The 65,244-nt window shown below is 37.1% G+C and overlaps 2 protein-coding genes across 2 annotated transcripts; one reads left to right on the top strand and one right to left on the bottom strand.

Annotated features, from left to right (window-relative positions):
• Window positions 1–6,970: 6,970 nt before the first annotated feature.
• LOC100672188 (olfactory receptor 51I1-like) lies at window positions 6,971–8,875 on the bottom strand. The gene has a single exon (XM_003421477.3). It carries the CDS (start codon window positions 8,472–8,474, stop codon window positions 7,500–7,502), a length of 975 nt encoding a protein of 324 aa, XP_003421525.2. The 5' UTR covers window positions 8,475–8,875; the 3' UTR covers window positions 6,971–7,499.
• Window positions 8,876–27,928: 19,053 nt separating this feature from the next.
• Window positions 27,929–28,924, top strand: LOC100672476 (olfactory receptor 52A5-like). The gene has a single exon (XM_003421478.3). The coding sequence runs from the start codon at window positions 27,974–27,976 to the stop codon at window positions 28,922–28,924; it is 951 nt and encodes a 316-aa protein (XP_003421526.2). The 5' UTR covers window positions 27,929–27,973.
• Window positions 28,925–65,244: the final 36,320 nt, after the last annotated feature.

The following is a 65,244-nucleotide window of genomic DNA, read 5'->3' as shown; positions in this document are numbered from 1 at the left end:
TTCACATTCAAATGTAACTATAACATGATGAGGGGCACTGTTATGATTTCAAAAATATATGTCAATTTGGCTAGTCCATTATTTCCAGTATTGTGTGATTTTTCACAATTTTGTCAACTAATGTGATTTTCCTATGTGCTGTGAATCCTACATCTATGATGCTAATGATTAGGATTAGAAGCAGTTAATGAGACAGAACTCAATCTATAAGATCAGGTTGTGTCTTAAGACAATCTCTTTTGAGATATAAAAGAGAAAAGTGAGAAGAAAGACAAAGGGACCTCATATCACAAAGAAACAAGAGCCAGGAGAACAGAATGTCCTTTAGACCCGGGATCCCTGTGCTGAAAAGTTCCTCGGCCAGTGGAAGACTGATAACAAAGACCTTCCTCCAGAGCTGACAGAGGCAGAAAACCTTCCCTTGGAGGTGACGCCCTGAATTTGGATTTCTAACCTACTAGACTGTGAGAGAATAAACTGTTTGTTGAAGCCATTCATTTGTGGTATTTCTGTTATAACAGCACTAGAAAACTAGGACAGGTGTCTTTAAAACATTTTATTCATAAAAGGAGAAAGGTATTTTGAATCAAGTGTCTACCTCAGGCTCTAAACATTACATTACCACGTATTTCTCCCATAAACCAAATGAGTTAAGTTTTATTAGTTTCATTTTATAAATAAGGAGAACAAGAGTAAATGATACTTAGTAATTGCCAGTAACTTCTCAAAGATCTTTGTACCTTGGATTCAAAACTACCACATATTATATCTAAGAATACACTAATTCCAATAAGTCAGGCTTTTTGTCCCATGTAAGATTTAATGATATGAAAAGACACAGGCATCAATGAGTCCCATTATATTTATTTATAATCATTATAACATCATTTTGCTTTTCTTCATGTCATTTAGACTTACTATGAATTCCCTGAATCCAGCAAAGAAATATTTGTCTTGTTCAAAGACATAATATTTTTATTATAAATCTATATATGTATGAAATATACAGTGCTCAAGAAAGAGCTAGAGGTAGAAATAGTATTTAAACTTACGTCCGTACTGCTTCAAAGCCTCTTAACTCCACAACATATTAAGTGGCTACAAAAGCAAGGTCTAAAAACAAAATGCCAAAATACGTAGTAGCACCACATAGTGAAATGAGAGATAAGCAAAGGTCAGTGTGGAGTATACGTATTTTTGTTTTGTTTGTTTTTATTTAGAAATATTTAGAATATGCAAATTGAAACACTGTGGAGACAAAGTAGTTAATACTTATCTTTTGGAGAATGCAAATGAAACCAAGATTAGCCAGCACAAGGGGAAAAAATTACGTTGCCCCTGTAAAGGGAAAAAAAATTATCTTGCCCTTGTAAATTTCAAATTATTTATCCAAAATAACATTCTTGAACACAAACAATTGAAACATCTGATCATGGAGTTCTACAGGCTTCTTTTTAATTCATTAGACATTAGAAATTGCAACTTGACTGGTTCTATGAGTTTTTTTTTTTTTTTTTTTTATGAATCAAGTATTAAACCATCCATGACAACCAAGAAGGACCTGACCAAACAGGTTTAATTGTATATTAATGGGTTGTGGAACAAAGGGCCTATCCTTACAGGTACTACTCAGCTTAAATCCTGCCTTCATCATGAATACATGCATGTTCTTGGACAATTATCTTCATCACTCCGAAGATGTGATTTTGTCACATGGTATAAAATAATGTCAACGTAAATATAAGATCTCAGGTTTTTAATTGGAAAATAAAAATAAACACCTAGAGTCTAGATTCTGCACCTGTAAATGGAGCAAATAATGTTATGAGAGCTAATTAACATAAAAACATGCAAAGTACTTAGCAGATACCTAGAACTGAAATTGCTATTACATTTGTAATTAATATTATCTTCCATCTCTAGGCATCTGCATGGAATGAACTACAGAAGACTTCAGTAGGGCACTGCCATGGATTGCATTGTGTCCCACAAAAATTTCTGTCAACTTGACTAGGCCATGATTCCCAGTATTGCCTGATCGTCCACCATTTCGTCATCTAATGTAATTATTCCATGTTTTGTAAACCCTATCTCTATGATATTGATGAGGTGGGACTAGTGGCAGTTATGTTAATGAGGCAGGACTCAACATAAAAGATTAGGTTGTGTCTTGAGGCAATCTCTTTTGAGATATAAAAGAAAGAAGGGAACAGAGAGACAGGGGACCTCAGACCGCTAAAAAAAAACAGCACTGGAAGCAGAGCACGTCCTTTGGACCAGGGTTCGTCCACTGAGAAGCTTCTTGTCCAGGGGAAGATTGATGACAGGAACCTTCCTAAGGGTCTACAGAAAGAAAAACATTCCCCTGGAGCTAACACCCTAGATTTGGACTTCTAGCCTGCTTAATAGTGAGAGAATAAATCTCTGTTTGTTAAAGCCATCCACTTGTGGTATTACTGTCACAGCAGCATTAGATAACCAAGACAGCCAGATATAGGAAAAAAAAAAAATTGGATAATGTATCTATGCCTCTAAGTATACAAGGCAAACTCTGGTGGCTTAGTGGCTAAGAGCTATGGCTGTTAACTAAACGGCTGGCAGGTCAAATCTACCAGGTGCTTCTTGGAAGCCTTACAGGGCAGTTTTACCCTGTCCTATAGGATCTCTATGAGTCAGAATCGACTCAACAGCAATGGGTATGGGTACGGTAAGTATAAAAGATATAAAATGGAAAAAAAAAATCAAACAAAGGGAAAAAAAGAATGAAGGAAGGAAGAATTACCTATGGTACAAATACCAGAAGAGAAACTAGATAACTGGGAGCTCCTAAAAATAAAACACTTACGCTTGTCAAAAAACTTAACCAAAAGAATAAGACAACCTACAGGCAGGGAAAAAAAAAATTTGCTATGACATATCCAATCAGTGTCTAACCTCTAAAATCTATAAGATACTGCAAAACCTCAGCAACAAAAAGACAAATAATCCAATTAAAAAAATGGGCAAAGAATATGAATAGACAATACACCAAAGAAGACATTCAGGCAGCTAACAGATACATGAAGAAATGCTCATGATCGTCAGCTATTAGAGAAATGCAAATTAAAACTACAATGAGATACCATCTCACACTAGCAAGACTAGCACTAATCCAAACAACACAAAATAATAAATGTTGGAGAGGTTGCGGAGAGACTGGAACACTTATATACTGCTGATCGGAATGTAAAATGGTACAATCACTTCGGAAATCGATTTGGTGCTTCCTTAAAAAGCTAGAAATAGAACTACCATGTGATCCAGTAATCCCACCTTAATTTTATATAATATTTATAACACAATTTCACTTACATCTTCTTGTATATCTTCCCCAATTAATTACACATTATTTTGGGAAGGTACTGGGCTGATTGCTCTCTGAATACCTGGTAGGTACGCTAACCAGTGACACCGTATATGCTGACTTTTTTTTAATTTATAAGTGAACAAATGTTCATGTGTATAGATAACTGCCCTTGTCCATCACAACTCTTGTCACGTGTTAATATAACTGTTATTTAACATAGCTTTCCTTCGAAAGAACCAAGACCCTGCCTGTTGTCATTTTTCATTGCATCTTGGGCACCTAACAAAGTATCTGTAATGTTATACACAATAAATATATATTGACAAATAAATGGATCAATTAAGAAATGCGTTAACTGTAAATTTCAAATTATTTGTCCAAATAACATCCTTGAACACAAACAAGTGAAATATCTGATGAGGAGAAAATTTCTACAGGCTTCTTTTTAGTTCAGTAGACACTAAAAATTGCAATATGATTGGTTCTATGAATCAGGGATTAAAACATCCATGAGAACTGAGAAGGACTGGGACAAAATGAATTGTGTAAAATCTCTCAGTGGTTTGTGGAACAAAGTGCCTATTGTTACAGAGGCTACTCTGAGCTCAGATCTTGCCTCCATCATGAATAGATGCATGTTCTTGAACAATTATCTTCGACTCTCTGAAGATGCAATTTTTTTTCACATGGTGGTAAAATAATGTTAATATAAATATAAAATAAGATCTTAGGTGTTTATTTGGAAAATAAAAGGTAAGTTTTTATTTCTATTTTCTGCAACTGTAAAACTAGGGAAAAGATGCAATGAGGACTAATTAACATAAAACATCCAAAATGCTTAGGAGATACGCAGAACTGAAATTGTTACTACATTTGTAATTAATATTACCTTTCATTGCTTTACACCTGCATGGAATCAATTGCAGAATGTTTCAGTAGGGCAGAAATAGAAAAAAAAAAATGGCTTATGTATCTGTCTCTAAGTATAAAAGATATAAAATGGAAGAAGAATGAAAAAAAAAAAAGGAAGGAAGAGTTACCTACAGTAACTAAATCCACTGTTTACAACATTTACTTGTTAAAACCAATTTACTTCCAAAAATTCTATAAAAAAGCTTCCCATGGCTATTTCATCTCATACAAATTCCTCCAACCACTAAATCCTTACAGAATGTACTTCTTTTTTCCTACAGTTAGCATTTACCACATATTATTTCATATTTTTCTATAATTTATTCTGAGACACTCCTTATGCCCCTTCATATGAATCAGAGTCTAAAAAGTGATTTGGTTTGCTGTTTCTAGTTGCTAGATATATGCTTGCCTTTGTATAATTTCTGCAAATGCATATCTCTGTTCAACCACCAGTAAAAACAAATACAAAATATTTTTAATAAGGGAGATTACTAATCCTTAAAGTCCTTGTTAAAACTGCCTTTCTTTCATCTTCCACATCAATTTCCTGACCAAATATTTCTTTATTGCTGCTGCTAATGCATTTAGTCCTTGTAATCTGTTAACTAGCTTTTTTTAATTTATTTTTTTAACCAAGTAGCTCAATAGCACCCAAGAACAAACCACAAAAGTATTTATAGGAATACAAAAACATATAGTGCCCAACAAGTTATTTACAAGCATTCAATTAATAAATAAATAAATAAATAAAAACCAGACCAAACCCGTTGCCTACTTACAGCAACCCTATAGGACACAGAAGAACTGCCACATAGGGTTTTCAAGCCTGTCATCTTTATGGGAGCTTATCGCTATGTCTTTTCTCATGTGAAGAGGCTGGCAGATTCGAATCATTGACCTTTTGATTAGTGCTGAGCACTTAACCACTGCACCAACAGAGTTCTCTTCCAGGCATACAAAGGTAAATAGCAATATAGCCCATAATGAGGGGAAAAAATCAGTCAATCGAAATTGATTCAACTGGATGATTGACAGAATGTTATAAGAAAACTATGCTTAGGAGTCTTTGGGACCACAAAGAAACTGGAATCATTGAAATTTTGGAAGGTATAAAAGGTTTAATATAAGATACTGTAATCAGTTCTTAAAATATGAGCAAGAATTTTCTGATTGAAAGGATAAAAACTGCATATCAGATATAGAGAGTACTGAGGACAGATTTGAAAGAACATATACTCTTCAGAGAATTGAAGACATTTTGGTAAGTTTGGGATATGGAAAAACGTACATAACATGCAAAAGGTTAAATTTATCATATAACATATGCATTGTCTTGCCCAATTCTAAATAAAGATTCAATACGATAGTATTTGTTTTACAAAGGTTTTGTAGTGATATAAATGACATTTTGGATATGGTGTATTACTAGGAGAAGAAAAATTCAACTGTTAAAATAGATAACAGAGAGAATGCAATCTTGAATTACAGAGGGGACTACAGAGATGTAGACAAGTGAACATATTTAGTATGTATTTAGGAGATATAAGTGAATGAAATTAATGAAGATTAAATGTCAGGAAAATGTAAGAGAAGTATATAGAGATAATAGAATTTTTTTCGCTATAGTAAAAGAGAAGACAAATCAACACTGATGTACTGAAGGAAATTAGTAGAAAAAAGCATTTGGAGGAGTTAATAAACTCAGTTTTGAGTTATGTTGAACTTGAGAAGATCGTTATCAAGAAGAACGTATGTCTGTAGATACATCTTCCAGAAATACAAAGGAGTAGAAACATCTCAAAATGATTATATAAAATGCATTCTATGACTACGACAAAGTCAATGAAATAATTTAAATGTTATAACTTAGAGGAGAATGGGCTAAACATTTTTCGAAGAATATGAATTTTCATAAACTGGGAATGGTAGACATAGATTTCTTGGGTAAGTGTCTTGAGCAAGTACACAAAATAGCATACAAAATAACTAATAAAATTGTTACTATTATACAGGCAATTTTATACAGTAAGAGTTGTGTATAAGATATAGATTTTGTTCTAATGGAGATTTTAGTGCAGAAGAAAGACAAAAAAAAAATCAAATATAAAAATATGGTAGAAAGACAAAAAACAAACTAGAAAGTTGGAGAATGGTGGTGGGGATGTATTGAACTGTCTCTTTATAAAGTTGTTGAATTATAAACTATATTAGGAAATAGGAAAATGCACTAGGCCTGTCTTATGACAAAGAGATTGTTTAGACTCTATCCAAGAATCTCTCATTTATTTCAAGATTTGTTCTCAAGATATTTCAAATCATATATTAAATGAAAAAATGGAAGAAAATATCCTGAATATAAAAATGTATATTTTCATTCCTAAAAATTATCATTTACAACATTCCATCCTATTTTCATATCTATATCCATATCCCATATCTAAAATGACAACAAAGTTTAACTATTCTTAAAGAACATCAGAATCGACAGTTACATTTTTTTTCCCACCTAAATTGATACTACCCATTGTCATGGACTAAACTGTGTCCCCCCAAAATATATGTCAACATGGTTAGGCCATGACTCCCAGTATTGTGTAGTTGTCCTCCATTTTGTGAATATAATTTTAGGATAAAGAGGATTAGGGTGAGATTGTAACACCACTACTAGGGTCACATCCCTGATCCAACGTAAAGGGAGTTTCCCTGGAGTGTGGCCTGTAACGCCTTTTATCTTCCTAGAGATAAAAGGAAAGGGAAGCGAGCAGAGGGGAGGGACATCATGCCATCAACAAAGAAGCACTGAGAGAAGAACACATACTTTGGACCTGGAGTTCCTAGGGGGAAGATTGATGAGAAGGCCTACAAGGAGAAAAAACCTTCCCCTGGAGCTGACTCCCTGAATTTGGACCTTTAGCCTACTTTACTGTGAAGAAATAAATTTCTCTTTGTTAAAGCCATCCCCTTGTGGTGTTTCTGTTACAGCACCACTAGTTGACTAAGACAACCATTCTACCCATTGCTGTCAAGTTGATTCTAACTCATAGGACCCTACCTACAGTACAGAACTGAACTGCCCCATAGGATTTCTAAGGCTGCAATCTTTACAGAAGCAGACTGCCGTATCTTTCTCCCACAGAGCAGCTGACGGGTTTGATCCACCCATCTTTCAGTTAGCAGCCGAGTGCTTAATCACTATACCACCAGGTCACCATAAACAGATATTAAGTTCCCTAAATCTTCAACTTCTCTGGATCTTGAAATATTTCCTCAGGGCAGCACGGATCTGCTTAGTCTTCAGGCTGTACATTATTGGGTTGAGCAATGGAGGCATAAAGAGGTAGATGTTTCCCAGGACAGCATGGACTAGTGGACAACTTCTGTGGTTGATTCGATGCATCACAGTAATTGCCAGAAGAGGCCCATAGTAAATAAGAACAATAAAGATGTGAGACAAACATGTGTTGAGTGCCTTCATCTGGCCTTCTCTGGAGGCAATACCTAGCACTGCTTTGAAGATCAGTACATAAGAAATGGCTATTAGCAGGAAATCAAATCCAAAAGAAAACATAACTAGAACCAACCCATAGAAAATGTTGATTGTGACTTGGCCACAAGCTAGCTTCATGACATTTGGATGGATACAGTAGGAATAGGCAAGTGTTTGGCCCTTGCAGAAAGGAAGCCTCTTGAGCAGGATAGGTAATGGAATCATGAGTGTTACACCCCTCAGCAAAGCTGCCAGTCCCATTTTGGTGACTCGGGAGTTGGTGAGTATGGCGGTGTATTGTAGGGGGCGACTGATGGCCACAAAACGGTCAAAGGCCATGGCCAATAGGATTCCTGAGCCCAGGGAAGAGAATGTATGGATGAAAAAGAGTTGGCTGAGGCATCCATCAAATGTAACTTCATAGAGGCCAAGGATAAAGACCTTGAGTACAGAGAAAAGTGTGGAGACAGAGAGAATAATGTCAGCTCCAGCCAACATAGACAAGAAAAGATACTGGGGCTCTTGTAAAATATGCTCAGTTTTCACTAAGTATAACACTGTGCAGTTCTCCACCATCGCAGAGATGTACATCAAGCTCAGAAGTGGTCCCAGCCACAGACGTGCACCCACCAGCCCTCTGAGACCAGTGAGGGTGAAGACAGCAGGTTGAAATGTTGTGGTGTTGGACTCAGACACAGGAAACTGTGAAAAGCCCTTCCCAGACATAGATCCTAAGGAGGAAGAGAAAATGAAATGTCAAATTCAGGAAGTCCACAAATTTGGCTAATTGTTCCCAATAAACGTTTGAGGGAATTACCAATGGGGAAATGATATCAATAGTTCTTGTGATTCAAAATGAAAACTTTCTTTTTCTTCAGGGGTTCCTTTATTAGTAATCTGCATAAATGGCAACTTGCACACTCAAAGAAGGTGAAGGCTTTTTTTTTTTTAATCCTGTCCCCCAAACTTCTACACTTTCAGAAATAAAATAAGATGAGCCCTTCAAATGGTCCCCATCCTACAAGACGTAAGTTCTCCATTGTTTCTCAGACAGCCCTATGTGCCATCATAACCCCTTCAAAGTAAACGATAGCTCCCTTTTCTTTTTGGGGATTTATTTATTCATTATTTCACCCACTCAGTACTTACTGGACATACTATACTCTGGGCATACGGTGGAGAAGTTATCATTCACTTCCATCATAGTGTATATAGCATTATAAATCTACTCCTACAGCTTTAATCCATCAAAACGTTTTTCATGTTAATAATTTATAATAAAATCTGGAAGTCTAGAGGTATTGTCCTTTCTCAATCTTAGGTTAAAATATTTCAAAATTTCTGGAAATAAAACTAAAGTTAAATGGTTTTCATGTATCCTGAAATCATTATCATGCAGAAAAGGAGATTATTGGCTAGACAAATACGATGATAGTCTTAAAAAGTACTAAAAGGCAAAAGAGAAATTTGGTAACATCCAGTTGCTATTTGGATCATTCTAACAATTTCCAGCAGAAGCCCACACTTTTTTCATTCAAGAATTCTTGTGACACAATACCACTGAGATATAGCTTTTACCTTGCTAAACCGTCGACACATCCAGATTTAAGAAAAACCTCATGTGCAGTCACCCCCTTTGTGTCCATGGAGTCTTGGGTGTTGCTATGATGCCGAATAGGTTTTAGCGGAGCTTTCAGACTAAGACAGACTAGGAAGAAAGGCCTGAAAATCTGCTTCTGAAAATCACCCAGTGAAAACCTTATAGATCACAAAGTCTAACTCCAAACCTGTCATTGGAGTGGTGCAGGAGCAGACTGTACTGTTGTCTATGGGACCTCCATTAGTTATGGACCAACTCAAAGGCAGGTAGCAACAACATCACCAATAGTTATTTGCAGTCCTTTAATTATCGGTTTTCTCTCACAGAGCCCAGGAGAACACGCACAAGTGTTAACACATGTACGTAGGATGAAAGGAAGAAAAAGGGCTATACAGGAAAATGCACAGGAAAGAGAATTCCAGTCAGAGGAAAGGCCGCAGGAGTGACCTCAATGTATCTGTGAGAGAGAAACTGAAAGAAAAACCTAGGTTACTGGAATAGAGAACATGACTGAAATAGTAGTGAAATGAAGCTGGCTGTTTTACAAGATTGGGAAGGACCTTGGAAAACCAATGAAGATTTAAACAGGGAGTGATAGAGTCACATTTTCACTTCCGGATGTTGTGTGGAGAATGGCTTGAAAGCAAACGACTGAATCAAAAGAAACAAATCTTGAGGCTGTTTCATTTTGCCAGGGAAGAGCCTTGGGTTAGGATTGCATCTAATTATATTAGTAAAAGTGAATGGACTAAAGCTATATTCTGGAAGAAACACCAATACAACATTTTTAACCACTGGTATAACACTAATTCTTCCTGATATCACTTAACTTTATGTCCAAGTAATACATAAGTTACATCTTGGTACCATGGTCCCTCAATAAAGGCATTGTTGTCTCATGTGTGGATAGTCTAATGTTACCTAAGGATAGCCAAGCCCAAGGAAACAACTTTTAGGCCTTAACATCTGAGAGCTATTCGGTGCTCATAAAAAGAAAATAACTTCTGGCCCCTACATTCCTATTAGTTTTACTTATGTGTATGTATATATATATATATATATATATATATTTAAAATTTGATTCTCCATCCATATTTCATGTTGGTTCCCAGGTACTCAAAAATATAGGCTTACTTCAATGTCTGTGGCTGGAAAACTTGGATAAAGCTGGCACAACAGTACCAGTGTCTGAATATTGGTGGGAGTACTTATTGCTTTGGCTAATGGTCCCAGCGGGATTACATGGAAAATTTTAGTCTGTTCTTCTCTCTCCTTCTCTATCTCTCATGCTCTTATTCTAAGCAAATGTACATACATACACGTAAAGACATTTAAACCCTTGAGACACTCTAGTCTTGCCTTTCTCAGGGTCTGTGGAGTGAAGGTGGTGGGAAAAGAATTGTTTAGGGATTTTTAGCTGCTGAATGGGATCATCATATAAAAAAAAAAAAAAAAGGAAAAGTCTATTGAATATTCTGGAACCACTAAACCCAGAGATACCCAGTTGTCAGAAACATCCCAGACACAATTGAAATCTAATTTTCTGACAGCATGGAAAGGAAAGAACATCGTAAAGGTAGAGATAACCACTGCATGGAGGATGCATGGTATTGGGAGAGGTATCAAAAGACAGCATGAGTTATCACCCGAACTGACTGCTGGCTTGTCTGCTGAAGTACCTCTTTCTGATGTCTCTCATTGATCTCTGTCAAGGAGGGCTCTGAGAGTTTATAAATGTGGATATCAGTCTACCCTATAACTGTGCCCTACTAGATCACTTTTTGTGGAGAGAAGGAACCAAGGTCTACTGACTGGGAATTGTTACCCTGAGAAAGGCGCAAATGCAAACAGAGTATAGAACCCTACTACCAAAGCCTTGGCTCAGATAAGTTTTCAAATGATAAAAGAAAACAAAGCAAAACTAAACAAATGAAACAGACAAAAATCTATAGGCCCTTTCAAATAGGAAGAACAAAATATATATGTGCTTTTTTTTTAACTCCTGTTGTGGAAGCCTCTATTTTTAGAACATGCTGCAGACTCTCTTTGTAAACGTCAGTATGATCAGTGCACAAGTCAGAATTTGAGTTACGGAAGCTGAGAAAGCGTTCAGTTTTAAGTGCACTGGAAGTAGGAGTGCTTGTCAGCAATAATCTCCTTGGTGTGATCAAGCAATAAAGGCAGAAGCCAAGGAATGAAATATAAGCAGGATTACAACCAATCCACAAATTAACAAGATAATAAAGATAAATTGTTTTTTCTTATTAGGATGAGATAAAAGTGGAAAACAGTATAATTATACTTGGCAAGCATGCTTAAAGTGTGTGAAGACAGAACATGGATGAATCCAAGACTAAGGAGCATGATGTATAATTGCAAAATTGCACTTTGCTAAGAAAAATATCTGACATGAGAAAATAAGACAAGAAGGCAGAGGACAAGGTGTCCATTCTAGACCACACTTGAACGTCAGAGGTAACTGCAAGCCCTGATTCCTAAAATGAGTCATGAAAACCAGGGGGATTTTGTGTGTGTGTGTGGGAAGAGGGATAACTCAGTTTCTGAAAAGAAAAAAAGGCCCAAATTTATCCAACTTAGATTATAAGAGCCATTTAATAACTTGAGCTAAGAAATATGCTTTATTTTCTCTGTTTCACTGGCCTGATCCACATTTTGGTACATGATTAAAACAAAACAAAACAAACAAACAAAAACCTTCCAAAATTAATCTTTTAATTTTAATAAATAATTTACATACAGTAACATTCTCCCAATTTAAAATTACAATTAGATGAATTTTGACAACGGTATACAGTCATTTAACCATCACGATTACAAAGATATAAAATATTTTGATGACCTCAAAAAGTTCCCTTGTTCCCCTTTGCAGTTAACTCCTCTCCCTACCCAACGTCCTGTTCAGGACTCTACCTCTGTTGTTGCTTTTAAATCACAATAATTTTATCTATTTTTTAATGTCAAAATTGAATCATACAGAAATAGCATGATGCTTTTGAGATTCATTCACATGTTTGAATATATCGGGAACTCATTCCCTTTATTGCATTGTTGGTGTTATGTCCAGTTTATAGCTATTATGAAGACAGCTACTCTGAATATCCAGGGACATATGTGTTTATTTAGCTTGGGTAGATACTAGGAGTGGAATTGATGGGCAATACGATAAATGTAACATTTAGCACTGTAAGAAACTCCCAAACTCTTATTTATTTTCCCCCAAAGTGTCTACATATTATGCCTTCCACCAGGAATGTATCTCTGCTTGATTTTGCTATTTATTATTTTATCCCAGGCACTGCGAAATGGCGTGTTAACTTATAAATTTCTGTCCAGATGTTAGGTTTTATTGCACTACAGGTTTTTAAGCATATTTATATCAAACTCAAAACAAACTCCCAAGATTATTTTATGCATATAAATACTCAGCCCAAAAAAATTCTTGAAGCAATATTATTTTATAGGTTTTATCATTGAGTTAAACATTTTGACATGTGCTTATATTATATTTGTGCGGCAGTCATGTCCTTACCTTTCTGAATATTATATTTAGACAATTTTTTTTTGAGAAAGCAGTCTATATTCAAATGTCTCTGGGGAATCTTCACAATTTCTAGAACACAAAATACGAATTCTACACATTTCAACATACTAAAATTGAATGGTACCATTTTTCAGCGTGTGTTACATCTCAATAAGGGTGAGTCAATAAATATTTTAAAAGATAAAGTCTGCCACACATTTTTAGTGTTTTGATCATCCTAACCAAATTTGGAATAATAATTCTCCATGCATGCAATAATTATTTGGGAAAAAGCTTGATTATTTCTTTCCATTCCTACCAGACTCCATTTGCTCAGGGAAGAGCCCTGGGAGATTTCCACAGACAAGAAGAGGAAATGCTATTTTCTCACACTGATTGTATGTTCATTTTTTAAAGTTTTTCCCCTTTTTATTGAGGTAGAGCATATATGTAAATACACGTGACATGTACTCATGTAAACATGCGGTCTTCAGTGTCAACTTGATGAATTTTTACAGATAGACAATCTCAAGATCAAGACAGAGATCATTTTAGCGGCCTAAAAAATTTCCACATGTCCACACTTATTTAATGCCCACACCCTCCAAAACACAGAACAAAACAAAACAAAATATACAGATAACTACTATTTCTGATTCCTTACCACAGATCACTTGTTTTTTTTTAATTTTTTTTATTTTTTATTGAACTTTAGATGAAGGTTTACAGAACAAACTAGTTTCTCATCAAAGAGTTAGTACACATTGGTTAAACCCCACAACATCTCGACACACTCCCTTCTCAACACTGTGTTCACTATTATCAGCTTTCCTGTTCCCTCCTGCCTTCCAGTCCCTGCCCCAGGGCTGGTGTGCCCTTTAGTCATGTTTTGTTCTGTGGGCCTATTCGATCTTTGGCTGAAGGGTGAACTTCAGGAGTGATCTCATCACTGAGCTGAAAACGTGTCTGGGAGCCATACTCTCAGGGTTTCTCCAGTCTCTGTCAGGCCAGCAATTCTGGTCTTTCTTTTTGAATTAGAATTTTGTTCTACATTTTTCTCCAGCTCCGTTTGGGACCCTCTGTTGTTATCCCTGTCAGGGCGGTCAGTGGTGGTAGCTGGGTATCATCTAGTTTTACTTGGACTCAGTCTGGTAAAGGCCATGGTAGATGTGGTCCATTAGTCCTTTGGAGTAATCTTTCCCTTGTGTCTTTAGTTTTCTTCAGTCTTCCTTGCTCCCAAAGAGGTGAGACCATTGAGGGATCCTAGATGGCCGCTTACAGGCTTTTAAGAACTCAGATGCTACTCACCAAAGTAGAATGTAGAACATTTTCTTTATAAACTCTGTTATGCCAATTGATCTAGATGTTCCCTGAGACCATGGACTCTACAGCCCTCGGCCCAGCAATTCAGTCTCTCAGGGAGTTTGGATGTGTCTGCGGAGCTACCATGGCCTTGCCTTGTACAGGTTGTGCTGGCTTCCCCAGTATTGTGTACTGTCTTACCTCTCACTAAAGTTACCGCTTATCTATTGTCTACCTGGGTGTTTGGGATTGTCTACCTAAGTGTTTTTCCATCTCCACCCCTCCCCTCCCTCGTAAACATCAAATATTGTTTCTTTTGTATGTAAACCTTTTCATGAGTTTTTACAGTAGTGGTCTCATACAATATTTGTCCTTTTGTGATTGACTTATTTCATTCAGCATAATGTCCTCCACATGCATCCATGTTATGAGATACTTCACAGATTCATTGCTTCTCTTTATTGTTGCATCTCTTTTTTGTGGTGCTAACATTTTCTTTGTACCTCTTACTCTCCTGTGCTGAGTTCCTTTTGTTTGGTGGATTTCTTTTTCATTTCATTTTTGTAGATTTTGTTTCTGTTGAGACTTTATGCTTTTCTTCTTTATTTTTGATGAGTAGTTTTGTTAACTTTCTTTGTGAAATTTACCCTTATCTTCCCAGGTTTGAACCAGTCTATTATTACTTGGTGTTGCCTTGTGTTCCTATCCATTAGAAAGCTCTATACCTATACCTTTTATTGTTCTGACATTGTTGTCATTTACAGATTAACCTCTCTGGTTCACTGCTGCAATTGTATTGGTTTTGGATAGTCCTTGAGAGTTCATTTCCTAGGTTGGTATCTGGCTTGTACAATCTTGAGTCCTAGATTCAGGCTGCTGTCTGATGTTGTTTGTTCTCAGACTGAAGGCTCCCTTTAATAATTCTTGTAAGTTTGGTTTGGTTTTTACATATTCTCTTAATTTCTGTTTATCTGGAAATTTCCTAATTTCACCATCATATTTGAACAATAGTTTTGCAGGATATATTATTCTAGGTTGGCAATTTTTTTTTTCTTTCAAAGTTTTATATGTCATCCCATTGCCTTCTTGCCTGCATGATTTCTGCCAAATAATCAGAGCTTGGTCTTATTGTTTATCCTCTGTATATGACTTTTTGTTTTTCTCGAGCTGCTCACAGGATTTTTTCTTTGTCTTTGGTTTGTGTGATTATGATATGCCTTGGTGTTTTTCTTTTGGGGTCTATCCTATATCCTATATGGGGTTCGCTGAGGTTCTTGGATGGTCAGCTTTTCATCACTCATGATATTAGGGAAGTTTTCTGTCAGCAATTCTTCAATGATCCTCTCTGTGTTTTCCGTTTTTTTTTCCCTGTTCTGGAACTCCAATCACTAGCAGATTTTTGCTTTTGATTGTATCCCACATAATTCTCAGCGTTTTTTCTTTTTTCTGATTTTTCCTCAGAGTTGTGTCCAAGTGTTTGTCTTCAGTTTTGCTGATTCCGTCTTTCATAGTTTCAAACCTGTTCCTCAGTCCTTCTGTGACACTGTCCATTTCTGATATCTTGTTTATCTTTTAGATTGCTAACTGTTTTTGTATGATTTCTAGATGTGAATTTATTTTGGCATTTTTTTTTCTGTATTACTTTCCTGAATTGTTCCATTTTTTTGTCTGTATTTTCCATGAATTTGTCAATTGTTTTCTCACTTTTGTCGCTTTTTGCTTCAACTGTTGGATTGCTCTGAATGTTAGAGATTTCAGTTCCCTGTCAGGTAGTCCTAGCACCTTTTTCTACTGGAAAGTCATGTGGTATTTTATTTTGGATACCTACTGGAACCATCCTGTCCTTTTTTTTTTTTTAATGTTTTGATATTGTCCACTGTCTTTGGGACATTCAATAGTTATTTTCTTCATTTCTTGATTGTAGATTTGTTTGTTTTGTCCTGCTTTTTTATTTTATTTCATTATGGCTGAGCAGGCGGGCTGTCTGTTCTTTTTTGTTTGCTCTTCTGTAGTCACGATACCTTTTACCTCCTTGTCCAATGGGCGGGGTCAGTCATTCATCTATGGTGCAGTAGGGCAGGTCCAGCAGGCGTTCTGTCTCCTGCTGGGAACTTCATGAAGCTATTTTCCTGTACCCTCTGTCTGCCAATCTCCAACGTGAGTTGGGTGAATCCAAGTGGCACCTACCCTGCACTTCCCCGCAGGCCGAGCCACCACATCCAGCCAGGAAGCTTGGAGGTAGAGCAGTGGGGAGAAAATGGGGGCGGGGGGCAGGTAGGAAAGTCTGTATCGCTGGTTACCATGTGCTCTGCTTCCTGTTAGGAGTTCAGCGAAGCTGCTTTCCTGTGCTCCCTGTCTGCCGATCCCCGGCAGGATACCAAAATAGCTGATCCATGCTGTGTTAGCTGATGGGGCCCTCCACACTTATCTCCCTTCTCTCTGTCAGTTTCTTATTCCATTCAGTGCTTGGCTGAGTTTGTTAACTCTTCACTTGGCACTTCAGTTTCCAGGAATGAAGTTTGCCTTTGTTTCACTTATTTTTTCGGGACTTTGCTGTGGAGGGGCAGCTTGGTGCTTCTGTCTATAGTGCCATGTTGGCCAGAAGTCCAGTTATTTTTTTTTTTTTTTAATTTTGTGTAGATGGAATCACATTGTATAGTTATTATCTATCCCTCCCACCCACACACACACGTTATATCTCTCACATTCATCCTGGTTGTTTTATTTCCAGTAGATTGCTCTTTCACCATGCTTTATTGTGTCTTATTGTATGAATATATTGTGATTTATTGATTCTTCCTACTATTGAAGTATATACACAGAAATTGTTTATTCTTTATTTTTTTAGCTATTATACATAGTGTTGCAGTGACTGTGCTTTTACAAATCTTTTTGTTCCCAGAGTGGCCAAAGTAGTTTTACCAATTCATTCTTCTTTAAACCTTTTATGAAAATGTCCTAGTAAACACTTGGGCATATTATACCTTGGATTAATTTGTATGATAGAATAATTAATTGAGAATACTGGATTCAAGATAACGAGAGGGGAGTCAGTGCAAACAGTCAATTCAGACAGCATTTTCCTGGTGATTTGCTATCAAAAGAAGCAGAGAAAGGAGGCTTATGGGTGGAGTGTTCCGAGCAGACATTTTCCTGTTTGTAGGGAGTAATCCAGTAAGAGGACATATGGAAAATGCAATGTAGGAAAGAAGCAACTTTAGTTACATAAATCCTTAGGTTGGTGTATGTGAGGAAATGGAATTCAGAACATCTGTGGACTGATTACCTTAGGTATGGGCAAGGCCATTTCTTTCTAGTCACTTTTTGAGTGAAGACTTAGGGGAAGGTCTTTAGATTTCAAGGATTTCTGCTTGATGCAGCTTGGAAGTCTCGACACTAGAACTGGAGGCTCAGACCCTCACCAATGTTTCTCCTGATACAAACATGGCCTAAAGCTAACAGCTATAGACCTGGGAAAACCATCGAGAAGGGTCAGAGGAGTATTTCAGTAATAACGAATGCACACAGATAACCAGTTATTGAAAAAGGCCTCTTCAAAAGGCTGACACTTAAGTACTTGAGAACTTTACATTAATCCAGGAATAAAGGAGCACTAAAGGCCTGAGTCAGAATCGACTTGACAGCAACAGGTTTGGTTTGGTTTGGTTTAAAGGCCTGATAGAAAATTCCTCCTGAAGAGTAAGGATGACAATTTAGATTTGGCTCTGGGTTTTGTTAAAAAAAAAAAAAAAATTTTTTTTTTTTTTTGTTAGGAAAGAATGTTTATTTCCCACTCCTAATGATTCCTGCCCCACATGTCTGTCAGTTCCTCGTACTGTGGTGGCTTGCATGTTGTTGTGCTGCTAGAAGCTATGGCACCAGTATTTTAAATACCAGCAGGGCCACCAATGGTGGACAGGCTTAAGCTGAGCATAACACTAAGACAGACTAGGAAATAGGGCTTGGTGGCCTACCTCTGAAAAAAGTTAGTCAGTGAAAACCTTATAATTAGGAGTGGAACATTGTCTAATATACTGTTGGAAGATGAGCCCCTCAGTTGGAAGGCACTCAAAATACCACTGGGGATGATGAAGTAGAAGTAGACGATGATGACAAGGCAGAACACAAGCTTTTGTGACCTTTATTTGCTGATGTGACACAACTCAAAATGAGAATAAACAGCTGCAGACATTCATTAATAATAGGAATGTGGAAGGTAGGAAGCATAAATCTAGGAAAATTGAAAAATGTCAAAAATGATTTGGAACCCATAAAGATTGATATCCTAGGCACTAATGAGCTGGACAGGTACTGGCCATTTTGAATCAGACAATCACATTGACTACCATGCCAAGGATGACAAATTGAAGTAGAATCATGTCACATTCACTGTGAAAAAGAACGTTTCAAGATCTATCCTGAAGTTTAACACTGTCAATCATAGGATAATATTCATATGCCCACAAGGATGACAAGTTAGTACAATTATTATTCAAATGTATGCATCAACCAATAAGGCCAAAGATGAAGAAATTGAAGATTTGTAAAAACTTCTGCAGTTTGAAGTTGATCAAACATGCTATCAAGATGCATTGATAATTACTGGTGATTGATATGCTAAAGCTGGAAACAAAGAAAAGGGAAGAGTGGCTGGAAAATATGATCTTGGTGAGAGAAATAATTGAGGAGATCAAATGATAGAATTTTGCAAGACCGACCTCTACTTCATTGCAAATACCTTTTTTCAATAACATAAATGGTGACTATACATGTGGACTTCACCAGATGAAATAAACAAAAATCAAATTGACTACATCTTTGGAAAGACGCAATGGAAAAGCTCAATATCAACATTCAGAACAAGCACAAGGGCCTACTGCAAAACAGACCATCAATTGCTCCTTTGCAAGTGCATCTTGAAGCTAAGAAAATTATAACAAGTCGCTAAGAGCCAAAGTACAACTTTGAGTATATCCCACCTGAATTAAGAGACCATTTCAAGAGTAGATTTGACATATTGAACACTAATAACCAAAGACAAGACTAGTTGTAGAATGATATCAAGGACATCATGCATGAAGAAGTCAAGAGATCATTGAAAAGACAGGAAGGGAAGAAAAGACAAAAATGGGTATCAGAAGAGACTCTGAAGCTTGCTCCTGAAAGTAGAATAGCTAAAGCAAAAGGGAGAAATGATGAAGTAAGAGAGTTGAACAGAAGATTTCAGAGAGTGCTTTGAGAAGATAAAGTATTATAATGAAATGTGGGAAGGACTGGAGATGGAAAACCAAAAGGGAAGAATATGCTCGACATTTCTCAAGATGAAAGAACTGAAGAAAAAATTCTAGCCTCAAGTTGCAATATTGAAGAATTCTACTTGGAAAATATTAAGCTATACAGGAAACATCAAAAGAAGATGGAAGGGATACACAGAGTCCCTGTACCAAAAAGAAATGGCCGACATTCAACCATTTCAGAAGGCAGGATATGATCGAGAACAATGGGTACTGAAGGAAAAAGTCCAAGATGCACTGAGCATTAGTGAAGAACAAGGCTCCAGAAATTGACAGAATATGAATTGAGATGTTTCAGCAAATGAATGCAGCACTGGAAGGGCTCACTTGTCTATGTCAAGAAATTGGAAGACAGCTCCCTGGCCACCTGACTAGAAAATGCCCATATTTATGCCTGTCATGGATTGAATTATGTCCCCCAAAAATATTTGTATCAATTTGGTTAGGCCATGATTCCCAGTATTATGTGATTGTCTACCATTTTGTCACCTGATATGATTTTCTAATGTGTTTTAAATTCTATCTCTATGATGTTAATGACTTGGGATAAATGGCAGTTATGGTAATGAGGCAGGACTCAATCTACAAGATTGGATTGTGCCTTGAGCAAATTTCTTTTGGGTATATAAAAGCGAGAAGACAGCTGAGAGAGAGGAGAACTTCACACCACCAAAAAAGCAGAGCAGAGAGCAGAGTGTGTGACTAGGAGAAGCTCCTAGTCAAGGGAAAGATTGATGTCAAGGACTTCCTCCATAGCCAACAGAGAAAGCCTTCTCCTGGAACTGACCCTGATTCTGGACTTCCAGCCTACTAGACAGTGAAAGAATAAACTTCTGTTTGTTAATGCCATCCACTTGTGCTATTTCTATTATAGTGGCGCTACATAACTAAGACGGTGCACATTCCAAAAAAAGGTGATGCAAAAGAAAGTTGAAATTATCAAAGGATATCATTATCACATACAAGTAAAATTTTACTGAAGATCATTCAAAAGTAGTTGCAGTAGTACATCAACAGGGAGCTACCAAAAATCAAGCCAGAGTCAGAAGAGGATGTGGAATGACAGATATCTTCACTGATGTCAGATAGCTCTTGGCTGAAAGCAGAGGATGCCAGAAAGATGTTTATCTGTGTTTTATTGACCATGCAAAGGCATTCAACTGTGTGGATCATAAGAAATTATAGAAAGTATTGCAAAGAATAGGAATTCCAGAACACTTAATTGTGCTCATGAAGAACCTGTACATAGACGGACAGGCAGTCTTTTAAACACAGCAAGGGGATGGTTTAAAATCAAAAGAAACGTGTGCATCAGGGTTGTATTCTTTCACCATACTTATTCAATCTGTATGTTGAGCAAATAATTCAAGAAGCTAGACTACATGATGAAGAATGTGGCATCAGGATTGGTGGAAGACTCATTTACAACTTGCAATTTGTAGATGACACTCTCCAAATACTGTGGCTCATATAACTGGATTTAGATTCTGTGTGAAGACAGGGGAATGGAGTGGGAGAAAACAAGGAAGCCTTAGAATAAATAATGGATGCAAGGACAAACTCTAAGATTGGAATTCTTCCTTTAAGTGTATAAAAACCAATCTATTGTATCTGAAGGAGACAAGGTAGTAAAATTTAAAAAAGATGTCTTTTTTGATCAACTGGAAAGTAGTTTATATCTAGGCTCCTCCTCTCATTATATGACTTTGGATAAATGCCTTATATTTTGTTTAAATATTTTTCTCATCTATGGAATCAGTAATATTTAAAGTCGTGAAAACAATGCTATATAACCTGTGAAAAGAGCCTGGCATATAGCACTTATAAATGGTAGCTAATACGCAAGTGGAATTCAAATTTCTCCAGTATCTGGGAATTTCTCACCTTTGGGCTACATTCCTTACTACATTCTGACTTTGCATTTCTTCAGTAGTCACATTTTGGAGAGTGGTTCTCAGCTTATGTAAATTGCTACTGGTGATTGGGAAAAAATAACAACCACAATACTTGTAAACTGTGTGAATTAAATATGTCTATATATATATCTATATCTATAGAATTGGTTTCCTTCAGCCAGTCCTGCCTTCTACAATGAAGATAAAAACCTTTGCCTTAAGACTTCCATATCACTTCCCGACTGTGGTTCTTCTGCAGGTTGTTCAGGTTCTGTATGTGTGTGTGTTTGTGTGTGTGTGAGAGTGAGTGTGTGTGTGTGAGTGAGTGTGTGTGTGTGAGTGAGTGTGTGTGTGATACATCCGCAGGTGACTCACATAGTTGTAAAAAGTTAAGGCAGGACAGACCAAGGGTTTCAAGATCAAGAAGCCCAATACCATCACTTAACAGATAAGAAAAATAAGGCACAAAGAGGTCATGAATAATGGCAATCAGTGATGGGATGTATACTTACCGAAGCTTTTACTACAAATGACTCTGAATGTACAGACTAGATCAATGCCCACCACCAACCAGGAACCCAGGAAGATAAGCATAAATTGATTATTTGTTCAGCAGAAGTGTAATAAGAGAGACATGAGGATGATAGCCGCAGAGTTCCTGACTTCAGGGTGTGATGGATTTTGTAATAGAAATAATAATACATCTAAGGAAGAAATCTTTCTTCCTTCAGAAACTAGAAATAACCATTCCCAGGTCAACAACCCTTTCCCAATGCAAAATAGCAAAGGCTATTTTGGCCACCCTTTGATGTTTCAGGATATTATAAGTAAAAACATTTTAAATACGTGAGTTGAGGACAACGCAGGCATCATTAATCAGTACAACTCAGGTTTTGCTTAGAATGGAATTTTTACTGTTCTAACCACAATAAAAATAATTCTTCGAGTCAGCTTATATGGAAGACTGGGTAGTTGATTTTTTTAATATGGACAGTTGCCTAGCACAAAAACTGACCATCCCAAGACATGGTTGTTAGAAGTAAGGAAAAGTTATATGTGAAAAAAAATCATGGCGCCCACATAGGTAGAGTGGGAGTGTTTAGATCAGCTCTTGCTCAGAAAGACACTCCATTTCCACTTTTAGTTTTATGAAGTTAAATTATGTTCTGAGTATACTAGAAATTATGCCCTGGAATTGTAGCTGACCTCAGCACTCAGAATTCAATTTTTAAAATCATTCAAAGCAAGGATAATTACTCTATGATTTATGATTATTTCATCTCTTAACTTTTTTTTTAGTAACTGAAATGTTTAAGAAAGCCCAAATCTGAATCATATTCCTGAAGCTTTATGAGAACAACAAGAGTCACTGAAATTCATAAAGGGAAAGCTAATTAGCATTGGATTGCCTCCATATACACCTCCTTATGCAAAAAAAAAAAAAGGGGGGGGTGGAGTGAGTGGTCAAATTTGGTGGCCTGTAGGGAAGATGATTTTCTTACCTGTCCATTCCTTAGGTGAATTGCATCATAGTCATAGTCGTGCTCAAGTGTTGACACTGTATTTGTTCAATATTGGTCTCATGGGAACAAATTTCTTTATCTATGTGGATTTCTACATCAGCATGAGTTGTTCCGTGCACACAAGAAGGTTGGAGAATTAAGCTTGTGAATATTTTTCTCATAGGTGTTTGTAAGATCTAGAGAGAAAAATATTTGCAAAGGATTCAGAAGGAGTGTTGGTAATTGAACCTGTAATCTGGCATAAGAAGTCAGCACTGAGTAGGAATACTGAAAATGAAATTATTATTTCTTTTAGGATTTGAGCTAGGACATGAGTAGTATAAGTAAGTAGTACTGATTTCCTCTTGTTTTAGTGAGTATTTTCCTTTTTTCTCTTTTCCACAGAAAAATTCTTCAGGTCTTAAGCTAAGACGGTATGTATCTTAACTTGCATCAAGATAGGAACTAAAGCTTTAAGTAGAACAGATAAAAATTTGTTCATCAAGATACAAAGATTGCTAGCATTTTTAGTAAATTGTTTCTGTATTTTTCTAATCCCCAACATTTCATTTCTCTCTGTACTCTGGCTCTGCCACAGCTAGTAAATCCATTGCCATTGAATGTACTCTGACTCATAGAAACAGTATAGGACAGAATAGAATTGCCCCATAGGGTTTCCAAGCAGCGGCTGGTGGATTTGAACTGCCAACTTTTGGTTAGCAACTGAGCTCTTCGCCACTGCACCACCAGGGCTCACCATAGCTAGTAAAAAGGATGCACAAAAAAGAAGTAATCAGCAAGCACGAAAAATTGGAAGTGGGGTGACAAGTTTCCCTAGAAATCATGTTTTTGTTTTTTCTTCCTCACACAGGAAAGAGAAAAGAGTCTATACATATTACTGATTATTGAAAAGGACCCGTCTGGACATATTTTTCAAATAATAATTTTATGTGTGTGTATGTGTGTGTGTCCATTTGTGATAGAATGGTAATGAAGTAGTCAGGATAAGGTAGGTAGTGGTGAGTGGGAGGGGGAATAAGAGCCAAGGAACAGAATGATTATATCAGCCCTGAAAGTTAACATTTTTCCAGTCTGTGGAGATTTGGGGTACCTGAGAGCCAAACTAATGGGAAGGTTGGCTTTACATGTTTACGGAGTTAACTTAATCCTGCATTACCCAGTAAATATACACCAAAAAAAAAAAAAAAATGCTAGACCATCTGAGGAGTGGGATTTCAATTAACCAGAGCATATCTTTTTAATGTATAATTTATTTTTTTGTTGTTGTTTTTTCTTAGAATAACAGCAGGATATACCAATTCAACAATTTCTGCATGTATAATACAGTGACATTGATTACATTTTTTGAGGTGTGCAGCCATTCTCATGCTTCTTTTCCTAGTTGTTGCTCCCTCGCTAACATAAGGTCACTGACCATTAAGTTTCCTTTCTAATCTTTGAGTTGCTATTGTCAATTTGATCCCATACAGCTATATCTTAAAAGAGCACAATGTTCAATGCAGACATTCTTTACTAGCTAAGCTAATGTTTGGTTTTAAGAAGACTTCTGGGGGCATTTTTGGTTTAAGGGTTAAGGTTTAAAGGGCAATAGTCTGAGGGATTCTTAGAAATAATCTTGGGTGTCCAACTTTTGCATATACGTCCATTATAGAATTGTGTTTACACTGAAATTTGTCAAAGGAGAGGACAATTTGTGGTGAAAACAGTTGCCATCAATTCAATCAGATTCAAGGTGACCCCTGTGTCTGTCAGTGTAGAACTATACTCAGCAGACTTTTCATATATGTATTTTCATATATATATATACATACAAGTTTTTGGTGAAAGTTTACACAGGAAATTAGGTTCTCATTTAACAATTTCTATAAATATTGTTCAGTGGCATTAATTACATTCTTTGCAATATGTCAGCATTCTTGTTATTTTTATTTTGGTTGTTCTGTTTCCATTAATCTACCTTCCCTGTCCTCCCTTGCCTTGTCATCTTTGGTATAGGGTAAATGTTTATCATTTGATTTCGTCTAGAAAATTATTTTGAGAAGCACAGTACTCATAGGTGATACTATTTATTTTATGGGTCAATCTTTCATTCGGCTTAGAGTGGTTTGAGCTCCATGTTTAAAGAAAATTTCAGGGCAATAGTCTCAGAGGTTCACCTAGTCTCCACTGATCCAGTAAATCTGGACTTTTTTTTAAAGGAATTTGAGTTTTGTTCTTTATTTTTCTTCCATTCTGTCCAGGACCATCTATTGAATCTCTGGTAGAAATAATCAGTGGTGGAATCCTGGCACTATCTAGTTCTTCTAGCCTCAAGGTAGGTGATGTCATTGTTCACGTAGACTATTGCTTCTGTAGACTAGTTTTGTCTTTGAGTCTTTGGTTTCCTTCTTTCTCTTTGGTTCCAGTGGAGAAGAGACCAATAGTTGTATCCTAGATGACTGCGCACAAGCTTTTAAGACCATAGACACTACTCACCAAACTAGAATGTAAAACATTGACTATAGGGAGTATACCATGCCAATGGACTGAGTTGTCCCACGAGACTACTGTCCTAAGTCCTCAAACCCAGTAGACCAATCCCCTGTGGTGCTCGGTTTTATCTAGTAGCTATCCATAAACACCAAAGTTTTCAGTGGCTGATCTTTCAGAAGCAGATTGTCAGGCGTTTCTTCTGAAGTGCCTCTGGATGAACTCCAACTGCAAACTTATTGTTACCAGCCAAACGTGTTAACCATTTGAATGATTCAGGGTTCTCATATATGTACATGTAAATTTGTTTTGAGGTTCTCTTATATGTACATCTGGCCCTAAGTTTGTTGGCGTAGAATTAAATTTTGTTAAAGAAATGGTTATCACAAATATGAAATTTACTTGTAATAACTTTATTATAAGTATCAATTTATATATCATGAGTATGAAAAAAGTAATATTTTGTATTTATATCATAGAACAACAGCATTATTAGGTTAAAGATGAAGATTCAGATGCATGGTGTACTCAAATCTTAGGGCCAAAAGTTCTGGTGTGAAAATGAAACAGAAAAATAAAGAACTCAAAAAAGTACAGCTTCTTTTTCTGCTGCAAGTTCTGCAGTTTTAATGTTTATTTACCCAGCTCCTGGCACAGTGCCTCACATACAGAAGATGCTCAACAAAAGGAAGTTGAACCTAACTGAATTCTGTATTAATGGTGTATCAGGTTTCAATACGTGAGAGAAAAAATAGCTTTCAGATGATTATATAATACTGTTTAAAAAAAAATAGGAATTTCAAGCAGCTGTATAAATTACGACAAATATGAACACATCCAGGGCAGAATGAAGGACAGTGAACAGGAAACTGAGCCATGTATTAGTATCCAGTAGTGGCTTATATCGGAAAAGAAAGACAAAATGAGATGTACAGGGGTCCCTGGGTTATGAACATCTGACTTATGAACAACTCATACTTGCCTTTTAATGTTATGCCAATTTGCCCATACTTCGACATGACTGAACCAACCTCTACTCGCAATAAATCCATCACAATCACCTTTATTTGCTGCATGTGCAGCTTTTAAGTCACTGAAAGGTCTTCAAGCCTATTCTTGCACTAACCCGAGTGCAAACCCATTGCCATCTAGTTGATTCTGACACATAGTGACCCTATCAGGACAGAATAGAACTAACTCCCTCATGTGGTTTCCAGGGAGCGGCTCTCAACCATTGAGCCACCAGGGCTCCTTTCTTGCATTAAACTAAGGCTAAATAAGACCATACGCACCTTTTCTGACTTAATTACAAATTTGACTTAAAGACACATGTAGAAATGGATCTTGTTTGTAACCCAGGGACTGCTTGTAGCTGTGTTAGGGTTGTGCAAAAATACCACACTTTGTTAAAAAAGCAATTCAAAATAATTTGAGTTTACTCCAGTTTTATTTAACACATTTACATATCACTTCAACTAGGAAAACTTTATTCTTTATTCTCTATATATAAAAACAAAATATATCTTATCAAGATTATAACCTAATATGAATCCCACTGAATTAATATAATTATCCAATATTGGATAGTATACTTAAAGTATGTTTTTCTTTGGATATTTTCTGATTTATTTTTCTAAAATAATATTAATTAAGATCAATCTTTCCTGTATACATCTTTAAATAAAAATTTTATTAATTAGGCAGATTTTGATCATAGAAAAATTTCCTGGAGGAAATAAACTGCATAGTGACTTTTACTTTTTGGACATTGTCTTAGTCATCTAGTGCTGTTACAACAGAAATACCATACATAGATGACTTTAGCAAAGAGACATTTATTTTCTCAAAGTCTGGGAGGATAGAAGTTCAAATTCGAGGTGAGAGCTCCAAGGGAAGACTTTCTCTCTCTGTTGACCCTGGAGGAAGGTCCTTCTCAACAATCTTCCTGTGCAGTAGAAGCTTCTGTTTACAGGAATCTCTGATCCAAAGACTTGTTCTGATCCCAGCGTGCTTTCTTGGTGGTGTGAGGTCCCAATGTCTCTCTGCTGGTCTCTCTCTTTTATATCTTAAAAAAGATTGGCTTAAGACAAAACCTAATCTTCTAAATTGAGTTCTGCCTCATTAACATAACTGCCACTAATCCCATCTCATTAACATCAAAGAGGTAGGATTTACAACACATGGAAAAATCACCTCAGATGACAAAATGGTAGACAATCACACACTGTAGCGTACCATGGCCTAGCTAAGTTTACACTTATTTCTGGGGGACACAATTCAATACGTGACAGACATTGCTCTTTTAATTAAAATTTTCCCGGGTCACGATTTGCAGATCTAAATTTTCATAAGATTTGGTCCATTTATCAGGTTTTAGTAAAATCTAAATTAGCTTAGTTTACTGATTGACATCGCAAGTTACGTTTGTATTATTTTTGTCTAAATGATACAAACATAACCGTCTCATCAGTAAATGAATGTTTGACAAAATGCTTTTTGAAGTCAAGTTCAACCTCTGTTTCTGTAAATATAGGGAAGAGGGAAAAGAAGAGAGAATACTTGGAAAAATGGTCAACGTTAATCAGACAGCTCTAAGTCATCATGTTCAAACTCAATGGCACAATCTTCATGCCCCAGTTGCTGACACTGATTGGGATCCCTGGCTTGGAGTCTATTCAGTTCTGGATTGGAATTCCTTTCTGTGCCATGTACATCATTGCCATCTTTGGGAATTCCCTGCTTCTTGTCATCATCAAAACTGAACGCCGTCTCCAGGAGCCCATGTATCTCTTCTTGGCAATGCTTGGAGCAACAGACATTGCTCTCAGTACATGCATCCTACCCAAAATGCTAGGTATATTCTGGTTCCACTTACAAGAGATATATTTTGAAGCCTGTCTCTTGCAGATGTGGCTTATTCACACATTGCAGTGTATTGAGTCAGGTATTCTGCTGGCCATGGCCCTGGACCGCTATGTGGCAATCTGTGACCCCCTGAGACATGCAACCATTTTTACCCACCAACTTCTCACTCAGATCGGGGTTGCGGTGACACTTAGAGCTGCCCTCCTTGTAGCTCCATGTCTCATCCTCATCAAATGCCGCCTGAAATTCTACAGGACCACTGTGGTCTCCCACACATACTGTGAGCACATGGCCATTGTAAAATTGGCAATAGAAGATGTTCACGTCAACAAGATCTATGGTCTGTTTGTGGCTTTCAGCACACTAGGATTTGACATCATCTTTATCACACTCTCCTACATTCAAATATTTAAAACTGTCTTCAACCTGCCTCAAAAGGAAGCAAGGCTCAAAGCCTTTAATACCTGCATTGCCCACATTTGTGTCTTCCTAGAATTTTATTTCTTGGCTTTCTTCTCCTTCTTTACACACAGGTTTGGGTTCCACATCCCATCCTACATTCATATTCTTCTGTCCAACCTTTATCTTCTTGTCCCACCTTTGCTCAATCCTATAGTTTATGGGATAAAGACCAAACAGATTCGAGATCGAGTGTTCAAGATTTTGTACTCTAAGGACGCTTCTTGATTTCTCATTTATTCTATTTTAAAAAACAAAATGTCACTATGGAAACATCTTGTACTCAGTCAGAGCCTGTTATGTCAGGTTTCTTGTATGCTGAAATATAAAGTTGTAGCTTTGCATTCACATGCATAAAGGCCATCTTTCCTCATTTAACAATTTCTGTTTTTTATTGACACAGAATAATTGGAAACAGTGATATAATAACATTTAGTACATAGATGACATTAGAAGCAGGATTATGAAGATTTGTATTTATTAGTATTTGGTGAAGGAAGTTTCTTAAAAGTACAACTAAATATTAATATGTTAGCCTTTGTTTTAAAATACCTAGTGCATTGGTGTCCCTGAAAAAGAAATTCAGTTTAATGTATTGTAATTCTAATGTATATGATCAAAATTATTTTCACTATCATTTCTGATCACATTCATCGTCGTCATTGTTGTTATTAGTTGCTAACAAGTTGGCTCCAACTCATGGTGACCTCATGTAAAAGAAAATGAAACATTGCCTCTTCAAGGTTGAGCCATCTTCAAGATTGTTGGTATTCTGGAGCTGGTTTTGCACTTGCTGTGTATTTTGCGTGCCTTCCAACTTAGGGCTCACATCTTCCAGCACTATATTCTGCTGTGATTCGGAAGGTTTTTTGGAAGTAGACCTCCAGGCCTTTCTTCCTAGCCTGCCAAGGTCTGCTAAAACCTGTCCACCATGGGTTATTCTGCTAGTATTAGAACATTAATCCACCACAGTATTACAAACTGAGAGGTGGCGGATCATCATTATAATCACCATTAAAGCTCTAACCTGTTTTAGAAGTACAGCCAGCATGCTCCTTAGAAGCAAGCATGGCCAGACTTCTCATTTACTTTGGACAAGCTATCCTGGAAAAGGACATTATATTTAGCAAAATAGAGAGTGGGCAAAAAAGGGGAGACCCTCAGTGAGCTAGATTGACACAGTGGCTACAACAATAGGCTCAATCATACCTACTATTGTGAGAAAGACCCAGGCTAAGGCAACGTTATGGATAGGAGCCAACTCGATGACACCTAACAAGAACAACAAAGTCCTGAATTATTTATGATTATGGTTCAAACACTATGTAGATTGAGATTTTTAATTTATGCATTGAAATATATTTATAATCATTTTTTGCCTACAAAACATTTCACACAGCCTACTGCAGAGATACATATAATCTAGTTAGTGTCATTATCATATGATTAAACAACATAGGGAAATTTGAATTGATGACAAAGGATGAAGTAAATGTAGAATGATTGGCAGTTAACATACTTACTTTGTTTGTACTAAGATCTGATATGTAAGTAAAATAGATTTTTAAGAAAGAAAGTATTTTAATCCATAGTTTAAGGGAAAAATATTAGTCCTGCAAAAAGAAAACCCGCTGCCATTGAGTCGAAAGAGAGTAGAACTGCCCCACAGGGTTTCCAAGGACCACTTAGTAGATTCAAACTGCTGACCTTTTGGTTAGCAGCCATAGCTCTTAAGCACTATGCCACCAGGGTTTCCTAGTCCTGCGAGGGGGCTTTTTTTTTTTTTTCCCAATGCTCATTGATTTGCTGCTATCTTTCCACATCCCTTGAACTAATATCCAAAATAAATATCACAGATGGCTATAATTATAGGAAAAATGCAGTAGTATTTATTAGACCTTTGTCTTAAAATAAGTTTTACTATAAAATTTTCTACGGACTTCATGATAGATCTTGTAGCACATGTAAATAGATGGCTTAAATCTAAATGACTGTTAAAGATAATGACTAGGGCCTAATAATATTGCCAAATTAGTGGCAAATGATAGCACTCAGGACAGTTAGAGATGTGGGTTTGGAGCCATTTTCTCCTAAACACTACTTCCTGGAGTATATGTTCCACCGTGTTCTGTGATATGTGCTAGACAAGTGCACATTCTGCGTAGTTGACCAAAGGTAATGTTAGGTTCTGTAAAGGTAAAAAGTAGCACTGCCATGTCATTAATATGTTCAAGTTTTAGACTAGATTTTTCATAAGGAGTCATGTTCATATGTCCTATACAAGACTGTGTGGTTTTCATTTATAACATTGCAATGTTTTTTAATTCCAATGACCTCTATATTGTCAAAAGCCAGATTTTTTTTTTTTTTTCGGACGTTTCTGCTATATTTTTACTTTTTCTTTTTTTAAGCTTTCTTCTCATTTTGTTTTTAAGGTATTAGTCTCTCCTAGAAGTGTTTGTACTTGTCTTATTTTTTTTCCCCCACTTTCATTACTATTTTTTCTCTACGTGGAACTTCTTTTCTTGATTACTTACCTGGTAAAACTATCCTCGTATTTCAGATCTAGACTCAATTGTTTCTCAGCATCTCTTCCAGGATGCCTTGACTGAGGTTTCCTCTTGGGCTTAGAGTTATTCTTTGTAATTTATAATAGTTTGTACAGTTTTCAAACTATATTATGTCAAAATGTATGTATAATATTGGGGATTTATCCTGGACATTTTGTAATTTAATAGTTTATCACTTAGTGTCTTTTTTTTTTTTTTACATATGTATGGCACTTAATAAATACTCTGTGATTTGAACTGACTCTTACTGGTTTCAGTGACTTGGTGTGATATTCACTGAGATAAGAAACATTGAAGGATGGTTCTAGAAGGGGGGAAAGTACAAGAAACTCCACTTATGGAAATGTTTAATGAAAAGAATGAAGAGCCTACTACAGCTATTCAGTTGTCAATTACATATACCAAAAAATCTGTTGTCGTCAAGTCAATTCTGACTCATAGTGACCCTATAAGACAGAGTAGAACTGCCCTATAGGGTTTCCAAGGAGCCACTGGTGGATTCAACCTGCCAACCTTTTGGTTAAGCAATTTTTGAACCACTACACCACCATGTATCCAATTACATTAAAAAAAAAAAAAAGGACCTTGTCTAATTTATCTTCATATCTCCAATGCCTTTGTTGTGATTTATGCAAGAAAAGTCATAACTGGAAATAGGGATATATTTCAAGAACAAGTTTTGACTGACCTTATGTTAAAAAATAAATAGATAAATAATTGGCAAATGAATGCAATTTTTGTTTCAAGGTAAAACAAAATCCATAAGGGTTAAATGTGTATTTTTTCAAGGTTTTCCTATATTCACTAAAGATTTATAACAACTTAGAAATTACTGAGTTGTAGCTCATCTTTGTGTCGACTCGACGGCGCTGGGTTTTTTAGCTCATCTTTGTAGATACTCAAAATGAGAATGTTAAAGGATTCAGCCGAGAGACGAGATGTGATCAGAGAATTGAACACTTGTTTTTCACAGAAATATTAGCTACCTTGTGCTTAGTGGTGTATGTCCTGCACTTTTATATAGTATATATCACTGTGTTACAATTCCAGGTATTAGTGTTTCTACAAGTGAGAGAAATTTTGTCACAGATTTAAATAACATGTCCAATGCTATGAAAAAAAAGAGGAAGAAATCTGGACATACCCTATTTAGACTGATTAAAAATGTATAAAATTTTTAAATTTCACCACGTTATAGAAATAGATTATTTCCACACTGTTGAATGAATAACTCCAATCTTAGAGTTTTCTTCTTGCATTCTTGAATTCCAAAGCTGTCCACCCTCTCTAAACTTCAAAAGCCCTCAATCCATTCAGAGAATAATATACAGGTTTATGATCCATAATGTTCAGTGTTGGTCTCAGGTACATTGGTAACTATGGGAATTTGGAAAAAACAATAACCAAAGTCTTTATAAATGACATCAGATATACATATACAGATGGAGCTATGAATATAAATATATATTCCGTTCTGCCGCCTGATGAAGATGAAAACCCTTGTCTGAAGACTTCCATCCCACTTCCTGACTGGATGCTCTTGTTCGGGCTTTTCAAGTTCTGTGTGTGTGTGTGTGTGTGTGTGTGTGTGTGTTCAAAGCACTCACGGGCAGCTCATGCAGTTCTGGAAAGTTAAAGCAGAGCAGGTTAAAGTTTTCAAGATCAGAAGACCGACACCATCACTTTACAGATAAAGTAAAGCACGAAGAATCACGAATAGTGACTATACATAGCGGTAACCATTTTTTTTTTTTAACTGTAGTTATCCCAGATTTTACTAGAAATGGCTCTGAGTGCACAGACTAACTCAGTGCCACCCACAAATAAGGAACTCAGGGAAATAAGTATAATTGTCTTTTCAATGGAACTATTTCTAAAGAAACTGGTTATCATAGCTTTAGAGTGCCAACTACATAATGTGCTTGATTCCATAATTAACAATAATGATAATAGTAATAATGCTTTTATGGAAAAACATTCCTTCATTCAGAAACTAGGACATACCCTAACTTTTTTCTTTGTGAAATATTAATGGTTATACCAACCACTCTTTAGTGCTTCAAGATATTATAACTAAAATAATTGTAAATACATGTGTGGAAGGCAGTAGAGGGATTATGAGTTAGTGTCACACAATTTTGTGTAAAATGGGCACTTTACTGTTGTAACCACAATAAAAATGCTTCTTTGAGTAAGCTTATGTAGAAAACTAGATAAATAATTTTTAATATGGAGCGAAGTCTGTCATTAGAGGGAGATTCTAAAAGTCAGGGATTGCTGTTTTTGTTGTTGTTAGGTGCCATTAAGTTGGTTCCAACTCGTAGCAACCCTATATACAACAGAATGAAACACTGCCAGATCCTGTGCCATCCTTACAATCATTACTATGTTTGACCCCATTGTTGTAGCCATTATGTCAATCCTTATCTTTGAAGGCCTTCTTTTGTTTTTGCTAACACACTACTTCACCAAGCATGATGCCCTTCTCCAGGGACTGGTCTGTCCTGATAACATGTCCAAAGTACATAAGATGAAGTCTCGCCATCCTTGCTTCTAAGGGGCATTCTAGTTGTCCTTCTTCCAGGACAGATCTGTTCATTCTTCTTGCAGAAGTAAGGCATTGTTGTTGTTGTTGTTAGGTGCAGTCGAGTGGGTTCTAACTCATAGCGACCCTATGCACAACAGAACGAAACACTGCCCGGTTCTGCGCCATCCTCACAATCGTTGTTATGCTTGAGCTCATTGTTGCAGCCACCATGTCAATTCACCTTGTTGAGGGTCTTCCTCTTTTCTGCTGACCCTGTACTCTGCCAAGCATGATGTCCTTCCCCAGGGACTGATCCCTCCTGACAACATGTCCAAAGTATATAAGATGCAGTCTTGCCATCCTTGCCTCTAAGGAGCATTCTGGCCCCACTTCTTCCAAGACAGATTTCTTTGTTCTTTGGCAGTCCATGGTATATTCAATATTCTTCACCAACACCACAATTCAAAGGTGTCAACTCTTCTTCAGTCTTCCTTATTCATTGTCCAGCTTTCACATGCATATGATGCGATTGAAAATACCATGGCTTGGGTCAGGCCTACCTTAGTCCTCAGGGTGACATCTTTGCTCTTCAATACTTTGAAGAGCTCCTTAGCAGCAGATTTGCCCAATGCAATGCGTCTTCTGATTTCTTGACTGCTGCTTCCATGGCTGTTGATTGTGGATCCAAGTAAAATGAAATCCTTGACTTCAATCTTTTCTCTGTTTATCATGATGTTGCTCATTGGTCCAGTTGTGAGGATTTTTGTTTTCTTTATGTTGAGGTGTAATCCATTCTGAAGGCTGTAGTCTTTGATCTTCATTAGTAAGTGCTTCAAGTCCTCTTCATTTTCAGCAAGCAAGGTTGTGTCATCTGCATAACGCAGGTTATTAATGAGTCTTCCTCCAATCCTGATGCCCCTTTCTTCTTCATATAGTCCAGCTTCTCGGATTATTTGTTCAGCATAGAGATTAATAGGTATGCTGAAAGAATACAACCCTGATGCACACCTTTCCTGACTTTAAACCAATCGGTATCCCCTTGTTCTGTCTGAACAACTGCCTCTTGATCCATGTAAAGGTTCCTCGTGAGCACAATTAAGCATTCTGGAATTCACATTCTTCGCAGTGTTAGCCATAGTTTGTTATGATCCACACAGTTGAATGCCTTTGCATAGTCAATAAAACACAGGTAAACATCCTTCTGGTATTCTCTGCTTTCAGCCAGGATCCATCTGACATCAGCAATGATATCCCTGGTTCTAGGTCCTCTTCTGAAACCAGCCTGAATTTCTGGCAGTTCCCTGTTGATATACTGCTGCAGCCGTTTTTGAATGATCTTCAGCAAAATTTTGCCTGCGTGTGATATTAACGATATTGTTCTATAATTTCCACATTTGGTTGGATCACCTTTCTTGGGAATAGGCATAAATATGGGTCTCTTCCAGTCAGTTGGCCAGGAAGCTGTCTTCCATATTTCTTGGCATAGGTGAGTGAGCACCTCCAGAGCTGCATCTGTTTGTTGAAACATCTCAACTGATATTCCATCAGTTCCTGGAGCCTTGTTTATCGCCAGTGTCTTCAGAGCAGCTTGGACTTCTTCCTTCAGTACCATCGGTTCCTGATCATATGCCACCTCTTGAAATGTTTGCATATTGACTAATTCTTTTTGGTATAATGACTCTGGGTGTTCCTTCCATCTCCTTTTGATTCTTCCTGCATCATTTAATATTTTCTCCATGGAATCCTTCACTATTGCAACTTGAGGCTTGAATTTTGTCTTCAGTTCTCTCAGCTTGAGAAACGCCGAGCATGTTCTTCCCTTTTGGTTTTCCATCTCCAGCTCTTTGCACGTGTCATTATAATACTTTACTTTGTCTTCTCGAGATGCTCTTTGAAATCTTCTGTTCAGTGCTTTTACTTGACCAATTCTTCCTTTTGCTTTAGCTGCTTGACGCTCAAGAGCAAGTTTCAGAGTCTCCTCTGACATCCACCTTGGTCTTTTCTTTCTTTCCTGTCTTTTCAGTGACCTCTTGCTTTCTTCATGGATGATGTCCTTGATGTCATTCCACAACTTGTCTTGTCTTCGATCATTAGTGTTCAATGAGTCAATTCTTCAGGTGGTCTCTAAATTCAGGTGGGATATACTCAAGGTCATATTTTGGCTCTCATGGACTTACTCTGATTTTCTTCAGTTTCAGCTTGAACTTGCATGTGAGCAATTGATGGTCTGTTCCACAGTCGGCCCCTGGCCTTGTTCTGACTGATGATATTGAGCTTTTCCACCATCTCTTTCCACAGATGTAGTCAATTTATTTCTGTGTGTTCCATCTGGTGAGGTCCATGTGTATTAAAAAAAAAAAAATGTGTATAGTCGCCATTTATGTTGGTGAAAGAAGGTATTTGCAATGAAGAAGTTGCTGGTCTTGCAAAATTGTATCATTTGATCTCCAGTATTGCTTCTATCACCAAGGCCATATTTTCCAACTACTGACCCATCTTCTTTGCTTCCGACTTTCGTATTCCAATCGCCAGTAATTATCAATGCATCTTGATTGCATGTTCGATCAATTTCAGACTGTAGCAGCTGATAAAAATCTATTTCTTCTTTAGTGTTTGGTGCATAAATTTGAATAATAGTCATATTAACTGGTCTTCCTTGTAGGCGTATGGATATTATCCTACCCCTGACAGTGTTGTACTTCAGGATAGATCTTGAAACATTCTTTTTGACGATGAATGCAATACCATTACTCTTTGAGTTGTCATTCCCAGCATAGTAGACTATATGATTGTCTGATTCAAAATGGCCCATACCAGTCCATTTCAGCTCCCTAATGCCTAGGATATCAATGTTTATGCATTCCATTTCATTTTTGACGGTTTCCAATTTTCCTAGATTTGTACTCCATAGATTCCAGGTTCCAATTATTAATGGGTGTTTGCAGCTACTTCTTCTCATTTTGAGTCATGCCACATCAGCAAATGAAGGTCCCAAAAGCTTTACTCCATCCACGTCATTAAGGTCGACTCTGCTTTGAGGAGGCAGCTCTTCCCCAGTCTTTTTTTTGAGTGCCTTCCAACCTGGGGGGCTCATCTTCCAGCACTATATCAGACAATGTTCTACTGCTATTCATAAGGTTTTCACAGGCTAATGCTTTTCAGAAGTAAACTGTCGGGTCCTTCTTCCTAGTCTGTCTTAGTCTGGAAGCTCAGCTGAAACCTGTCCTCCATGGGTGACCCTGCTGATATCTGAATACCGGTGGCATAGCTTCCAGCATCACAGCAACACACAAGCCGCCACAGTACAACAAACTGACAGATACGTGGAGGAAGTAAAAAAAAAAAAAAAGAGTAGATCTATGTTAAAAAATATATATATATATACATATATATAAAAAAATTATATATGTTAAAAAATAGATCTATGTTAATATATGTACTTATATATTTAAAATATATATTTCCATATATATATACACATATATACACATATATATATGTATATATATATATATGGAAACCCTGGTGGAGTAGTAGTTAAGTGCTATGGCTGCTTACGAAAAGGCTGGCAGTTTGAATCCACCAGGTGCTCCTTGGAAAGTCTATGGGGCAGTTCTACTCTGTCCTATAGGGTCGCTATGAGTCAGAATCACCTGGACGGCAATGGGTTCCTTTTTTTGTGTTTATACATATGTATCTATATATATATAAAATATATATATATATAATAGAGAGAGAGAGAGAGAGAGCTCTGGTGGCACTGTGGTTAATAGATTGGCTGCTAACCAAAAGGTCAGCAATTCAAATCCACCAGCTACTTCCTTGGAAACCCAGTGGTGCAATTTTACTCTGTCCTATAGGATTGCTATAAATTAGAATTTACTTGATGGCAATGGGTTATATATACACACACACACACACACACACACACATATGGAGACCACATAGGTACAGCAAGAGTTTTTAGATCAGGTCTTATTGGAGAAGGTACTCCATTTCCATTTTTCTTTTTCAGCTTTATGAATTTTAATTATTAGTGTTTGAACATATTTAAAATGATGTCATGGATTTGTGCTGACTTCTTTCCACCTATTTGCATTCAATTTTAGAAGCCACTCAAAGCAAGAAAAAAAAAAAGCTCTATGGTATATGATGGCATCTCTTGGACTTTTTGGTATTTTTGTTATTGACTTAGTTATGAAAAGCAGGCCATGACTAAAATTTCCTCTGCTGAAACTCTGGAGACTAGAGACAGAAACAATAATCACTAAGATTTAGGGACTGGAGACCCTGGGGCCTTGAAAACATTTTTATTTACACCACCCTCAAACCAAACTTTAAAAGGGAGTGAGGGAAGAGGTGTATATTAAATTGTGTGAAATATAGGGAAGGTAATTCATCACTCTTTCAAGTCCTCAAGAGAATTGCATCATAGTCTTGCTCAACTGATGATACTGCATTTGTCCTCTGTTTGTCTCATTGGAAACAATTTATTTTTCTTAAATAAATGCATGCATTGCCACACTAGCATATCACTGCATACATATAAGAATGTTATAGAATTGGGCTTGTGAGTATGTGTCCTAATAGATGCCTCTGGTAGCTAAACAGAGAAATATTTAGAAAGGACCTGAAGGTAATGTGGATAATTGCACCCTGTATTGTGCCCAGGGAGTCATTCTGAGTAGTAATTAAAAAAATAATAAAAATAATGCTAATTTAATTGTCTGGATTTGACCAATGGCGCGAGAAGTATAAACTAGCTATATTAAAAATATATATATTAAAACAATTATAAAAAAAATATTAAGCTACATCATTATATAACTGCTAAAACACTGAGAGTCATGGCCTAGCTAAGTTGATACACAACCTTAACCATCACAGTTCACCCTTTGTTAACTTGGCATCTGCACATACCTCCTTAAACCACACACAATCTGTAAATAAAAACAATCACAACGTCATACTTGCACCTAACATGGTACAACATGTGTACAACTGAAAACTGACTAGCCCCATTTATACTTTATGTTTTAAAAGTGAAGTAGACACAAATATTTGATGCACATATACAAGAAAGAAATAGTCTTAACAATAGTCATAACTGATCATGTGATTGAAACCGGTATTTAGAACAACCTTCTTCCTCCACCCATTTTGTATTTACTTTGCCCTCAGCAACCACCTAGTTTTTTGTGGTTCTTTGCCTGATGGGGCGATGCAAACCTTCATTAGCAGTCATGTGGTATTGAGCTGCTGTAGTTTTCTATTGACTTTCATTGCAGTGTATGGTAGTACTGAGACATACTAAGGGATTTCCTGTATTCCAGATATACTCTTCTTTATCTCCATTATGCAATACCAATTCAATTTCTCCTTAATAATCAGGATCAATCACACCAGTCAATATAGTAACTCCCTTCTTTGGCTGTGAAGTCCAAAGTGGCCAGGTAGTGTTATTAACTTCCAGGTCAATGAAATCAATGTTGTGCCTCCTGGTGGAAGCATTCTTCCTTTTGGGACTAAGACTTCTAGCCCCACAGAGCATAGGGCTGCAGAGACAGGAAGCAAACATTTTTCAAGGGATTCATTAAGGATAATAGTGGGTGGTACCACTCCCATTTTCACACCTTGACTCCCGGACTCATGAATCCTGGTTATGGGAAAAACAGCACCATATATTGAACGTGGGTTTAGAGCATACACAGGCTCCTGGAGAATTTTGCCCCAATCTGTAAAATATTGTCACCTAGATGGCACTGTAGTTGTGTCTTTAGAAGGCCATTTCCTCATCCTATCAAGCCAGCTGCTTCAGGATAGTAGGAAGCATGGTAAGACCAGTGAATTCCATGAGCATGGGCCCATTGACACACTTCTTTTGCTGTGAAGTGAGTCCCTTGATCCTAGGTGATGAAGTGTGGGGTACCAAGATGTTGATAAGGCATCTGTAAGTCCACAGATGGTAGTTTGGGCAGAAGTGTTGCTGGTAGGGAAGGCAAATCCATATCCAGAGTACGTGTCTATTCCAGGAAGAATAAAACACTGTCCTTTCCATGATGAAAGCAGTCCATTGTAATCGACCTTCCACCAGGTTACTCGTGGATCACCTTAAGGAATGGTACCACATGGGGGACTCAGTGTTGGTCTCTATTGCTGGCTGATTGGGCACTCATCGGTGGCTGTAGACTAATCAGCCTAGGTGTGTGGAAATCCATGTTGCTGAGCCCATGCATAACTTCCATTCCTGTCACATGGCCACTTTGTTCATGAGTCATTTGGGCAATGATGGGAGGAGTGGCTCAGGAAAAAAGATGACTTGCTTCCACAGGACACATCATCCTATGCCCTTGATTGTTAAAATCTTCCTCTGCTGAGAGTACCCTTTGATGAGCATTCACACGAGGTAAATATCTTCACTTCTTTGACCCATTCAGAGAGGCCTATCCACATACCTCTTCCCTATATCTCCTTTTCTCCAATTTTCCCTCATATTCCTTCTAAGTCCCTGATTATCCAGCCAAACCATTGGCCATAGCTCATGAATCAGTACACAATCGCACATCTGGCCACTTCTCCTTGCACACAAAGTGAACAGCTAGGTGCAGTGCTAATAGTTCTGCCAGTTGGGAAGACTTCCCTTTACTGCTGTTCTTCAGGGAGTTCCCAGAAAGAGCCTGTAGGGCAGCTGCTGTCGAGTTGAGTGGTGCCTGCATATTCTGCAGCACCATCTGTAAATCGGCAGGAGTTTTATCTTCCGTAGTCAACTGATCATAAGGAACTCCCCATTAGGCCATAGGTGCAGACAGGGACAGGGCAGGTAATGTGATGGGAGTGCTGACCATGGACATTTGGGACACTTACTCAGGGAACTTACTTGTGCCTTCAGATCCTGCTCGGGACAGATCTTGTATATACCACTTCCGTTTAACAAGACCTGTGGGGCATAGAGTATCCCACCCAATTTTATGCCTCCGGAGTTCATTGGAAAGGGGGTAGGACATTTTTAATGCATTTAGCTTCAAGGTGGGAGCCTTTTGAAATGTGTGAAACTCAAAACTCCTGAGTAGGAGCCTCATTTTTGTGTAGATTGAACGTTGTCTTAGATGATCCCTCCAGAATGTGTGAATTTTCTAATCTTTTGACAGGTTTGCCTTTAGTTCTGTGAGATAAGCCCCCTCACTATGTTCCCCAGTTACTATGTTCTTGTGAGAAGGTACTTATCACAAAAATAAGCTACTTCCAGTCTTCATTCAGTCATTCATTGTTTCCAGGTGTTACTTGTTCCATTCATTTCTGTCTTCTGAACAGTAAATAATGCCTTTCCAATGAGGAATAATGCCTTGCAATAGTACTTTTCAAGAAATCAGAACTCCTGTGATTTATTCTTACCCTGCATTCAGTCTTAGGACACAATCATTGCTTCCACGTCTAGCAGGTTAAATGCAAGCAACTCTTTGAGCAGTTCTGTTGTATTCTAGGAAACCCTGGTGGCGTAGTGGTTAAGTGCTACAGCTACTAACCAAGAGGCCAGCAGTTCGAATCCGTCAGGTGCTCCTTGGAAACTCCATGGGGCAGTTCTACTCTGTCCTATAGGGTCACTATGAGTCGGAATCGACTCGACGGCAGTGGGTTTGGTTTTTTGGTTGGCTGTATTCTAGGAAAGGTGTTTCTGCTTCTTAACTGTTTACACCACTTTTATTATAACGAAGAATACATAGTAGTGATAATATTCCTGAGATTCAAATTCCTTCAGCTTTATTAATTTGGCCTGTAAGTACTACTTTTACAGTAATGAAGGATGTATAGTAGTGGTAATTTTCCTGAGATAAAAAAGCCCTTGACTTTATTCCTTTGGACTCTAAGTACTGCTTTTGCAGTAAGGAAGAATACATTGTATCATGTTTGGAAAACTTTCATGAAAAGCAACAAAAAGGCTAAGGAGAAGGAGAATAGAATAAAATGTATGTGTAGTCATTGCCAGGTGCCTTCAATTTTACCTCATATTTTGCAAATTTTCAAGAAAAAAAAAACTATTTTATCATTGACTCATATCAGCAGAATTATATCATCCATGGTCTACTGGGACAAATGGGATCCCAGGTAATGAGTATCAAAATCCGTAACTCACAATAAATTCTGAAGTGGTCCTTTAATAAACATTCCTTCATTAGTGAAACATTAGTGTTGTTGTTATTGTTAGGTGCCGTGAAGTGGGTTCCGACTCGTAGCTACCCTGTGTACAAGAAAACAAAACACTGCCCAGTTCTGCATCATCCTCATGATTGTTGTTATGCTTGAGCACACTGTTGCAGGCACTGTGTCAATAGGTCTCATTTAAGGCCTTCCTCTTTTTTGCTGTCCCTTTACCAAACATGATGTCCTTCTCCAGGGACTGATCCCTCCTGATATCATGTCCAAAGTATGTGAAACAAATCCTCAACATCCTTGCTTTTAAGCAGCATTCTGGCTGTACTTCTTCCAAAATGGATTTGTTCTTTCTTTTGGCAGTCTGTGGTATATTCAATATTCTTCTCCAACACAATAATTCAAAGGCGTCAATTCTTCATCGGTCTTCCTCATTCTTTGCCCAGCTTTTGCATGCATATGAGGCAATGGAAAACATCATGGTTTGAGTCAGGCACACCTTAATCCTTAAAATGACATCTTTCCTTTTTAACACTTTAAAGAGATCTTTTGCAGCAGATTTGCTCAAGGCAATACATCATTTGATATCTTGAGTGCTGCTTCCATGGGTGTTGATTATGGATTCAAGTAAAATGAAATCCTTGAAAACTTCAATCTTTTCTCTGTTTATCATGATGTTGCTTACTGGTCCAGTGGTGAGGATTTTTGTTTTCTTTATATTGAGTTGTAATCCACACTGAAGACTCAGGTCTTTGATCTTCATCAGTAAGTACTTCAAGCCTTCTTTACTTTCAACAAGCAAGATTGTGTCACTGTGCATGTTGCAACTTCTTAATATGTCTTCCCTCAATTCTGATGTCCTGTTCTTCTTCATATAGTCCAGCTTCTTGGAATATTTGCTCAGCATACAGATTAAATAAGTATGATTAAAGGATACGACCCTGACACACGCCATTTCCTGACTTCAAACCATGCAGTATCTCCTTGTTCTGTTCAAATGACTGCCTCTTGATCTATGTGCAGTTTCCTCGTGAGCACAATTAAGTGTTCTGGAATTCTCATTCTTTGCAATGTTGTCCATAATTTGTTGTAATCCACACAGTCCAATGCCTTTCAATAGTCAACAAAACACAGGTAAACATCTTTCTGGTATTCTCTGCTTTCAGCTACGATCCTTCTGCCATCACTAATGATATCCCTCATTCTATGTCCTCTTCTGCATCTGGCTTGAATTTCTGTCAGATTCCTGTTGTTGTACTGCTGCAACCACATTGAATGATCTTCAGCAAAATTTTATTTGTGTGTAATGTTAATGATATTGTTTGATAATTTCCACATATAGTTGGATCACCTTTCTTTGAAATAGGCATAAATACGGATCTCTTCCAGTTGGTTGGCCAGGTAGCTGACTTCCAAATTTCTTGGCATAGACAAATGAACACTTCCAGAGCTGCATTCATTATTGAAACATCACAGTTGGTATTCAATCATTTCCTGGAGACTTGTTTTTTTGCCAGTGTCTTCGGTATAGCTTGGACTTCTTCCTTTAACGTCATCAGTTCTTGATCATATGCTACCTCCTGAAATGGTTGAACTTGCACCAGTTCTTCTTGGTACAGTGACTCTTTCTATTCCCTCCATCTTCTTTTTTTTTTTTTTTTAATAATTTTATTGAGCTTTAAGGGAACGTTTAAAATCAAGTCAGTCTGTCACATATAAGCTTACATACACCTTACTCCATACTCCCACTTACTCTCCCCCTAATGAGTCAGCCCTTCCAGTCTCTCCTTTCGTGACAATTTTGCAATTTTCTAACCCTCTCTACCCTCCTATCTCCCCTCTAGACAGGAGATGCCAACACAGTCTCAAGTGTCCACCTGATACAAGTAGCTCACTCTTCATCAGCATCTCTCTCCTACCCATTGTCCAGTCCCTTCCATATCTGATGAGTTGTCTTCGGGAATGGTTCCTGTCCTAGGCCAACAGAAGGTTTGGGGACCATGACCGCCGGGATTCCTCTAGTCTTGGTCAGACCATTAAGTCTGGTCTTTTCATGAGAATTTGGAGTCTGCATCCCACTGATCTCCTGCTCCCTCCGGGGTTCTCTGTTGTGCTCCCTGTCAGGGCAGTCATCGGATGTGGCCAGGCACCATCTAGTTCTTCTGGTCTCAGGATGATGTAAGTCTCTGGTTCATGTGGCCCTTTCTGTCTCTTGGGCTCATAGTTAGAATGTGACCTTGGTGTTCTTCATTCTCCTTTGATCCAGGTGGGTTGAGACCAATTGATGCATCTTAGATGGCCACTTGTTAGCATTTAAGACCCCAGACGCGACATTCCAAAGTGGGATGCAGAATGTTTTCATAATAGAATTATTTTGCCAATTGACTTAGAAGTCCCTTTAAGCCATAGTCCCCAAACCCCCGCCCTTGCTCCACTGACCTTTGAAGCATTCAGTTTATCCCGGAAACTTCTGTGCTTTTAGTCCAGTCCAGTTGAGGTGACCTTCCGTGTATTGAGTATTGTCCTTCCCTTCACCTAAAGTAGTTCTTATCTACTAACTAATCAGTAAATAACCCTCTCCCACCCTCCCTCCCTCCCCCCGCCCCGTAACCACAAAATTATGTGTTCTTCTCAGTTTATACTATTTCTCAAGAACTTGTAATAGTGGTCTTATACAATATTTGTCCTTTTGCCTCTGACTAATTTCACTCAGCATAATGCCTTCCAGGTTCCTCCATGTTATGAAATGTTTCACAGATTTGTCACTGTTCTTTATCGATGCGCAGTATTCCATTGTGTGAATATACCACAATTTATTTAACCATTCATCCGTTGATGGACACCTTGGTTGCTTCCAGCTTTTTGCTATTGTAAACAGAGCTGCAATAAACATGGGTGTGCATATATCTTTTGGTGTGAAGGCTGTTATTTCTCTAGGGTGTATTCCAAGGAGTGGGATTTCTGGATTGTATGGTAGTTCTATTTCTATCTTTTTAAGAAAATGCCAGATAGATTTCCAAAGTGGTTGTACCATTTTACATTCCCACCAGCAGTGTATAAGAGTTCCAATCTCTCCGCAGCCTCTCCAACATTTGTTGTGTTTTTTGGATTAATGCCAGCCTTGTTGGAGTGAGATGGAATCTCATCGTAGTTTTAATTTGCATTTCTCTAATGGCTAATGATCGAGAGCATTTTCTCATGTATCTGTTAGCTGCCTGGATATCTTCTTTAGTGAAGTGCATGTTCATATCCTTTGCCCACTTCTTGATTGGGTTGTTTGTCTTTTTGTGGTTGAGTTTTAACAGAATCATATAGACCTTAGAAATCAGGTGCTGGTCGGAGATGTCATAGCTGAAAATTCTTTCCCAATCTGTAGGTGGTCTTTTTACTTTTTTGGTGAAGTCTTCAGATGAGCATAGGTGTTTGATTTTTAGGAGCTCCCAGTTATCTGGTTTCTCTTCGTCATTTTTAGTAATGTTTTGTATTCTGTTTATGCCTTGTATTAGGGCTTCTAATGTCGTCCCTATTTTTTTTTTCCATGATCTTTATCGTTTTAGTCTTTATGTTTAGGTCTTTGATCCACTTGGTGTTAGTTTTTGTACATGGTGTGAAGTATGGGTCCTGTTTCATTTTTTTGCAAATGGATGTCCAGTTATGCCAGCACCATTTGTTAAAAAGACTGTCTTTTCCCCAATTAACTGACTCTGGGCCTTTGTCAAATATCAGCTGCTCATATGTGGATGGATTTATATCTGGGTTCTCAATTCTGTTCCATTGGTCTATGTGCCTGTTGTTGTACCAGTACCAGGCTGTTTTGACTACTGTGGCTGTATAATAGGTTGTAAAATCAGGTAGATTGAGGCCTCCCACTTTCTTCTTCTTTTTCAGTAATGCTTTACTTATCCGGGGCTTCTTTCCCTTCCAGATGAAGTTGGTGATTTGTTTCTCCATCGCATGAAAAAATGTCATTGGAATTTGGATTGGAAGTGCATTGTATGTATACATGGCTTTTGGTAGAATAGACATTTTTACTCTGTTAAGTCTTCCTATCCATGAGCAAGGTATGTTTTTCCACTTAAGTAGGTCCTTTTTAGTTTCTTGTAGTAGTACTTTGTAGTTTTCTTTGTACAGGTCTTTTACATCTTTGGTAAGATTTATTCCTATGTATTTTATCTTCTTGGGGGCTGCTGTGAATGGCATTGATTTGGTTATTTCCACTACGATGTTCTTTTTGTTGATGTAGAGGAAGGAATCCAACTGATTTTTGTATGTTTATCTTATAACCTGAGACTCTGCCAAACTCTTCTATTAGTTTCAGTAGTTTTCTTGAGGATTCCTTAGGGTTTTCTGTGTATAAGATCATGTCATCTGCAAATAGAGATAATTTTACTTCCTCCTTGCCAGTCCGGATGCCCTTTATATCTTTGTCTAACGTAAATGCTCTGGCTAGGACCTCTAGCACAATGTTGAATAAGAGCGGTGATAAAGGGCATCCTTGTCTGGTTCTCTGATTCTTGTTCTCAAGGGAAATGCTTTCAGGCTCTCTCCACTTAGAGTGATGTTGGCTGTTGGCTTTGTATAGATGCCCTTTTTTATGTTGAGGAATTTTCCTTCAGTTCCTATTTTGCTGAGAGTTTTTATCATAAATGGGTGTTGGACTTTGTCAAATGCCTTTTCTGCATTAATTGATAAGATCATGTGGTTATTGTCTTTTGTTTTATTTATATGGTGGATTACATTAATGGTTTTTCTAATATTAAACCAGCCTTGCATACCTTGTATAAATCCCACTTGGTTGTGTTGGATTATTTTTTTGATATGTTGTTGAATTCTATTGGCTAGAATTTTGTTGAGGATTTTTGCATCTATGTTTCTGAGGGATATAGGTGTGTAATTTTCATTTTTTCTGATATCTTTACCTGGTTTTGGTATCAGGGATATGATGGCTTCATAGAATGAGTTAGGTAGTATTCCGTCATTTTCTATGCTTTGAAATACCTTTAGTATTAGTGGTGTTAACTCTTCTATGAAAGTTTGGTAGAACTCTGCAGTAAAGCCGTCCGGGCCAGGGATTTTTTTTTTTGTTGGGGTTTTTTTGATTACCGTTTCAATCTCTTTTTTTGTTACGGGTCTATTTAGTTGTTCTACTTCTGATTATGTTAGTTTAGGTAAGTAGTGTTTTTCTAGGAATTCATCCATTTCTTCTAGGTTTGCAAATTTGTTAGAGTACAATTTTTCGTAATAATCTGATATGATTTTTTTTAATTTCACTTGGGTCTGTTGTGATGTGGCCCATCTTGTTTCCTATTCAGGTTATTTGTTTCCTTTCCTGTATTTCTTTAGTCAGTCTAGCCAATGGTTTATCAATTTTGTTCATTTTTTCAAAGAACCAGCTTTTGGCTTTGTTAATTCTTTCAATTGTTTTTCTGTTCTCTAATTCATTTAGTTCAGCTCTAATTTTTATTATTTGTTTTCTTCTGGTGCCTGATGGATTCTTTTGTTGCTCACTTTCTATTTGTTCAAGTTGTAGGGACAGTTCTCTGCTTTTGGCTCTTTCTTCTTTTTGTGTGTGTGCATTTATTGATATAAATTGACCTCTGAGCACTGCTTTTGCTGTGTCCCAGAGGTTTTCTTAGGAAGTGTTTTCATTCTCGTTGCTTTCTATGAATTTCTTTATTCCCTCCTTAATGTCTTCTATAACCCAATCTTTTCTGAGCAGGGTATTGTTCAGTTTCCAAGTATTTGATTTCTTTTCCCTAATTTTTCTGTTATCGATTTCCACTTTTATGGCCTTGTGGTCTGAGAAGATGCTTTATAATATTTTGATGTTTTGGATTCTGCAGAGGATTGTTTTATGACCTAATATGTGGTCTATTCTAGAGAATTCCATGTGCGCTAGGAAAAAAAGTATGCTTTGCAGCAGTTGGGTGGAGTGTTCCGTATAAGTCAATGAGGTCAAGTTGGTTGATTGTAGCAATTAGGTCTTCCGTGTCTCTATCGAGCTTCTTGCTGGATGTCCTGTCCTTCTCCAAAAGTGGTGTGTTGAAGTCTCCTACTATAATTGTGGAAGTGTCTATCTCACTTTTCAGTTCTGTTAAAGTTTGTTTTATGTATCTTGCAGCCCTGTCATGGGTGCATAAATATTTAATATTGTTGTATCTTCCTGGTCACTTGTCCCTTTAATCGTTATGTAGTGTCCTTCTTTATCTTTCGTGGTGGATTTAACTTTAAAGTCTATTTTGTCAGAAATTAATATTGCTACTCCTGCTATTTTTGCTTATTGTTTGCTTGATATATTTTTTCCATCCTTTGAGTTTTAGTTTGTGTCTCTAAGTCTAAGGTGTGTCTCTTGTAGGCAGCATATAGACGGATCGTGTTTCTTTATCCAGTCTGAGACTCTCTGTCTCTTTATTGGTGCATTTAGTCCATTTACATTCAGTGAAATTATTGATAAGTATGTTTTTTTTTTTTATGTGTTTAGTGTTGTCATTTTGATATCTGTTTATGCGTGTTGTTGACAATTTCATTTTTCCACTTACTTTTTTTGTGCTGAGATGTTTTTCTTTGTAAATTGTGTGTTCCTCATTTTCATAGTATTTGACTTTATGGTTGCTGAGTCATTATGTTTTTCTTGGTTTTTATTTTGAGTTATGGAGTTGTTATACCTCTTTGTGGTTACCTTAATATTTACCCCTATTTTTCTAAGTAAAAACCTCACTTGTATTGTCCTATATATCCTTGTTTCCCTCTCCATATGGCAGTTCTATGCCACCTGTATTTAGTCCCTCTTTTTGATTATTGTGATCTTTCACATATTGACTTCAATGATTCCCTGTTTTGAGCGTTTTTTTCTTTTTAAAATTAATCTTAATTTGTTTTTGTGATTTCCCTATTTGAGTTGATATCATGATGTTGTGTTCTGTGACCTTGTGTTGTGCTGGTATCTGATATTATTGGTTTTCTGACCAATTTCCTTTAGTATTTCTTGTAGTTTTGGTTTGGTTTTTGCAAATTCTCTAAGCTTGTGTTTATCTGTAAATATCTTAATTCCGCCTTCATATTTGAGAGAGAGTTTTGCTGGATATAGGATCCTTGGCTGGCAGTTTTTCTCCTTCAGTTCTCTATATATGTCATCCCATTGCCTTCTTGACTGCATGGTTTCTGTTGAGTAGTCTGAACTTATTCTTACTGACTCTCCTTTGTAGGAGACCTTTCCTTTATCCCTGGCTGCTTTTAAAATTTTCTCTTTATCTTTGGTTTTGGCAAGTTTGATGATGTCTTGGTGATTTTCTTTTTGGATCATTCTTAAATGGGGTTCGAAGAGCATCTTGGATAAATGTCCGTTTGTCTTTCATGATGTCAGGGAAGTTTTCTGCCAACAGATCTTCAAGTATTCTCTCTGTTATCCCTCCCTGTTCAGGAACTCCAATCACATGCAAGTTATTCTTCTTGATAGAGTCCCACATGATTCTTAGGGTTTCTTCATTTTTTTTTTTTAAATTCTTTTATCTGATTTTTTTTCAGCTTTATTGGTGTCAATTCCCTGGTACTCCAGATCTCCCACTCTGCATTCCAATTGCTCGAGTCTGCTCCTCTGACTTCCTATTGAGTTGTCTAATTCTGTAATTTTATTGTTAATCTTTTGGATTTCTGAATGCTGTCTCTCAATGGATTCTTGCAACTTATTAATTTTTCCACTATTCTTGAATAATCTTTTTGAGTTCTTCAACTGCTTTATCAGTGTGTTCCTTGGCTTTTTCTATAGATTGCCTTATTTCATTTCTGAGGTCATCCCTGATGTCTTGAAGCATTCTGTAAATTAGTTTTTTATATTCTGTATCTGGCAATTCCAGGATTGTATCTTCATTTAGGAAAGATTTTGATTCTTTATTTTGGGGAGTTGTAGAAGCAATCATGGTCTGCTTCTTTATGTGGTTTGATATCAACTGCTGTCTCCGAGCCATCACTAAGATATTGTAGTGATTTATTCTATATTTGCTCACTGAGTCTTATCTTGTTTTGTTTTCTTTCAATATACGTAGTTGGACTACTAGATTGTGCTGTTTTGATTGTTGTAGCCCTTGAATAACTTATGTCCTATTACCAGCTGGTTTGGGTTGTTACCAGATATATAAGCCTAAGAGTCCATTCACTATTCTTGAGTTGAATCTGATTTGGGGTCGTCAAGTGTGTGGTGCAGACTGTCACCTATCCACCTAGAGATGTAGTGGTGATAGTTGTGTGCACTAGATTCTAGTAACAGCAGGGGGTCACACTCTGGGGGGGCAGGATGCTGACAGGCTTCCCCCAAGTTCCAGTGAGGTACGTGTGTTTCTATTCCTAAAGCACTTTGGTGGGTGGGCTCTGCAGCTGTACCTTAGGCCCCCAATGTAAGTACCTCTACAGATTGGTAGGTGTCACCCTCCTTAGACCCCTAAGGCAGGAGGCTAGGTGGTTTGGGTGGAGCTTCAGCCCTCAGTTCTCCATTGTGGGTCAGTGAGGGCTCTGTTGAATTTGCAGAGATATCAGACCTGGGAAACTTGTCTTTCCAGTAATCTGCTAAAACATTTACAGTCAGATCCCTATCAGAAATGCCTTTCCATTATAATAGCCACCTTGTTCCCTGTAGGAATGAAAGCCCAAGACTGTGGATCACATATGCTTGGCTGGAGCTGGTTCTGTGTTTTTAGTCCAATTAGGGAAGGATTTTTGGTCTCTGGGTTTTTTGTAGCTGCTTCTCTCAGGCCAGGAGAATGGGTTAGGAAAAAAACAAAGAAAAAGAATAGAAAAACCGCAGCACGATTCTCTCTCTGGCTCAGGAAATTCCAATGTTAATGAAGCCGCCTGGGAAGGGGAGAGGAGGGTTCAGATAAATTGGAGAGAGTAGCACCCCGGAATATAGAGGAAGTTACTTATCTTGCTTGAGATGACTGTTTTATCTGAGATTCCCTAGGGGCGCGTCGACTGTGTGTGCTGGCTGGGTAGAGATTGCCCCCAAGGGTCAGGCCCGTGTCCCACGCTTGCACTATCTCAGAAGCCGTGGTCAGCTCCTCCGCTCCCAGTCCAAAGCCCAGCGCCAAGGTTCCCCGACTGGTAATCTGCACTCCTGGCTCCAAAATCAGTTGCTGCCTCCCGGTGACTTCTCCTCCTGTCAGCCCGTCACTGCGCTGCCTGCGTGCACCGGCTAGGCTTCCTCTGAGGTCACTTGTGGGGGCTAGGGCTGCACTCTGTGTTTGAGCCATCTCAGGATGCCGTGATTAGCTCCCCTGCGCTCAGTCCAAAGCCTAGCGCCAAGGTTTCCTGACTGGGACACTGATTCCAGGCTCCGAAAACAGTCGCTGCTTCCCCGTGGTTGTTCGTTCTCAGTCTCTGTCACTCAGGTCAACTCTTTAGATCTGTGTTTGGTGGTCAGGGTTCGTAGATTGTCATGTATGTGATCGATTCACTTATTTTCCCGAGCCTTTGTTGCAATAATTTTTTTTGTTGTTGTTGTTGCAAGAGGGATGCGAAGTAGCTTCTACCTAGTCAGCAATCTTGGCCCTGCCTCCTCCATCTTCTTTTGATGCTTCCTGCTGTGTTAAGTATTTTTCCATAGAATTCTTCACTGTTGCAACTCGAGGCTTGAATTTTTTCTTCAGTTCTTTCAGCTTGAGAAATGTTGAGCATGTTCTCCCTTTTGGTGTTCTAACCCCAGGTCTTTGCCCATGTCATTATAATACTTTGTCTTCTGGAGAGGCCCTTTGAAATCTTCTGTTCAGCTGTTTTACTTCATCATTTCTTCCTTTCCCTTTACCTACTGGACATGCAAGGCAGCTTTCAGAGCCTTTTTCTGACATACATTTTGTTCTTTCTTTCCTGCCTTTTTAATGACCTCTTGCTTTCTTTTTGTATGATGTCTTGATGTCATTCCACAACTTGTCTGGTCTTCAGTCATTAGTGTTCAATGGGTCAAAACTATTCTTGAGGTGGTCTTTAAATTCAAGAGCCCAGGTGAAGCTAGCACTCCATTATCAATGTCTGTATTCTGATAGAAATGTGTATTACTTTGGTTGCTAGCCCCTGTGGAAACTTGTGACATCAAGCAGAAAATTTCATCATTGGGGCACTTGCTACTCTCTTTCTTTCATGCACACACTCCACTCCACAGGTACAACATTAATCTGTTCATACCCCATAATTTCTATGAATTAGATGAATGCACAGTGGACCTTAGAAATTGGAGTTAATCAGGAATGTTTAACAACTATATCATTGTGCAAAACAAAGTCACCTGAAAAACTAGAGAAGCACTGAGGCTTGGGAAGGTCAGTTATCAGAGATATGCTAGACACAAATTAGAACTAATTTGCTTAGAGCAGGGAAAGGAACCAGGGTTGCAAATACTTAGAAATCCATGGGTCATGATATTTAGTGGGAAATCAAGTGACAGCGTGAGATACAACACAAGGTGTCAGCCTTTCCTGCTTGCTGAAATTCTTCTTTCTAACCATCTGCCGTAATCTCTTTAAAACTCAGGTGAAGCTAAACATCAATCTTTTGATCAATCTGTAGAGACATTCTCTGAGAAGAACATTCAAATGAGGGAATGAAAAAAAGATCTATGTGTTGAAGCTTGTTATCCAGAACGGCCCAGACTGAATGTAGACTATTACTATCACACTTCATTGCAGGGAAAAAAAAGGAATAAATTCAATAATGAAGAAAATGAGAGGTCCGTTTAATGGGACAGGTACTATTATGCTTCTTTAGTCCTAATATTATTATCTACCCCTACATCATCGTGTCCCTGTTTTTTTTTTCCTTTTTAAAATTTGAGACGTACATAAACATATTAAATTTTGCTAATTTAAATTATTTTTTGTTGTAGTTGCAATGTTCTTTTGTTTTAATAATGGAATCGATGCAGTGTCTAAGTTACTTACATCTCTATACACTTGTGTGCTATGTAGATTTCTTTCTGTGTGTTATATGTGTAACATTTTCTTCCTAGGAATTTTTTACTTTTGTAAATAACTGAATAGCTTTTCTTTATAATTACATTTTATTCATAGTAAAACAATAAGTCACTGTAGAAAAATAAAAATAAAATTGGAAGTCATCTATGATCCCACTACTAATAGATAATCAAATTTAAATGAAATCATACTGGTTTCTAATATGCTTTTTTGACTTAAAATATATATATTGAGCATTTTTGTGGTAAGACATAGATCTGAATTAGAATTTTCATTGGCTCCATAAAATTCTACTTTATTATATTTCACATATAAGTAACATAATTTATTCAGTAAATTCCCTATTGATGGACATTTGTATTTCTCTCAGTTTTTGTTATTTTAAACAATGTTAATAACACTCTTAATATACAATGCTAAATACTTGCATGAAGAGGGGATGTAGCAGATTATTTAACTAAATGGGTTCCAATGCTGAAGTCAGATGACCCAAATTAGAGTTCTGGTACCATCATTTATTAGTTATGTTTTTCAGTTATGGATTAAAAAAAGCTATGGATTTTTTTTTTTTTTATGGATTACTATGTAATAATCCATATTGAATTGCTTAAAATCACATTTGTATATTTCCATTACTGTGGATTGACTAGGCTCAGCTGGGTAGCTCTTGCTTAAGATCTCCTACCTAGTTGTAATTTGATACTAGCAGGGGATGAAGTCATCTGAATGTTTAAGAGCTTAATTCCAAGGTAAATCCTTCATTCACGTCTTTTGTGCTTCAATCAAATTATGAATTTTGTTCTGTTATGCATAAGATCTCTCTTGAGTTGGCACCAACTCTAAGGCAACTAACAAAATTACTGGTAGGGGGAATCTCAAAGCTCTGTAACCTGAGATAAGACATGAAAAACAGTGATAAACTGTTTTTTCTTTTTGGAGATTAGAAACTTCTGTTTCTGAATAAAACTGATTTAAATGGTGTGACAGCCGTACAATTTTTTTCTATTTCACAAATTCTGATGCCCTTTTCTTTGAAAGTTCAGATACATTGCATGCAAGTAAATAAATTACTTTTCTCCAAAATTGGATGAGTTTTGTTTTAACTGTTATTGTTTCCACTTTCAATCCTCAAGAAATGAGGAAGCGTGGATGGAGATCAATGTTCTCTGACAAGCTAACCTGTAGTGACTATTGAACTCTGAGATTGCCTACGGATCCTAACAAGACACTTGAAGCATTCTGACAGTGAGGTAAGGTTTGAGTTATAAGATATTTGATAGTCTTTCTCAACAGATCGGTCTTATGAGTCCCTTCCTGCCTAAACATATGAATATTGTCTTGAGTCAAAAACCAGTGGATTAAGGGCTTTTGTTTTAAACATAGTGAGGAGGGACTAGGGAGCGAAAAGTCCAGAAATGAATATTAGTTTTTTCACTTTGAATAATGGTCATTCCCACTTTCAGGTTTCGTGAAGATAAGAAATCTTAGGTATCAAAGAGAAGGGAATGTGCCTGAGCTGACACTTCTGCTCATACGTGGCTTCTTCTGAATGATATAAAATGTTGGATAATGAAATGTTCTTCTCTACAATAATCTCTTTGCTCCAGTCCGTGATCTATGGATCACAATAGAGGCAGATAATATCAATTAAAATATCAGGCTTTATAAGAATATTTACAAATTAGTATTCTTTTCTTTCCACTGTTATAAAACATTAAGTGCCCAAACACATATCCACATAAACTTGCCCAAATGAAGAATTTATCAGAGTTGGAGTTGTAATTGTGCTTACATATTCCTACTTGATGATTTGATAGTACCCTGTGGGGAGGGAAGGTGAAGAATGGGAGTGAAAAAACAAAACAAAATTTTTTCTTTGGATAAGGCTGGAATCTTTTAGGAAACCAGTAAACTAGTATATGATCTTAGGGAAAGATGGAGCCCGTTTCGGCTGCTAATCAAAAGGTCAGCAGTTCAAATCCACCAGCTGCTCCTTGGAAACCCTATGGGACAGTTCTACTCTGTCCGCTAGAGTCGCTATGAGTTGGAATCGACTAGATGGCATGGGTTTCTTTTTTTTGTTTGTTTGTTTTTGGTCAGAGCAGCTCCCCAGCATCAGTCAACCCAACAGAATACCCAGTTGTGATTCATCCTCATGGATAGCTTAATTGGAGCACAGATACTTTTTGTAACGTTTCTATGAACCCCAAACTTTCCTCTAATGCAGCTGCTTGGATTGCCTTCTATGGGTGAGAAACAAAAATACAAATGCATACACACATCTCTTCCCCCTGATAGAAAATGTATTGAAAATTTGTGAGAAACTTCCTGAGAGATGAGCCCTTGATTTAAGAAAATGGCTTATAGTGTTCCAATTTTTTCATTCTGGAATGTTTCTTGAATTGGAATTACTGAAGCCAACATGATCTTTCTCCATTCCCCTAGTATCTTTACAAAATTTTAATGTTATCGATATTCATATTAAAATGGTACAAAGCACCTTATCTGCATTTATTTTAATTTGAAATGAGTGTAGTCAGTTTTTTTTTTTAATTATCTCTTTGTAAGAGTCTCAGTCTCACTGCTACAACAGAAAGGATACAATCTCCCACCTAGTCTGAGATGAACTGTAGTTTTATTTCACACTTTAGCAATCCCCTTAATAGACTAGGCTTCCAAATCTGGCCATGGAGCTAACAATCTGACAAAGACATCTAATTTGTATTTATGGTTAATGAGCATGACTCTCATGTTACTGTTAACCATTCTTTGCTGCTATTCCAAGATGAGTTCTCTATAAATAACAAATCAAGAAAGGTAAGACTTTAATTATCTAAATGCATTATAAGAAAAAAAATATACTAAATTGTTATATTCAAAAAAAGTTGCTGTCAAGTGGATTCTGACTCCTAGTGACCATATCACAGAGTAGAACTGCCCCATAGGGTTTCCAAGGAGCAGCTGGGGATTTCCAACTGCTGACCTTTTGGCTAGCAGCCGAGCTCTTAACCACTGTGCCACCAGGGCTCCCTGCATTGTTATACTGCTTACTATAAAATAGATGCATTATATTCACTTATGCATGCATGAATAGATATTATTAACTCCCGTACAGATAATAATCTTCAAAGAGATTATGTAACTTGGCTAAACTAATCCTAGACTGAGATGTCAGGGTTTGACCCCAAGTTTGTTCTACTGATTATGTTATTTCAATAATTTAAGTATTCTGTAAATTTACATATTTTACAATAAACATTTTAGGTTAAATCCTACATGCCTAGTTTGCAAAATTTATATTTTTTATAACCATATCACTTAATAAAAGTAATAGCAAGTAATGTTTTTATAGTGTTTAATATGTACCAAGAAATGCACTCAATTATTTACATGTATTTGCATGTTTATTACTCTTAGATACCCTATGAGATAAATACTACTACCAGCTCCACTTTATAAGTAAGCAAACAAAGGCACAGAAAGTTTAAATAATTTGCTAAAGGACACCAAAGGTGAATGATCAAATTGAGCTTCCACTCCAGGTAGTCTTGTTGCAGAATTGATGTTTTCAATCACTGCCCTCGGTGATTTGCAAAAATAAACTTAGTCAAAAATCTTAATTTATTTTTAATTTCACTACCTACATGTTGAATTAACTGGAATAATTCATGTTTCTGCTAATATCTATAAAATAAGAAATGTATAAGATTATCCATACGATTCCTTTTGTTCTAATAGCCTATGAGTGTATGGTTCTAAAGGAAGAATCAGGGATAACTAAACTGTTCTATTTTGTTTGTTCGTTTTGGGTGGTGCTCCTTCAATAGACTTTTGGTTCTTTAATTTAGCCCAAGGCAAAACTAACCAGTATGCTGTGACTTTTCCATCAGAGTTGGCCCGAGTAGGTTAAATTCTAAATACTTGCATTTTCTTAAATGCATGAGTATTTTTCATGTTAGGAGTATGATTGAGATCACATTTTCTTTTTAACAAGGTGCTTGAGAAACAAAATGTTTAACTCACCTTGTCCTCATCCTTCCAACCATTCGCACACACACAGACACACACACAAGCACACGCACACACACACCCTCACTGGAATAATACTAAATCTCAGTATGGATCTAGCTACTTCTGTAATCTGATTACAGGACTGGTTTTGCTAAAAAATTATTCTGTGCAAATAGAATAAAGGACATTGGCTGGGTTGTTTTTCTGACTTTCAGCTTCTCAACCTATTTCCTCAGGGGCTCTGTGATCTCCTAAGACATTGCAAGGCAAGGCCAGTTCTCCAGGGATGTGGAAGAGACAAAAGGCCCTTTAACATTTCCACAAGGAGGAGAAATGAGTGCCCCAAGCAGTTCCAACCAGGTGCTAGGAAGTTTCTTAGGTGTCTTGGCCACAAATGCTGCCTAAGATTTTTCTTTTAGACACTGTGTGCGGAGACCTGAAAGCAGTAAGTTATTACAGCTCAGGGGAAGTCCATGAGAAATAGGCATAGGCTGGTTAAAGATGGAAGCGGAAATGCTGTTATAGTGGCTGAAATTGAGGTAACCAATCTGTTAAAATAATTTGATCTTGAATATTTCCCTGTCTCTATTCTTTGTTTTAGTCTTTACTTTTCATTCCTTCTACCCTGAAGTTAACTGAAGTAAATATTCATAAACTGATATACTTCCTACTCTGTTTTCTTTTTTTTTTAAGCATCTCCATTTCCACAGGCTCCTCATCATTCATTTTCTCAAACATGTTTCTATTTCCTATATCGACTCGAAGGCAATGGGCATAGCTAATATTTGTTAATTCCTTAACATGGCAGGAACTCAGTTAAATCATTTTACTAAATTCTCTAAATTTTAAATGTAACATAGATCCTTTAAAATAGTGTTATTTATTCTCTTTTATGAAACTATAGAAGAATCTCACATGCTTTTTTTGTGGGGATAACTGAGGATAACATATGTGATATAAGTTACCCATCATGGCTAAACCATGGGGCATTTGCTGCCTTTTAACAAACAGTAAAGACACTCTCCACCCTCTAGAAGTAATTCAAAGGGATCAGTCCTCCACATCCTAAAATTGGCTTGGAAAAAATATGATTCCATACCTAAGTATCTCTTCCTTATCAGGCTCCTGCCAAAGAAATATATGATATATTGTGTATTGGCTGAAAGTGCAAACCAAAAACCAAATCTGTTGTGTCAATTTCAACTCATAACAACCCTATAGGACAGAATAGAACTCCCCATAGAATTTCCAGGGAGCAGTGTCTTAGTCATCTAGTGCTGCTATAACAGGAATACCATAAGTGGATGATTTTAACAAAGAGAAATTTATTCTCTCACAGTCCAGTAGGCTAGAAGTTCGAAATTCAGGGTTCCTGAATATGGACATCTATTAAACATCACTCCTTAGACTTAATCCTCTTGCCCATGTTTTCCATTAAGGAAGGATTCATTTGAAATTACAACTATCACTTCCATGTGAATGATAGACCCTTCACCAAAACTAATTTCTACCTCTATGCCCAATCTAGTGCCTCTAACTATGGCCAAGCCATTAGAGAATAATGCTAGTAGATAAAATATCCAAAAATCAAACTGATTGCCATTGAGTCAGTTCCAAATCATATTACTTCTGTAGGACAGAGCAGAACAGCCTCATAGGGCTTTCAAAGGGTGGCTGGTGGATTCAAACTGCTGACATTTCATTAGCAGCCAAGATCTTAACCACCGCGCCACCAGAGTTCCCTAGTAAATAAAGCAGTTTCAAGATTGATTTTTTCCCAACCCTCCCTTCAGAAAGCATAGTTCCTACTCTGAATTCCTTGAACTATCATTTTATGTGCTTTTTGAGCCAAGAAACCAGGCTCAAAATATTCGTGTAAAAAGACGGAAAGGGGACTTCATTCCTGTATGCAGTTAATTAAATCTTGTTTGTTCTTTTATTTAAAGATGTTCTCCAATATGTCTCTCCTTATTGTATCACATCTCAATTAGCATTCCATCAATTCCTGGAACCTTGCTCTTCACCAATGCCTTCACTGCAGCAAGGACCTCCTCCTTGAGTACCATTGATTCTTGATCATATGCTGCCTCCTGAAATGGTTGAATGTCCATCAATTCATTTTGGTACAGTGATTCTGTGTACTCCTTCCATCTTCTTTTGGTGCTTCCCACATCACTTAATATTTTTCCTGTAGAACACTTCACTATTGCAACTGGAGACTTGAATTTTTAATTCAGTTCTTTCAGCTTGAGAAAAGTTCAGCATGATCTTCCCTTTTGGTTTTCTAACTCCAGGTCTTTGCACATGTCATTATAATACTTTACTTTGTCTTCTTCAGTCACCCTTTGAAATCTTCCATTCAGCTTTTTACTTCACAATTTCTCCCTTTCACTTTAGCTGTTCTACATTCAGGTCAATTTTCAGAGTCTCTTCTGACATCCGCTATGGTCTTTTCTTTCTTTCAATGACCTTTTGCTTTCTTCATGTATGATGTCCTTGATGTCATTCCACAGCTCGTCCGGTCTTCAGTCATTAGTGTTCAATGCAACAAATCTACTCTTGAGATGGTCTCGAAATTCAGTTGGGATACACACAAGGTCATACTTTGGCTCTCTTGGACTTGTTCTAATTTTATTCTTCAACTTGAATTTGCATATGAGCAATTGATGGTCTGGTCCACAGGTGAGACAGCCCCTGACCTTGTTCTGATTGATGATATTGAGTTTTTGCATTGTCTCTTTCCACAGATATAGTCGATTCGATTCCTGAGTATTCCATCTGAAAAAAGGTATTTGCAGTGAAGAAGTCGTTGTTCTTACCAAATTCTGTCATGTGATCTCAGGTGTCATTTCTAACACCAAGGCCATATTTTCCAACTAGAATCCTCCTTCTTTCTTTCCAACTTTTGCATTCCAATTGCCAGTGATTATCAATGCATCAGACTGCAGAAGATGGTAAAAAAGTCTTCAATTTCTTCATCTTTGGCCTTAGGGGTTGGTGTGTAGTCTTGAATGGATAGCATACTGTCACTGACAGTGCTGTACTTCAGGGTAGATCTTGAAATGCTCTTTATGACAATGAAGTGATAACATTCCTCTTCAATTTGCCATTCCAGGCATAGTAGGCCACATGATTATCTGATTCTAAGTGGCCAATACCAGTCTAATTCAGCTCACTAATGTCTAGGATATCAATGTTTATGTGTTCCATTTCATTTTTGATGACTTCCAATTTTCCTAGATTCATACTTCATACTTTCCATGTTTTAATTATTAATGGATGTTTGTAGCTATTTCTTCTCATTTTCAGTCATGCCACATCAGCAAATGAAGGTCCCAAAAGCTTAACTTCATCCATGTCATTAAGGTTGACTCTACTTTGAGGAGGTAGCTCTTTCCCTCTTTTTTTGATGTCTTCCAACCGGAGGGGTTCATCTTCCAGCACTATACCAGACAATGTTCCACTTCTATTCATAAGGTTTTCATTGGCCAATTTTTTCAGTAGTAGATTGCCAGGTCCTTCCTCTTAGTCTGTCTTAGTCTAGAAGCTCAGCTGAAACTTGTCCAGCTTCCAGTATCACAGCAACAGGCAAGCCACCACAGTACAACAAACTGACAGACATGTCCTCTATGTCAAGAAATTTGGAAGGTGGCTACCTGACCAAATGACTGAAAGAGATCTATATTTGTACCTATTCCAAAGAATGGGTATCGAACAGAATGTGGAAATTATCAAACAATGTCATGAACATCACACACAAGTAAAATTTTGCTCAAGATCATTTTAAAGCAGTTGAAGCAGTACATCAACAGGGAACTGTAAGAAATTCAAGCTGGATTCAGAAGAGGATGTGGAACAAGGGATATCATTGCTGGTGTCAGAAGGTTCATGGCTGAAAACAGAAAATACCAGAAAGATGTTTACTTGTGTTTTATTGACTATGCAAAGACATTCGACTATGTGGATCATAAAAAAAAAATTATGGATAACTTTTTGAACAATAGCAATTCCAGAATACTTAATTGAGCTCATGAGTAACTTAGACAAAGAGGCAGTCATTGAAAGAGAACAAGGGGGTACTATGTGGCTTAAAATCCAGAAAGTTGTGCATCTGGGTTCTATCCTTTCACCATACTTATTCAATATGTATGCTGAGCAAATAATCCAAGTTGGTGGATTATATGAAGAGCAAGGCGTCAGGATTGGAGATGGGACAACCTTGCTTGCTGAAAATGAAGAGGATTTAAAGCACTTGCTGATAAATATCAAAGACTACAGCCTTTCATATGGATTACACCTCAACATAAAGAAAACAAAGTCCTCACAACTAGGCCAATAAGCAACATCATGATAAAGGGAGGAAATATTGAAGTTGTAAAGGATTTCATTTTACGTGGATCCACAATCAATGTCTATGGAAGCATCAATCAAGAAATCAAACAACACATTGCATGGGGCAAATCTGCTGGAAAAGATTTCCTTAAAATTTTACAAAGCAAAGATTTTACTTTAAGGACTAAGGTTCACTTAAGGTTATGGTGTTTTCAATTGCCTCATACACATGCAAAAGCTGGACAGTGAGTAAGGAAGACAGAAGAACATTGATGCCTTTGAATTATGATGTTGGAGAAGAATATTGAATATACCATGGACCACCAGAAGAACAAGCAATCTGTCTTGGAAGAAGTACAGCCAGAATGCTCCTTAGAAAGAAGCATGGATGGCGAGACTATGTCTCACATACTTTGGACATGTTATCAGAAAGGACCAGTCTCTGGAGAAGGACATCATGCTTGGTAAACTAGAAGATCAGCAGAAAAGAAGAAGGCCCTCAAAGAGATGGACTGACACTGTGGCTGCAACAATGGGCTCAAGCATGATGACAATTGTGAGGATGGCACAGGACCAGGCAGTGTTTCCTTCTGTTGTACGTAGGGTCGCTATGAGTTGGAATGACATGACACAGAACCTAACAACGATAAGTGTATTACACACTGTTATTTAGCCTTTTATCACTTGATATCCTAATGACTAAGAATTGCTGAAGAGCTTGTCCTGAATCTAAGCTCTCTTTTCATTCAGATACTTAGTAGGATCTTCTTTAATCCACATTCCTTTTCCCCCTTTGACTAGACATCATTTTTCAACTTCAGTCTATAATTCCACTATCTTAGTTTTTAACGGAACTGCATACTACCTATTCAATCTTATTTTAATTTATCTCTCTTATGTAACTCTTCATACCATCCAGGAGAATATTATCAGTGCCTTTTTTTCCTCTAGTAAAACATATTCTTTTCTCTCTACCTCAGCTTTTATGATTTTGTCAATCTGAAGTTTCCTTAAATTCTTCTCCTCAAATAAAGTTTATTCATCTCCCAATTTCTAGGTCACATCCTACTTTTTCCTTGGATTTTCAGTGACTTTTCACATCCTCATTTACTACCCTTTCACTGAAACCTATTATGTGTATTTATTCTATGTAATTTATTTTTAAAAAAAGCTATTGCTGAGACTCCAGTAGTAAGGAACAGAGAGAGTAAGTTTCAATACTGGCTGAATCAGAGTCACATAGTGTGAACTTGCTTAACTCTTATAAGTCCTGGAAATTTTCTTTTGTTTTTGTTGTGGTATTTTAAGAGAAAAGTAAATCCTAGCTTCTTCCTTGACAGGGTTGAAACACATGATGAAATGAAATATAGTTTGAAGGGAAATACTTAGAAAAGTACTGTTAATTGTGAGATGTATACCACGAAATATATACTCTTTCCTTTTTCAGAGTTTTGAACTAATGCTTTTTCTACCAGATAGAGTATAATCTATAAGAAACTTGGATAAGAAACTTTACATCAAGAATCATAAATTGCATACCTTCCTTATCATCTGCAGTTCCTATACTTGGTATATTATAAAAAAAAAAATGTGTTCAATAAAAAGTTGGTAACTCTGTATTTCTCTCACTTTATATGATGCTATCATTGCACATTTACAAAAGAGTTATTGATCACAAGAAAGGCTACTCTGTATTTTTTCTCTATCAATTTTGCTTATATAAATCTTTTAATTTTTTTATGTAAATACCTTGTGTTGATATTCTTTTAAGTAAGATGTAATATAAAGAACAAATATTGTTTTAGGAAATATGGCTTGAAAATAGTTCTAGCCACCAGCAATTAATTCTTAAATAAGTCATTTCTGCCTACTGGGTCTTCATTACTTTATTTAAAAAAAGAGGGTGGGTTCTGTTCTTGGTATATTACAACTTATGGGGGATAAATGCTTGCTTAGAAGTTGCAAATAGCTAGTGGCCACAGCCATTAGGGAGTATAGATTCATGTTTGGTAATTTTAAACAACTATTTGATAAAACAGCTGCTGTTATTCTATGCTGCAATACTTTCTCCAAAATTCTATATGACAGAAATGCATAAAGTAATCTATTGTTCTGGGGGCAAGGCATTTGTGGGTATTCAATCCTAGTGTGTCTTCTAATGATCACTGTCTGCCACTCACAGTTACAATTCATTCATTTTGTTCCTATTTTATTTATAGATACATTTGCATCAGTATCACTGCATTATATTAGTCATACTTGCTTATGTGTTCCAATTTGTTTATCACTCTCACCAAATGATGGCATATGTGTGGGTAGAAACAATGTCTTAGTGAACTTTGTATCCCTAGCAGTAGTAAGGTATATTTGCCGTACTGTTTGAGAATATTCAACTCTGCTACAGAAAACAAGAAAAACAAATAAGGAAGATATAGATAGTGAATAAGCTAGTAGTTTATGAAACATAGCAGAATGTGTGGCATTCATCAAGTATAGATGTAAAGGGCAAAGAAATAGCTTGTGAGACATAGCAGAATTCATAAGTTATGTTAAATATAGATATAGGTAAGTTGGAAAACTGTAGAACATGCTAAAGATAGAACACGTGGAAAATATGGTAGAATAAATAAAAGTGTTATTTATATAGAAAAAGAGATTTAATAAAAAGAAGAAGAAGAAGGAAGTCATAAGGTATGATCATGCCATGTCTGGGATGACAACTATGCTATGCCCAAATCAGCCATCCATTTGTGACACCCATTATGATTCCATCTTACCCCACATGCTCTCAACATTAGAAATGCAGATAAATATCACAGGCTTCCAGCAGTCTTCCTGGTGAGTTAGAGATTTGGCCGTGCATGCATGATGCTGTGCATCAGTATAAATTGCAACAAATATGAACACATCCAGGGCAGAATGAAGGACAGTGAACAGGAAACTGAGCCATGTACTAATATCCAGTAGTGGCTTATATAGGAAAAGAAAGACAAAATGAGATGTACAGGGGTCCCCAGGTTACGAACATCTGGCTTATGAACAACTCATACTTGCCATTTAATATTATGCCAATTTGCCCATACTTCGACATGACTGAACCAACTTCTACTCACAATAAATCCATCACAATCACATTTATTTGCTGCATGTGCAGCTTTTAAGTCACTGAAAGGTCTTCAAGCCTATTCTTGCACTAACCCAAATGCAAACCCATTGCCGTCTAGTTGATTCTGACTCATAGTGACCCTATCAGGACAGAATAGAACTAACTCCCTCATGTGGTTTCCAAGGAGCGGCTCTCAACCATTGAGCCACCAGGGCTCCTTTCTTGCATTAAACTAAGGCTAAATGAGACCATACGCACCTTTTCTGACTTAATTACAAATTTGACTTAAAGACACGTGTAGAAATGGATCTTGTTTGTAACTCAGGGATTGCCTGTAGCTGTGTTAGGGTTGTGCAAAAATACCACACTTTGTTAAAAAGGCAATTCGAAATAATTTCATTTTAGTCTAGTTTTATTTAACACATTTACACATCACTTCAACTAGGAAAACTTTATTCTTTATTCTCTATATATAAAAACAAAATATATCTTATCAAGGTGATAACCTAATATGAATCCCACTGAATTAATATAATTATCCAATATTGGATAGTATACTTGAAGTATGTTTTTGGATATTTTCTGATTTATTTTTCTAAAATAATATTAATTAAGATCAATGTTTCCTGTATACATCTTTAAATAAAAATTTTATTAATTAGCCAGGTTTGATCATAGAAAAATTTCCTGGAGGAAATAAACTGCGTAGTGACTTTTACTTTTTGGACATTGTCTTAGTCATCTAGTGCTGTTACAACAGAAATACCATACATAGATGACTTTAGCAAAGAGACATTTATTTTCTCAAAGTCTAGGAGGATAGAAGTTCAAATTCAGGGTGAGAGCTCCAAGGGAAGACTTTCTCTCTCTGTTGACCCTGGAGAAAGGTCCTTCTCATC

This window comes from Loxodonta africana, chromosome 7, assembly GCF_030014295.1.
Source record: "Loxodonta africana isolate mLoxAfr1 chromosome 7, mLoxAfr1.hap2, whole genome shotgun sequence".
Classification (NCBI taxonomy): domain Eukaryota; kingdom Metazoa; phylum Chordata; class Mammalia; order Proboscidea; family Elephantidae; genus Loxodonta; species Loxodonta africana.
The sequence above is the reverse complement of the archived record's forward strand: the minus strand, read 5'-3'. Positions and strand labels throughout refer to the sequence as shown.

What these genes read in the sequence shown, in the direction of transcription:
- LOC100672188 (XM_003421477.3), bottom strand. Translation starts at nt 8,474, where the DNA reads ATGTCTGGGAAGGGCTTTTCACAGTTTCCTGTGTCTGAGTCCAACACC.
- LOC100672476 (XM_003421478.3), top strand. Translation starts at nt 27,974, where the DNA reads ATGTTCAAACTCAATGGCACAATCTTCATGCCCCAGTTGCTGACACTG.